Source organism: Manis javanica, chromosome 12 (assembly GCF_040802235.1).
Source record: "Manis javanica isolate MJ-LG chromosome 12, MJ_LKY, whole genome shotgun sequence".
In the NCBI taxonomy this organism is placed as follows: Eukaryota; Metazoa; Chordata; class Mammalia; order Pholidota; family Manidae; genus Manis; species Manis javanica.
This window is the reverse complement of record NC_133167.1, coordinates 76927304-76999392: the sequence shown is the minus strand read 5'-3', so window position 1 is coordinate 76999392 and position 72089 is coordinate 76927304. Positions and strand designations below refer to the sequence as shown.

At 42.5% G+C, this 72089-nt stretch overlaps 2 protein-coding genes and 1 long non-coding RNA gene across 3 annotated transcripts; all 3 read right to left on the bottom strand.

The window, feature by feature from the left end:
• Nucleotides 1–21481: 21481 nt before the first annotated feature.
• On the bottom strand, nt 21482–27478 carry LOC140844783 (ral guanine nucleotide dissociation stimulator-like). The gene is made up of 6 exons (XM_073217760.1): nt 27273–27478; nt 26832–26935; nt 26333–26399; nt 24113–24234; nt 23895–24004; nt 21482–23531 (listed from the first exon to the last, which is right to left on the bottom strand). The coding sequence occupies exons 1-5, from the start codon at nt 27465–27467 to the stop codon at nt 23914–23916; spliced, it is 579 nt and encodes a 192-aa protein (XP_073073861.1). The 5' UTR covers nt 27468–27478; the 3' UTR covers nt 21482–23531; nt 23895–23913.
• Nucleotides 27479–28433: 955 nt separating this feature from the next.
• On the bottom strand, nt 28434–31656 carry LOC140845296 (uncharacterized). Its single transcript, XM_073219280.1, has 4 exons — nt 30763–31656; nt 29840–30030; nt 28742–28908; nt 28434–28612 (listed from the first exon to the last, which is right to left on the bottom strand). Exons 1-4 carry the CDS (start codon nt 30871–30873, stop codon nt 28434–28436), a joined length of 648 nt encoding a protein of 215 aa, XP_073075381.1. The 5' UTR covers nt 30874–31656.
• Nucleotides 31657–41473: 9817 nt separating this feature from the next.
• On the bottom strand, nt 41474–53819 carry LOC140845126 (uncharacterized). Its single transcript, XR_012123836.1, has 3 exons — nt 53550–53819; nt 53068–53124; nt 41474–43251 (listed from the first exon to the last, which is right to left on the bottom strand). It is a non-coding gene; the product is annotated as an uncharacterized lncRNA (long non-coding RNA).
• Nucleotides 53820–72089: the final 18270 nt, after the last annotated feature.

Sequence of the window (72089 nt, the reverse complement as noted above, 5' to 3'; positions counted from 1 at the left end):
AAGCCTAACCCAGAACAAACTTCTTTTGATCAAGTATAAAAGCTCAAAGTTATCATACTAAGTATTAGAATGATACATTTTTTTGAAGTTTTATTTTTATTGTGTTACGAGAGGACATGACCTTCTGTAGGCAATAGCATAATAAGAAATATTTTGTTTTCTATCACCCCGTTTTATCTTAGGTAGTGAATTTTTAAGAACTCAGGTGACCAAATTGGATCCAGCTATGTAAGAGCAATACGGGTATAGAAGTATCTTTTTTTAAGGTAAATTGTGGCCACTTAAAAGAAATTACATAGAGTAAAAATCCACTTTTTCTGGTGAAGCTATAGTGCTGTGAGTTTTTACACATGCTCAGGGTTTTATGGCCACTAGCACAGACAGAGCACAGAAGAACCGCAGCCCCCCAAAGCTTACCCTTGGAGCTGCCCCTTGTAGTCAGACCTTCCCTCCTCCCCTCACTCCCTGAACTTCGCAGGTAGTCCCTAAACCCACACACAGCCATGGTGAAGGGTGAAAATCTAACTTGCTAAAGGGGGTTTAAGCACAACTTTTGACCAGTAGTGGCTTGTATGTCCCATGGGTGATCCTTAGCAAGCTAAAGGATTAAAACAAGGGACGGAAATCTGAGCAGGGACCAGAGCTGCACACTATGGGGAGAATAGACTTCACAGAGTTTGTTTAGCCAAATAAACAACCAAAGAGTCACAACAAACCTGGGGGTGGGGGTGGGGGGTCAGCAAAGAAGACCTGCTACAATGTATTGTGTGAAACCTCCAGTGCTCTACAAAAATATATGAGACACGTAAAGAAATTGTAATGTGTGACACACAGCAGAACTAAAGCAGACAGCAGACAACAGACTTCTAAGAAGGTCCATACATTGAATTTTACAGAAAAAGATTTTAAAACAGCTACTATAAATATGTTCAAAGACTAAAAGAAATGATTCTTAAATAATTAAATGAGGGCATGGTGGCAGTGACTCATCCAATGGAGACTATGTTAAAGAGATAGGGTAAAAAAGGATCAATTCCAAATATGACACCAAAAACACAAGCAACAAAAGAAAAAAGAGATAAATTGGGCTACATCAAAATTAAATGCTTATGTATGTCTAAGGACACAGTCATCAGAGTGAAAAGGCAACCTATGGTATGGGAGGAAATATTTGCAAATTATATGTCTGATAGGGGGTTGATATCCAGAATATATAAAGAATTTCTACAACTCAACAGCAAAAACAAATGGGCAGAGGACCTGAATAAACATTTCTCCAAAGAACATATAGAAATGGCCAAAAAGCACATAAAAATATGTTCAACATCACTAATCATTAGGGAAATATAAATCAAAACCACAATGAAGTATCACTTCACACCCATTCGAATGGCTGCTGTTAAAAACAAAACAAAATAACAAGCGTTGGTGAGGATGTGCAGCCCTTGTGTGCTGTTGGCAGGGATGTGAAATGGTGCAGCTGCTATGCACAGCACTATGACAGTTTCTCCAAAAATTAAGACAAGAATTACTATATGACTCAACTGTCCCACTCCTGGGTGTATGCCCGAAAGAGTTGAAAGCAGGGACTTGAAGAGGTGTTTGTACACCCATTTCAATAGCCTTTTTTACAATAGGCAAAAAACAGAAGCAATCTGAATGTCCACTGATAGGTGAGTGGATAAACAAAATGTGGTCTATACCTACAATGGAGTATCATTCAGCCTTAAAAAGGGAGGGAATTTGGATACAGGGTACAACAATGATAAACTTGGAGGACATTATGCTAAGTGAAATAAGACAGTCAGAAAAAGACAAATATGGTATGACTACACTCATATGATGTACTCAGTCAAGTTTGTAGAGGCAGAAAGTAGAATGGTGTTGCCAGGGATCGGGGTGAGAGGAATGGGAAATTATTGCTTAATGGGTATAGTTTTGTAACATGCAAAGAATTCTGTAGATGGACAGTGGAGGTGTTTGCACAACAAAGTGAAAGTACCTAATGCCAACTGTACACTTAAGAAGGGTTAAGTGGTAAAATTTGTTTATTTTACCATAATTAAAAAATTTTAAATAGAAATTCTGCCATTGAGAAGTATAACAAAATGAAAAACTTACTAGCGGGGCTCAAGAGTAGATTTGAATTGTCAGAAAATAAATTAGCTAACTTGAAGATAGAGCAATAGAGATCATGCAGTCAGAAGTAGAAAAAGAAAAAAGAAGGAAGAAAAATGATTCGAACCTCAGACAAATAGAGGCGACCAGTAAGTGTACCAGTGGAAATACCAGAAGTAGTAGAAAGAAAGGGGGAAGAATATTCAAAGAGGTAATAGCCAACAACTTCCCAAGTTTGATGAGAAAGACTAATCTATACACCCAAGATGCTTGACAAAGTCTCATTAGGATAAACACAAAGAATCAACACCCGTACATACTAGAGTCAACTTTTGAAAGGCAGAATCTGGAAAGCAGCACGAGAAAAGGGAACCCCACTTAGATTAGCAGCTGACTTCTCATCAGAAACAGTAGAGACCACAAAGTACTGGAAGAATCAAAAGTGAAGGTGAAGTAAAATAATTCGCAAGTAAATAAAAACTGAGAGAATCCATTGCTTGCAGATCTGCTTTACAATAAATACTAAAAGAAGCTCATTAGGCTGAAAGAAAGTGACACTAGACATTAATCTGAATACATATACACATGCGCGCGCACGCGCACACACACACACACACACACACACACACACACACACACACACACACACACACAAGTGCTCCAGTGAAGGTAAATAAGCAGGTAATGATAAAAGACAATATAATTGCCTATTTCTTCTTTTAACTGATTTCAGACATCACCAAAGAGCAGCTTATAGCCTGTTGCTTTCTAGTTATCATAATTAAGCTCTTTTCTATTCACATCAAGGCGTCCTCCCTAGCTCCATGTTCTCAAAGGAAAAACCCAGGCAAAAGGGACCGGAGACTTGCCCAAGCAAGTTTATCTCCATCACACATAAGGAATTAAGTGCCAGATGCGCCCTCAGAATTAGGAAATGCTTTTCAAAGAAATCTCATAAACTGTTCTTACCTCTCTTATTTTTAAGCTTCTATTTCCATGGTTCTTTGAAGGTGATACCAAGCAAATGCTTATGGTTTCTTAATTTAGTAAAAGTATTTCAGTTTCAGTAGTCTCAGTGGGAGATAGGAAGAGCTGCTGAACTTTCACCTGACTCACCAGTCAGACGGACAATTTTGTAGATTTATTGCCTGCTTTAGACTCTTTACACTGCAAATTTGGGAAGTTATTGGTGGAATTGAATCAAATTTGCAGACTTCCTGATGAAGCACTTCAGAGACTTGAACAGACTTTCCTCCATTGCAAAGAGGAAAAGACTGACAAAATCAATTAATAATGATTTGTTCTCTCTTGCTTTTTCTACTGCCCAAGAACTGTTGCTTCAGAACCTGTGGAATGAGAACAAGAAATAGGGGGCTGTAAGTTGAGCATGGAAAATGGTTAAGATAATAATCTTCATCTGTCAACTCTTCTATTTATGTTAATGTTCTATAAATAGGAAGAATATGTAGTAATGTCAGGAATCAGTGTTTTTGTATCATTCATGTTTTTATTGAGCTTCCACTATTATCAGAACAGAATTAACAACAACATATGTAAGAACCAAGATATCTATTTACATACATAGTTCCATTTTAAACTGTGGCCGAAGGGAAAGTATTTCCCTATATAGCTCTTGGAACTTAGCCAAACAGTGCAACACTTCAGGACCCAGAACTGGAACAAGTGCTCTCCATTTGGCATTTAACAGAAGTGATGTTAAGTGATTTATTCATGAAAACCAACCTATTTCTGGTTGTGAGTGAAGAACCAAAATACCTGGAATATCTGAGGGGAATCCATCTGCAGTGCATGCAGAAAAGGGAGCATGTTTAGAACCCATTTCTATTTTACAAAGGAATAAATGTATGAAACTCTGCCGTGCTCATCTCTTGCTTTCCAACAGTGCTGCACGTAAAACGCACCAGCAGGGTAGTGATCATTTTCAAAGAAATCTCTATGTACATAATGCCACATTTCCAATGAGAACACATTTTTCAGCATGCAACTACCCGTTCAGGTGTGAATTTTTCCCTTGTATCCAAGTATAGTCTTGCTCGTTACAGTGAAAGACTGTTATGTCTTCAAATTAGATATGGAGTGCCTTATAGTTGCCTTATAGTAACTTTTCCATGGAGTCTTTGAACTGTAAATTTCAAATGGAAACAGTAAATACAAACTTACAATAACCGATCATACAGCCATGCAGATCCGTTTGAACATCTCCAAGGAAATGGCACTTTTACCTCCTGAGATAGTCTTTCATTTTTCAGAACTATTTTTCATGCAAGTCATTTCAGACCTCCTAAATTCTTTCTTCAGGCCACATCATCCTAACTTGTTCATCTCATTTTTAATGCTTTTTGCTGTTTCTTTCCTTATCCTTTAAAAATATATAGATTTAATAGACTTATGCTTTCCCAGAGAGCAAAAGGCCATGTGGAAAGCATCTAAATAACACAAATACTATATGAACCAAGAAGAAATTTAAATGTCAGAATGACAAAAATGCAGAAGGGAGAGTGCATGTAGCAGGAACAAACGCAGAGAATAAAGAGGATACAGAAGGGCTCAGCCCACAGGGCCTGCAGTGGAAACTTTAGACAGAGGCCCAAGATAAGTTTGCTCATGTCCAATAAATCCACAAAGGCTGTAGATTGTACTGCTGAGAAAAGGGTCAGAAATCGCCACCCCTCTCCCCACAGCACGCTCCTGGTGGCTCATAGTCCAGGGTAAACTTTCTTCACAGTCCTGTGGTTTCTGGTTGATGCAGAATAATCGAGTTGGACAGGACTTGAAGATACCATCTGACCTTGAACACTTGCAAGGACCCAGACTATGCAGCATTCTCCGTCATCGTTTGCCTGTATCGCTCTTAACCTCTTTCCCCGTTGTCTCTGCCTCCCATCCCCAGCTTGGGTCAGGACCCTAAGGACTCTCACCTCCCCAAATGGGAGCTAGTCTCCTTAAGAAGGCCTGATGAACGTCAGGCCAGGACCATCACTTCCTGGGTCTGTACGTGGCTTTCACTGGAATACCTCCTAGTGGGAAGTAGATAAGGCGGTTCTAACCCCCTCCAGGTGATCATTACCTAACCTAGAGGCCTTCAGTTACGACAGTCTCATCTTCAAAATGACCAAAATTGACCCAGACTTCTGAAGTCCCCTCAAACTCCAATGTTGCTCTAATTCCGTGAACCAAAATAGTAGTAAAAAGTAATTGGAGGTTGGTCCTTGTAAATATTGACCTAAAATACGGTTTCAGTTAGAAAAAAAAAAAAGCCTGCAAAGCACTTGGCACCACCAGGACATTTTCCTACTCCTTGTGTGAAGCTCAGTCCTGGTGGCCGCCCTCCAGAGAAGCGTAAGGAAGAACCCGACGGAGAGACTCCGCGTGACCGAGGACGGGCCGCTCGGATCCCGCCACCGGCACCTAGGGAGAAGGCCCCCAACTTCGCCGAGGGCTCGGACACCGAGCAAGGGGTGTTCTTGAAGTCAGAAACAAAGATGAGATAAGAAGGACAGAAGATGTATTTTACGTCTTAAATTGTGGGTAGTAAGCTTGAAGAAAGATTGAGAGCCTAGGCTGAAAGCAGATTCATGGTAAATTCATTTTATTAGTGAAAACTAAGCATATTTTGGTGGTACATTCCTAACTTTTTGAAAAAAATGTACCGTGTAGTTTTTTGAAAGGTTTCCTCCCAGAGGTAAAAGTAGTAATTGCTCATGGTAAAAAGTTTTGCATGATACAAAAAAAAAAAGGACTAAAAGCACTGAGAGCGAGCCACTGTTAAACTTCGGTGTGTTTCTCTCAAGCCCTATCGCCAGTGCATTTCCTTCTAAACCGTGATTGAGACCATGCGGCACACACGTACCATTTTGTGACTGATTCTTCACCTAGCATTACCATGTTCCAGTGTCATGAAAACTGTCGTTACAACCTTTCGGTGACTGCCCGCTGTTTCATCTTCAGGCGTCACCAGCATGTCCTTGGCCGTCCTCCTGCACGGGGACAGTGAGGCAGTTTCCTTTTCCTGGTCGTGATAAATGACACTGTAATAAACATCTTGGTGCATTGGTATTTGTTCACATGTCAAATTAATTGCTTGTTTCCTTTAACTTTTGAGGTGAAGGTCATAAAGCGCCCCCACGTGTACCTGTGTACTCAGCTTGTTCAAGAGGGAGTCCTGAGATTGCCATGCCTCTGACCCAGCCTGTCACGTTACAGGCACCATTTCCCATATGAAAATAAATGTGCCTGTTTGGAACCATTTAAATCATTTCCAATTGTACTTAGGCAAGAAAGTATTACAGAACTGGTGTTAGAGTTGGACTGGAGCTGCAGACCACGCTGACGCTTGTATTACCGCTTGTTCAGACTCTAATTTCCTCCAGTTGGCCATTTTGAAGCTTTTGGTGTGTGCAGTATCCACAGTTCAGGTTTAAAGTATCTTCCATCTGTGGTCCTTGTAGGCGTGCTTTTCAGCTGAAAGGCTTCTATTTGCCCTGACGTTGAAAGCTAATGACTGATGCTGTAGAGGCAAGCTGACGACTTGTCACACGGTTAGGTCAGCTGGCCTTCCCTCTGGAGGTGCTGAGTCCGGGGCTGGAGAGGGGTCCCCGCAGCAGGCCTCTCTCTTTCGCCCCTGACCTCAGGAGGGGGTGTCGGGCCCTTGTCTGTGGCACCTCCTGGTTGCAGCGCTAACCCGCCAGCCTCCTCCTACTGGTTTGCATTTGTTCCTTGCTTCTTGCCTCCTTGGCTAGGCGCTGGCTGGTTTTACTGGGTGTCTGTGGGAAATGTGCTGTCTCTCATTGAATAAGGGAACGACTCTTTCCTCTCTTAGCTCTTTAAACTTTGTAACTTATTCCGGGGCTTGGGAGCAAGGGGAGACAATGCAGGCAGTGCGGTGTAGGAGAGGAAACATCTCACAAGTGGAGTTCCCTTTTCTGACCAGTATTTTCCCTTTTTTCTCAGCTTTATTGAGCTGCAATTGACAAATACAATTTATAGTGTGCACTGTGATGATATGATGTGAATGCATTGTGAAAGGATTCCTCTCATCTCACTAATTAATACGTCCATCACTTCACAAATTTATATCTACCAGTATTATTTTCTAATAAGTTTTGTTGAGGTATAATTTATATGCAATAAAGTTCACCAGACGCAACTGTACAGTTGCATGAGTTTCAACACACGTCGCAGTAGTGTAACCACCACCAGGCTCGAGATGCAGAACAAAATGTTCCTGTGTGGACAACCGTTTCCATTGCCCTTGGGTGAACGTGCCCCGGAACTGCACTTGTGTATGCTTTACTTTATGAGAAGCTGCCAGGCTGTTTTCCGAAGTGGCTTTACCATTTTATGTGAACTTTTTTTTTCTTAGCACCTTCTAGTTTTTTTCCTCCCCCTCTTCACCCGCCTTCACCCCCCAAAACAGTTCCTGTGCCTGACTATGTATGCCCATCTGTAACCAAAGACAAGGCCACCGTACATATCGAGGAAGAGGAGCAGGACTAGAGGGCTGGGTGTATCCACATGGCTACTGGGGAGAGAGGGGGCATCCTTCTAGAAGGATTTTGGAACCTCGAATTGTCATTCTTCCTGTGACAACAGTGGTACCAATCATGTAAGTTGCGTGACGCTGACCAGAACTTACAAAACACTTTGGCATACATTAGATTGGATTCTAACAATATTTCTGTAGAGCATGTGTTATTACTTTCCCCATTTTACAGAAGATGAAATGGGCTTCAGAAAGTGTATGTGGTGTGAAATCAGGACATGTGATGACTCCAGCTTTGTTTTCTTTCTCAAGACTACATCGACTATTCAGGGTCTTTTATGATTCCATACAAATTTAAGAATTGTTGGTTCTAGTGCTGTGAAAAATGCCAAGGGAATTTTTATAGGAATTGCATTGAATTTATACACTGCTTTGGGTAATATGGACACATTTTAACAGTATTAATTCTTCCAATCCATGAGCAATTTCACTAATGTCTTACAGTTTTCAGTGTACAGGTCTTTCTTCTCCTAGGTTAAATTTATTTTTAGGTATTTTATTCTTTTGGATGCAATTGTAAATATGATTTATAATTGTAAATGGATTAACTTCTCTAATAGTTCATTATTACTGTATAGAAATGAAACAGATTTTCTGTATATTAATTTTGCATCCTGCAACTTTACTGAATTCATTAGTTCTAGTGTTTTGGTGGAGTCTTTAGGTTTTCATGTCATCTGCAAATTGCAGTAGTTTTACTACTTCTTTTCTAATTTGAATGTCTTCTATATTTCTTTTTCTTGCCTGATGCTTTGGCTAGGACTTTCAATACTATGTTGATAAAAGTGGCAACAGTGAGCATCCTTCCTTGTCTTGTTCCTGATCTTAGAGAAAAAGCTTATAGCCTTTCACTTTTCAATTATGACATCAGCTGTGGGCTTGTCACACATGACCTTTATTAGGTTGAGGAATGCTCCCTCTATATACCTGATTTATTGAGTTCTTTTTTCATCATAAATGGATGCTGAATTTTGTCAAATGCTTTCTCTGCATCTACTGAGATAATCAATCATACGATCTTTATCTTTTTTTTTGTTAATATCATGTTGATTGATTTGCAGAAGTTGAATCAACCTTACATCCCTGGAATAAATTTCACTTGATCATGGTATATGATCCCTTTGATGTATTTTTGAATTTGGTTTGCTAATATATATATTTTTGTTGTTATAGTTAATCTACAATTACATGAAGAACATTATGTTTACTAGGGTCCCCCGTTCACCAAGTCCCCCCAACAAACCCCATTACAGTCACTGTCCATCAGCATAGTGAGATGCTGTAGAATCACTACTGGTCTTCTCTGTGTTGCACAGCCCTCCCCATGCCCCCCCCCCCACATTATACATGCTAATCGTAATACCCCCTTTCTTTTTCCCCCCCGCCCTTATTCCTCCCTTCCCTTCCATTCTCCCCAGGCCCTTTCCCTTTGGTAACTGTCAGTCCATTCTTGGGTTCTGTGAGTCTGCTGCTGTTTTGTTCCTTCAGAAAGATATCTAGAAAATCTCCAGTCACTTGAAAATTAAGTAACTTAATAACACATGAGTTATTTACAATAGCCAAGAAATGGAAGCACCCTAAGTGTCCATCAGTAGATGAATGGATAAAGAAGATGTGGTGCATATACACAATGGAATATTTTTCAGCCATAGGAAGAAAACGAATCCTACCATTTGCAACAACATGGACGGAGCTAGAGGGTATTATGCTCAGTGAAATAAGCCAGGCAGAGAAAGACAAGTACCAAATGATTTCACTCATCTGTGGAGTTTAAGAACAAAGCAAAAACTGAAGGAACAAAACAGCAGCAGACTTAGAGAAGCCAAGAATGGACTGACAGTTACCAAAGGGAAAGGGACTGGGGAGTGTGGGTGGGAGGGAGAAGGGGAATGAGGAGCATCAGGATCAGCACCCATAGTGCAGGGGGGGGCGCGGGGAGGGCGGTACAACTCAGAGACACATGTACTGACTCTACAGCGTCTCACTACGCGGATGGACAGTGACTGTAATGGGATGTGAGTGGGACTTGATAATGGGGGGAATCTAGTAACCACATTGTTGCTCATGTGATTGTGTATTAATAACACGAAAACAAACAAACAAACAAACAAACAAACACGTGGGTCATCTCATGAAAAAGTAGAAAGTACACTGAACAAAATGAAAGACCCCGCCTGACAGCCCTCGCGGCCAATGAGCGTGCAGCGTCCCGCCCAGACCCGTCCCCGTATGACGGCCGTCGCAGCCAATGAGCTTGTGGCATCCCTCAGGCCCTCCCCCGACTGACGGCACTCGCGGCCAATGAGGGAGCGGCTCCACGGAGCAGGCAGTCATTGGGCGTGCGCGAAGAAAACGTAACTCCCGCGGCTGCGTAGTAGCTGCCGGCGCCGCAGCCGCCGTATTGAAGAGTCAGTAGCGTGGCGAGCTCCGCCAGGTGGAGCTGCTCCAACGGCTTAGTCCGTGCTGCGGTCAGCCGCCCATGTCCGGGCGCCTCCGTCCCGCCGTTCCGTCCGCGCAGCGAGCCCGGCGGAGCCGAGATGGTGGATCCCCGCTGTGCTCGGCTGCGCCTTCCTCCCGGCGCGTAGGCGCCGGCCTCACCTCCCTCGTCACCCAGCCTCGGATCGCCTCCTCGCGCCGGCTGGGCTCCCGGCGCCGCACTCGCCCCTTCGCGGCTCTCCCGAGGCGGGCGGAGGACGGCGATCGGCCCAGACTTGGAGCCGCCGCCCCGGCCGGATCTGCGCTCATCCAGCTCTGCTGCCCCCAGCCTAGCGCCGTCGGACCTGCGGCGGAGAGTCCAGAGCGGGCCCCGCTTCCGGGGTGACGGCGACAGCGACAGCTCCGCGGGCTGGGAGGTACGTGGCCGCGGGGCCCGGAGAGGGCGCTTGGACCCCTGCCTTTGCCTGCGGGCGCGGCGGACCGGTGAGAGGGCTGCCGTGCGAGGGGCTCGGCGGGCCGCGCGTGGCCGGCGGGGCCGGCCGACTCGGCGGTGGGGCTCGCAGGGCCCGGCCTGGGGCCGCGCCGCCGACCTGCCACCGCCGCCCGGGCCGGGGCCGCAGGCAGAGGGGCCGTGCCGGGCCGCGCAGACGGTGAGGCCGGCGGGCGTCTTGCCGTGTGCGCAGTTTTCCGGCTGCGGCCTCGGGGGCGAGGCCCGGGCGAGCCGAGGGTCGGGTGGGACCCGTGGCGGGGCGGTGGGGGAGAGGCCGGCAGAGGCAGCGCCTCCAGGATTAACAACTGTTTCCCGAGGCTCCTGTCGTCCTTGTCATTGGGGATTACCTATTCCGTTTCCTTGCTGGTCATTGGTCTGTTCAGATTTTCTGTTTCTTCCTGGGTCACCCTTGGAAGGTTGCATTTTCCTAGAAAGTTGGCCATTTCTTCTAAGTTGTCCTGTTTGTTACTATATAGTTTTCATAGTATTCTATAATCTTCATATTTTAGTGGTGTCAGTAGTGATTTTTCCTTTCTCATTTCTGATTCTGTTTATGTGTGTAGACTCTCTTTTTTTCTTGATAAGTCTGGCTAGGGGTTTATCTATTTTGTTTATTTTCTCGAAGAATCAGCTCCTGCTTTCATTGATTCTGTTGTTTTATTCTTCTCAATTTTATTTATTTCTGCTCTAATCTTTATTATGTCGCTCCTTCTACTGACTTTGGGCCTCAGTTGTTCTTTTTGTAGTTTAGTTAATTGTGAGTTTAGACTGTTCATACGGGATTGTTGTTCTTTCCTGAGGTAGGCCTGTTTTGCAATATACTTCCCTCTTAGCACCGCATTCGCTGCGTCCCACAGATTGTTTCCATATATTGCTTGATCTCTTTTTACTTGGTCATTGATCGATTGGTTATTTAGGGGCATGTTGTTAAGCCTCCATGTGATTGTAGGCTTTTCGTCATCTTTGTGTAGTTTATTTCTAGTTTCATACCCTTGTTATCTGAGATGTTGGTTGGTATAATTTCAATCTTTTTGAATTTACTGAGGCTCTTTTTGTGCCCCAATATATGATCTATTTCTGAAAATGTTCCATGTGCACTTGAGAAGAATGTGTATCCTTCTGCTCTGGGGGGCAGAGTTCTGTAGATGTCTGTAAGGTCCATCCGTTCTAATGTGTTGTTCAATGCCTCTATCTCCTTACTTATTTTCTCTTTGGTTCATCTGTTCTTTGGAGTGAGTGGAGTGTAGAAGTCTTCTAAATGAATGCACTGCATTCTATTTCCCCTTTTAATTCTGTTAGTATTTGTTTCACATATGTAGGTGCTCCTGTGTTGGGGGAATAGATATTTATAATGGTTATATCCTGTTGTTGGATTGACCCTTTTATCATTATGTAATGTCTGTCTTTGTCTCTTGTGACTCTCTTCGTTTTAAAGTCTATTTTGTCCAGTACAAGTACTGCAACACCTCCTTTTTTCTCCCTATTAGTTGCATGAAGTATCTTTTTCCATCCCTTCACTTTTAGTCTGTGTATGTCTTTGGGTTTGAACTGAGTCTCTTCTAGGCAGCATATAGATGGGTCTTGTTTTTTTATCCATTCAGTGACTCTATGTCTTTTGACTGGTGCATTCAGACCATTTACATTTAGGGTGAGTATCGATAGGTATGTACTTATTGCCATTGCAGGCTTTAGATTCGTGGTTACCAAAGGTTAAAGGGTCCCTTCCTTACTATCTAAGAAGCTAACTTAACTCACTTAAGTATGCTATCACAAACACAATCTAAAGGTTGTTGTGTTTTTTCCTCCTCATTATTTATGTATTAGGTATCATATTCTGTACTCTTTGTCTATCCATTGTTGTTACCTCTGGTGACAGCTGTTGAACCTTAGGAACACTTCCATCTATAGCAGTCCCTGCAGAATGCACTGTAGAGATGGTTGGTGGGAGCTAAATTCTCTCAGCTTTTGCTTATCTTGAAATTGTGTAATCCCTCCTTCAAATTTAAATGATAATCTTTTTAAAAAATTTATTATTATTTTATTTTTTGTATGATTAATCTACAATTACATGAGCAACATTGTGTTTACTAGACTGCCCCCATCACCAAGACCTCCCCACATACCCCAATACAGTCAGTGTCCATCAGCGTAGTAAGATGCTATCAAATCACTACTTGTCTTCTCTGTGTTCTACAGCCCTTCCCATATCCCCCCTATATTATGTCTGCTAATAGTAATGCCCCCTTTTTTCCCCTTATCCCTCCCTTCCCACCCATCCTCCCCAGTCCCTTTCCCTTTGGTAACTGTTAGTCCATTCTTGGCTTCTGTGACTGTGCTGCTGTTTTGTTCCTTCAGTTTTTGCTTTGTTCTTAAACTCCACAGATGAGTGAAATCATTTAGTACTTGTCTTTCTCCCCCAGGCTTATTTCACTGAGCATAATACCCTCCAGCTCCATCCATGTTGTTGCAAATGGTAGCATTTGTTTTCTTATGGCTGAATAGTATTCCATTGTGTATATGTACCACATCTTCTTTTTCCATTCATCTACTGATGGACACTTAGGTTGCTTCCACTTCTTGGCTATTGTAAATAGTGCTGCAATAAACATAGGGGTGCATCTGTCTTTTTCAAACTGGGCTGCTGTATTCTTAGGGTAATTTCCTAGAAGTGGAATGAATTCCTGGCTCAAATGGTATTTCTATTTTGAGCATTTTGAGGAACTTTCATACTGCTTTCCACAGTGGTTGAACTAATTTGCATTCCCACCAGCAGTGTAGGAGGGTTCCCCTTTCTCCACAACCTCGCCAACATGTGTTGTTGTTTGTCTTTTGGATGGTGGCGATCCTCACTTGTGTGAGGTGATACATCATTTTGCATTTCTCTGATGACTAGTGATGTGGAGCATCTTTTCATGTGTCTGTTGGTCATCTGAATTTCTTCTTTGGAAAAGTGTCTGTTCAGCTCCTCTTCCCATTTTTTAATTGGATTATGTGCTTTTTGTTTGTTGAGGTGTGTGACCTCTTTATATATTTTGGATGTCAACCCTTTATTGGTTCTGTCATTTATGAATATATTCTCACATACTGTAGGCTGCCTTTTTGTTCTATTGGTGGTGCCCTTTGCTGTACAGAAGCTTTTCATCTTGATATAGCCCCACTTGTTCATTTTAGCTTTTGTTTCGCATGCCTGGGAAGATAGGTTCATGAGAAGTCACTCATATTTATGTCCAAGAGATTTTTGCCTATGTTTTTTTCTAAGAGTTTTATGGTTTCATGACTTATATTCAGGTGTTTGATCTGAATCAAATTTCGAATTTACTTTTGTGTATGGGGTTAGACAGTCATCCGGTTTCATTCTCTTAGATGTAGCTCTTCAGTTTTGCCAATACCAGCTGTTGGAGAGGCTGTCATTTCCCCATTGTATGTCCATGGCTCCTTTATTGTATATTAATTGACGACATATGTTTGGGTTAATACCTGGACTCTATTTAGTGTTCCACTGTTCTGTGGGTCTGTTCTTGTGCCAGTACCAAATTGTCTTGATTACTGTGGCTTTGTAGTAGAGCTTGAAGTTGGGGAGCGAGATCCCCCCTGCTTTGTTCTTCCTTCTCAGGATTGCTTTAAGTATTTGGGGTCTTTTGTGGTTCCATATGAATTTTAAAACTATTCCTGTTCGTTGAAGAATGCTGTTGGTATTTTGATAGGGATTGCATTGAATCTGTGGATTGCTTTAGGCAGGATGGCCATTTTGACAATATTAATTCTAGCCAAGAGCATGGGATGAGTTTCCATTTGTTAGTGTCCTCTTTAATTTCTCTTAAGAGTGTCTTGTAGTTTTCAGGGTATAGTAGGCCTTTCACTTCCTTGGTTAGGTTTATTCCTAGGTATTTTATTCCTGTTGATGCGACTGTGAATGGAATTGTTTTCCTGATTTCTCTTTCTGCTAGTTCATCGTTGGCATCTAGGAAAGCAACAGATTTCTGTGTATTAATTTTGTATCCTGCAGCTTTGCTGAATTCAGATATTAGTTGTAGTAGTTTTGGAGTGGAGTCTTTAGGGTTTTTTATGTACAATGTCATGTCATCTGCAGATGGTGAAAGTTTGACTTGTTCTTTACCAATCTAGATGCCTTTTATTTGTTTGTTTTGTCTGATTGCCATGGCTAGGACCTCCGGTACTATGTTGAGTAACAGTGGGGAGAGTGGGCATTCCTGTTTTGTTCCCGATCTTAGAGGAAAAGCTTTCAGCTTCTCGCTGTTAAGTATGATGTTGCCTGTGGGCTTGTCATATATGGCCTTTATTATGTTGAGGTACTTGCCCTCTATACCCATTTTGTTGAGAGTTTTTATCATGAATGGATGTTGAATATTGTCAAATGTTTTTTCAGCATCTGTGGGCATGATCATATGGTTTTTGTCCTCCTTTTTGTTGATACGGATGATGTTGATGGATTTTCTAATACTGTTCTTATTCCCTGTAATAAGTCCTACTTGTTCATGATGGATGGTCTTTTTGATGAATTTTTGAATTTGTTGTACTAATATTTTGTGGAGTATTTTTTTTTTTGCTCAGAACCACTTTTATCTTTTGTCTTTTCAGTATACAAAGTGTTTTTCCCACTATGCCTGCAGCACACACACACACACACACACACACACACACACACACACACACACACATATATATGCATAAAGATAGATTTTTCCTTTAGAGAATACACAAAATACAAAAAATTCCCATTGCAAATCTGAACTGTTAGCATCTGGAGCATATAAAATGTGTTTTCCCCTGCTTTTTTTTCCCAAGGTCCCCTGATCTGAATGAACTGGCCAATTGGAGTTTGTCTACTCTTCTCTCTGATCCATTGTTTTCAGCCTGGACATATTGATTCTAGACTTTCTAGGTGGTTCACAAACAGGTCAGGTTAAATTAACTTGAGGAAAGTGTTTGAAAATGCAGAATTACTCAGACTTTTTCATGCCTGTTATTAAGCATTCTCTCCAGAAGACCAGTCTTTTAATTACAGTGAGCTTCCCTACTGTTGGCTCTCAGTAACAAGAAGTGTATTGTGTGAGCTGACTGGAAAAATAAAGAGGAGAAAAATTCTTTATAGCACATTGTCTTTGCAAAAGTAACATCTCCAGGGTATTGAATAGATCTGGTCTTCACCAGCCTATCTAAGGTTGGTCCTATATTCTCCATAAAAAATTTACTTTAATGAGTTCATGTTTGATAGGAAGAACTTATAATAGATACATGCTAATACTTATTGTGTATTTGCTGTGCAGTGGGAATTATGCTAATCATGTTAAATTATATACTATGAGGTTGGCTGTGTTATCCTTCCGTATTTTAGACATGAGGAAACTAAGGCTATTCAACAGTTAATCTGTGGCCTTATAAGAATAAGTGGAACACTATGTTAAATTTAGTTCTATCTTACCACAAAGGGAATAGTCCTAACTCTGCTGCTCTTCTTTTATTTGTTTGTTTGTTTGTTCATTTGTTTTATTTTGTTATCATTTATCTAGAATTACATGAAGCACTTTATGTTTACTAGGCTCCCCTCTTCACCAAGTGCCCCCCGCAAACCCCATGACAGTCACTGTCCATCAACGTAGTAAGATGTTGTGGAATCACTACTTGTCTTCTCTATGTTGCACAGCCCTTCCCATGCCCTCCCCACCTTATTATACATGCTAACCATAATGCCCCGTTTCTTTTTCCCCCTTATCCCTCCCTTCCCACCCATCCTCCCCAGTCCCTTTTGCTTTGGTTACTGTTAGTCCATTCTCGGGTTCTGTGATTCTGCTGCTGTTTTGTTCTTTCAGTTTTTCTTTGTTCTTGTACTCCACATATGAGTGAAATCATTTGGTACTTGTCTTTCTCCACCTGGCTTATTTCACTGAGCATAATACCCTCTAGCTCCATCCATGTTGTTGCAAATGGTAGGATTTGCTTTCTTCTTATGGCTGAAGAGTACTCCACTGTGTATATGTACCACATCTTCTTTTTCCATTCATCCACTGATGGACACTTAGTTTGCTTCCATTTCTTTGCTATTGTAAATAGTGCTGCGATAAACACAGGGGTGCGTCTTTTTCAAACTGGGCTGCTGCATTTTTTAGGGTAAATTCCTAGAAGTGGATTGTTGAGTATTTTTGCATGTATGTTTGTCAGCGATATTGGTCTGTAATTTCCTTTTCTTGTGGTGTCTTTGCCTGGTTTTAGTATTAAGGTGATGCTGGCCTCCCAGAAGGAGTTTGGAAGTATTTCTTCTTTGACTTTTTGGAAAAACCCTCTCCCATCCTCATTGGACTTCTGTTCTTTTGTATCTCTCCGTGCGTCTAGTACAAAGGTAGTCAGTCAATACTCACAGATTAACTGTTATAAGCTTACAAAGAGTCAGCCTCCCACTGTATCAGCCCTCAATCTGTACCACCCATGGGATGTGAGTTTAGCCAGTGAAGTTGATTCACTTAATATGCCTCCTCATTGAATCCTATGTAAACTGCCTGCATGTATGTTCTACCCACTTCATGACTCCTCTTTTGCCAGCTGTGTCTTAGTCGCCTCTCACCTGTCCCACTCTCCTTTCCTGCCCTGTAACGCCTTCAGGCGTGTGGTGGTGTTCACGTGCTGTGGGATATAAATAACTGAGAAACATTCATGTCTGTGGTGGCAGAGAAGTTGCTGCCACTTCTTTTCCTGGAAACCTGCCCTGGTGTGACAGTATACTACAGCAATTTGAAACATTTTCACAAAAACATTTCTGAGTGAAGCAGGGAGAGGAGATGGGGAAGCTAAGAGACCGCCGTGGCCTTCACACATCAGCTTATAACTTGCTTCCACATGAGCCAGTGATTCATTTCAACCCAGATATGTAGTCTCTGAGGCATTTTTTTTAAAAATTTTGAGATTGTTAATGTACAAGTACTTGAACATTATGGTTACTAGACTGCCCCTATTATCAAGTCCTCCCCACGTACCCAATTACAGTCACTGTCCACCAGTGTAGTAAGATGCTATAGAATCATTACTTGTCTTCTCGGTATATACTGCCTTCCCCATGTCCCGACCCTACTCCATTATGTGTGCTAATTGTAAGGCCCTGTTTTCCCTCTTATCCCTACCTTCCCACCCATCCTAGCCAGGCCCTGTCCCTTTGGTAACTGTTAGTCCATTCTTGGGTTCTGGGAGTCTGCTGCTGTTTTGTTCTGTCAGTTTTTGCTTTGTTGTTATACTCCACAGATGAGTGAAATCATTTGAGGTATTCTTTTTGGGGAAAAAAGTTGTTCTGTGCTTCTAAACTTCTGTTCCATTATCCAGGGGAAAATATCTATCATTTCCTTATTTGGGGTTTTCTTTAGGGAACAGTAACAGAGCTGTGAATGCTCACAGATCAGGTAGTGTGTGTGTGTTCACCTGCCATTATATCCACCATACTTAGCACGAGGACTGATAATAATAGATGCTTAGAAGTTCTTTTTACCAGTGAACATATACTTTAGAAAAGAGGGGTGGAGGAATAAAGGAGAGAGAGAGAGACTTTGGAAGGCGATTTTGGGTGAGAGAGAACTGCAAAAGATGAGAAATCTTTTCTGCCAGTGCTCATAGAGAGAGAGAGAGAAAGAGAGAAGAGAGCGTACTGAAATGAAGAGGACAATATGGTATTTGTCAAGGTAAGGAACTGGTCTCTCTTCCCCTTCCTTGCCCTTGATAACATATACATGCTTCAAGTGGAAGTTTTGGAATGACTCCCCATTGCTCTAAGGATAAAGGCTGAACTCAGCATGATGTGTAAGGTCCCACATGGCCCAGCCCATGCCCACTATCTAGCTCCATATTGCCTCTACTACTCCCTCCCAGGTGTCCTATATTCCAGCCATTATTTGGGGCATATGGGTGTTGGCTTATGCTGTACCGTCTGCCTGAAACAGGTCCATCTCTTTACTGGGTGATTCCCTTTCATCCTTTAGGTACCTGCCTAAATGCCATTGCCTCCAGGAAGTCTCCCCAGGCCTTTGGGTTGGGTCTGCCTTCGATGTTACCCCATCCTAGCATGTCCTATATTTCCTTGTCATTGCAGGTGTGGTTGCCTCTGCTAAGACTGTGTGGTCCACTGGGCACTGTCTAGGACTACATTGCTCAGCACTGTCTCTGCAGCACTGAGCACAGTCCAACACAGAGTTGGTAAATATTTATTGAATGAATGAAGAAACGAAGAGGAGGAGGGAAGAAATCTGTGGCCTGAGCAGACAGGAGAGGACCATGCCAGCAGAGAGATGGGGGTACACTGAGGCAGTGTGGTCTTGGTTTTTCTGGCTCCTATAAGATCCATTCAGTGGGGTTTCAGAAGATGCAGGAAGGTGAACCTGATTGCTGATGGAGTTAATACATTTTGAAAATCCAGGAATGTTTGTACTTAATACTGCACTCATTACTAGTTATATATGCTATGAGGCAGTTCTTATTAAATAAAACTATCACAACATCAGACAAAAGCTCTTGTCCCATTTTTTAGCTGTATCCTGACTTACGAGGAAAGAGGAACATGCCAACCAGTACAATTCCATGCATCTATTTCCTAAGAAATTAATGAAACCAATAGCTTGCTCTAAGGGTACAGAAATTGTCAAAAATAAAGGTTTTAATTAAGTTTAAGATTATGGAGCTCACTCCAGCTAGGAACTATTACTTTTGGTCTCTGCCATCTGTAATCCTGTCTGGAAAGCTTACACGCAGAGGGTAATCTCCTAACAAAAACCATCTGCTATCCCGGTTAAAGAAGAGGGGGACATTGAGTCACAGGTATGCAGGAGCCCAAATCACCACACATTTCCTGACTGGCTTAATATTCTCCCTTCAGTGCAATGTGGAGTTGAGTCGTGTTTCTCCTGCAAAGAGGCCTTTGGTTCCACTATGTGGAAGCAGTGGCCTGGGAGCTGTGGACTGGCCTGAGCAATCTAACGGGAGTCCCAGATTCATGTCTCCTTGCTACCTGACTAGAGTTATGGGTTTAAACTTTGGCTTCCTCATGTGTTCATCTTTAATGGGAAATTTTCTGATAATTTTTACAATCTACCCGTCTTACTTAAAATTCTTATGCAGTCTGACTGTTAATACTATAACCATTTTGTTTTTCTGCCGTTAATGGGCCAAGGGCTTTGCAAATAAAAACTTACTGTCCAGAGACTCAAGAATAAAGAAACCTGGCAAAAAGCATTAACTTAATGAGGAAATCTGTTATCTGCAGTTAGCTATTTTATATTATCAGGTGCTTAAAGGAAAAAAATTATGTCCAATAATTCTTTTGAATACTACCAAAACATTTAGCATATCAACGTCCAACTAATAACACTGATTGATACATCATTCTAGTCATACTAGGCACTAATCAAATATCCTTTTGCAGCCTATGATAATTTTCACCTGTGGGATAAGAGCTTAGATGATAAGGTTTAACTGATACAGAAATCAGAACATTGAACCTCAAAAATCTATACATGGAATTTAAGGACTTGAAGAATGAAATAAAAGCATGCATTAAAAAGAGGGTAGTAATACATTGGGAATTCCCTTGTTTCGTAATTAGAATTCTTCAAGCATATCCTTTGAACTTGTCCTGGCTGAGAACCACACCCCAGGCAAATTCAAAGCATGGCAGGGAATTTCTACTTAATGGAGCATGTCCAATTCATTATCTTTATTTCTTTTTTAAATGACTTTGAACTAGAATTTTTCCCAAGAAGGCACTGAGGAATTTAAGAAACCATAGTTACAGTATCACAAAGGATGTTATATAAAGATGCCCTTTTAGGGAGCTTCTTGCCAGGTTAACATTGTCCTTTCACACACTATCCATGTGAGACAGAGAACTGCTGGATGGAGGATATGCATCATCAAAGGGTGCTGGGGTGGGGGGAAGCCTTGAAATACAGTTTCAGCAATTATTGTAAATATTTCATTCTATGTTATGTTTAATAAATTATTCTTGAGTCATTCATATTTACTATATATATTTCATTACTCATACGAGCTAGATGGGGAAATATTTATGGCTCAACAACAAAAACAGGATACACGTTTTTATGTTCCAAAGGATAGGGGTAACCTAGAAAAATCGTATTTTCTGTTTTTTGTTTTAAATACACTGATGATGTTACAGTGGGGAAGGGATATTCACAGCTGTGCAAAGGCACAAATACATGGATGAATACTGAGTGTTTATCTGGATAATCAGTCCCTTCGAATCTTCCACTGAGGACAAAATAATTGTGAAGGATTGAAGACTGAATTATATGGAACATTAATATTGAAACTCTTAGATAATCCCATATCACTTTTGCTTTATTTGTATGGACAGAAAATCTATGTTTTTTTCTATCGATTATCATGTCACTCTGTGAATAGACCACAGGGATCTGCCTAATGCAGATGCACAGGAACTCATGCAAAAGCCTCTCAACTTAAAAAAGGATGAAGTAGGAAGGAGAGGGACTGTAGCCACAACTGGGTTTACCTGAGGCTCTGGTTGTGAGCTTCATTATCATGGCTGTGTGTTCCACCCATCACAGACCCATAGGCATGAAGTTAGCTCAGGAAGAGAGCTCTTCTATCCACTATTCCAAGTGGTATTTCTTCTACTTTATTCTCAGTCACTGGCCATCTTTTATTAATGCTAAGTGTTTAAGTAAATGATCCAAGCTACAGAAAAAGGAATAGTACAACACATCAAAAACAGTATGAGTTTTATTTTTTTAGCTATTAAAAAATGTATTTCAAGATATACCTTTTGGACCTGTATAAATTCACTCTGTAGTTTTATCACATTATTTTAAACCACCTTTTACTGGTTTGGAATTAGTATTCACTTATCCAAGATATCAGACGTCATTCATTGGAAGCTGCAAGTTAGGAGATCTATATTTGAATATCATCTGTGCCAGCAACTTGCTGTAAGTCTTTGGGTAAGTTACCCCATCTTCCCAGGCTTTTCTCTTCTCTGGGGACAATGGAAAGGATTAGGCTAGAATGTGTGCTAAGGTTGGTCCTATATTCTCCGTAAAAAATTTACTTTAATGAGTTTAAATGAAGGTTTAATTCCGACATTTTATACTAAATTTCTGACCTTCGACATGTTTTAACTATTATGAATATGCTCCTTTATAGTTCACAAAGTGCTTTCACATATATGCTCTTTTTGTAAAATTATTTTTATTTTGGTATCATTAATCTACAATTACAGAAAGAACATTATGTTTACTAGGTTCCCCCCTTCACCAAGTCCCCCCTACATACCCCTTCACAGTCACTGTCCATCTGCATAGTAAGGTGCTGTAAAATCACTACTTGTCTTCTCTGTGTTGCACAGCCCTTCCCATGCCCCACACACACTCTACATGCTAATAGTAATGCCCTCTTTCTTTTTCCCTGCCCATATCCCTCCCTTCCCACCCATTGTCTCCAGGCCCTTTCCCTTTGGTAACTGTTAGTCCATTCTTGGGTTGTGATTCTGCTGCTGTTTTGTTCCTTCAGTTTTCCTTTGTTCTTATACTCCACATATGAGTGAAATCATTTGGTACTTGTCCTTCTCTGCCTGGCTTATTTCACTGAGGATAATACCCTCTAGCTCCATCCATGTTGTTGCAAATGGTAGGATCTGTTTTTTTCTTATGGCTGCATAATATTCCATTGTGTATATGTACCACATCTTTATCCATTCATCTGCTGATGGACATTTAGGTTGCTTCCATATCTTGGCTATTGTAAACAGTGCAGCGATAAACATAGGGGTGCATCTGTCTTTTTCAAACTGGGCTGCTGCATTCTTAGGGTAAATTCCTAGAAGTGGAATTCCTGGGTCAAATGGTATTTCTATTTTGAGCATTCTGAGGAACCTCCATACTGCTTTCCACAATGGTTGAACTAGTTTACATTCCCACCAGCAGTGTAGGAGGGTTCCCCTTTCTCCACAACTTTGCCAACATTTGTTGTTGTTTGTCTTTTCGATGATGGCGATCCTTACTGGTGTGAGGTGATATCTCATTGTGGTTATAATTTGCATTTCTCTGATGATTAGCGATGTGGAGCATCTTTTCATGTGCCTGTTGGCCATCTGGATTTCTTCTTTAGAGAACTGTCTCTTCAGGTCCTCTGCCCATTTTTTAATTGGATTATTTGCTTTTTGTTTGTTGAGGCATGTGAGCTCTTTATATATTTTGGATGTCAATCCTTTATCGGATCTGTCATTTATGAATATGTTCTCCCATACTGTAGGATATCTTTTTGTTCTATTGATGGTGTCCTTTGCTGTACAGAAGCTTTTAAGTTTGATGTAGTCCCATAGGTTCATTTGTGCTTTTGTTTCCCTTGCTTGAGGAGATGCATTCAGAAAAAAGTTGCTCATGCTGATATTCAGGGGATTTTTGCCTATGTTGTCTTCTAAGAGTTCTATAGTTTCATGACTTATATTCAGGTATTTAATCCATTTCGAGTTTACTTTTGTGTATGGGGATAGACAATAATTCAGTTTCATTCTCTTGCACGTAGCTGTCCAGTTTGCGGACACCAGCTGTTGAAGAGACTGTCATTTCCCCATTGTATGTCCATGGCCCCTTTATCATATATTAATTGACCATATATATACTTGGATGTATATCTGGGCTCTCCAGTCTGTTCCATTGGCTGCAGCTATGTACGGGTCCCTGAGCCTGCAGCAGCAGCCTGGGAAGCTGCCCAAGTCTGCTGATGGAAGAGGTGCAAGAGCACCTGCCCCAGCAGAGGCTCAGGATGAGCAGCGGGAGGAAGAGGAGCAGGAAGCAGACTAGGGTCCTGGGGCGCCGGGTGCCTCCTGTCCAAAGGGGAAGCTCTCCTCTGCACACAGCCAGGGTACCAGCTGGGTTGTGGGCCTGATGACAGCAGCTACAGGGCCAAGCAGGTGAACAGAAGAGGCAGGTTATTCCAGGTTCCCCCTGTTATCCTGCTCCACCCTGTCCTCACTACCCTCTGTGCTCCTGGCCCTGTGCAGAGGGTCCTGTCAATCACCGTCACCCATAGGGTCCCTGTCACGGGGAGGGTCATGAGCCTCACCCACTCACAGAGGAGGAAACTGGGTCCCAGAGAGGGAGGGGAATCACCCTTGAGCCTGACAGGACTGTTTGGCAGGGGAGCAGAATACCAGCCCAACCTGTCTTTATTACTCCCCCACACCCAACATGGCCTGAAGCTTCCCTGAGGCTGGGAAGCAGCCCACCCCTTGCCAATGGCCCCAGCCCAGGAACTTACCTGGCTCTGGCCACTAAGTTTAAATGTTGTGGGACCTGAAGAACAAGGACAAGAGTCCCTTTCTGCCGACCCTCTGGCCTGGGGGCTCCAGCTGGCAGGACAGGGTGTAGCTGCAGGACAGAGGGGCACCTGTGAGTCCCTGGAGCCACATGTCAGGGGCCCTTCTCCCAGAGCCTGCCAGCAGCTGGAATCCACACGTGACTCCTGCCCAGCCTCACCTCTTCTGCTCATCCAGGGTCTCCACGGCCTGGAAGAAGGACCTGAAGTGCTCATCAGGTTCCAGGTGATACATCTTGGCCATGTGCTTATATGTCATGATCTCACGTACAATGGAACGTTCCTGGGGCAGAAGGACAGGAAGCGGACAAGGAGGGACGTGAGGAGTGGGGCAGTGGGATGGTCCCAGGGCTTTGCTCATGTGGAAACCCGCCTTCCCTCCAATGCCATCCAGCCCTGCCTGTTCCTACTGTTGGGTCTTTAGCTGCTCCTCTAGGAAAGCCAACTTCATGCCACCATCACCCCCCACCTGACAAAGCTTTGAGTGTCCTCAGCCCTGGGTGTGTTAATTTTCTCAAGATGTGTTAGACCCAGAGGTTAGGCCACACAGGGTTGTGCCCAGGGTCTCTACACCCCCCTCACTTTCTGTAGCAGGGTGGTACAGTAGCTCAACTGCCTCTCTCATCCCATCACCCTGGAAGGCACCAAGGCAGCCAAAGTACATCAGAAACAGCCCCCTGCACCCAGAACAAGGCCCAAACCTCCCCACCCTTTTTCAAGTTGGAGGACCACTGGGGCCCTCCAAGGGGCAGGCCTGCCAGAAACAGCACCCAGACCTAGGCCAGGATCTGGGGTACCGAGGAGGGGGGACTGGACTGGGGAGCTGAGGCCAAGCATCCCACTCAACTCTCTCTGATGACACAGGGAGACTGAGGCCTCAGGCAGGAAGGCACAGCCAGCACCCCCCATGTGCTTCCTGCCTTGAAGGAGCAACATCCCTCCCCCTGGGCAGGGCCTGAGGCAGAGGCCAGTCCTGCTCAGATGCTGCCCCCTGTAGCCCTCAGCCCCACCTGCCCTGGGGCCAGGACCGGGGCTTAGGGGGTTCCCTCTGGCAGTCCGCTTCAAACAGCCCAACTCCTGGACTGTAGGGGAGACCCCCAGGAGGCGGGAATTCGCCTGGTGCTGAGAGTTCCGGCTCACTAGGGCCTCTCTCCTCTTCAAAGCTCACCATCCTGACCCCTGTACCCCTCTGGGCTCACTCCCTTCATTATGTTCCAGGGGTTTGTCTAAAACCAGAAGGCTGGCCATGAAAAATCTAAAGAAGGGGACCATGCCCTGTACCACTGGTGTGGGGAGGTGATGAGTCCTGGCCTGTTTCCAGGGTGGGCTCCCATAGAGCCTCCCCTGAACCCCTCACTCGGAGCCCCTAGCTCTACTGAAACCACCCTGTGTTGCCTCCCACCCCTCCCTTCGCCCTGCACTCCCCTCCTGTCCCTCTCAGTGCTGGCTTTTGGCCAGTCCCAAGACCTGTGGTCCCTGTACCTGTCCTCTAACTTCTCTCTATACCATGTGCTCTCTCCTTCCTGGTCACCCCAGTGCTGGCAGTTCATGGCTGTTGTCACCAGGAGCAAGTGCAGGGTCGCCCCACTGCCTGCAACCCTGGCCAGGTCGTTCTCACCTGCTCCTCCCTATGCTAGAGTCCCCAGGAGTCCCTCAGCCATTGCCTCAACACGGAGGTCACCTCCTGCAAGGTCCAGGACACTCAGGTGCTCATGCTCGCCTCCCACATGGCCTCCCACCACCAGACCTTGGTTGATGGATGCCTTGCCGGAGTCCCCTGGTAATATGCTGTCCCCTTCTCCCGCAGGCTCTCAGCCCAGGGCGATCGCAGCTCCAGCACACACTCAAACTCATGGGTGTCTTTGGGCTGCGGCCGGCTGGCCTGAGAGGCTTCCTCACCTGCAGAGTGTCAGGGGAGTTCCGTCTGCCTCCCAGCGTGCCCTGAGCACTCACTGTCACCTGGCTATCACCATGGCTCCCCTCACACGACCAGGTGGGATGGGCACAAAGCTGAAGGCCATCTTGTGCTCCCACGCCCTGCTCACCTGGGAGGCCTGCACCCCAGGGTGAGAACCCCCCATGTCCAGATGGGGAGCTTGAGGCCTCAGAGGGGCAGTGATGGGCTCAGGGGGCCCTGGGGAGGGGCCGGCCTTGCTCAGCCATTGGCCCCACCCCTGCTGCCGTCTGAACACCAGCCCCAGCCAAATGGAGCCAGGGAGGGAGACACACAGGGCACCTTGGGGACCAGGGGGAGCCTACTTCTCCCATCAGCTGCCCCCTCTCACCATGCACACCTCGAGTCAGCCCCAAGGCTTGGCCACAGCACAGCAGAGGACTTGCCCCAAGGATCCCCTCCTACCATACCTCTAGCCTCCATTTACCGTAAAGAGCCACTTCCGGATAAGCCACTTCTTCTTCATAAGCCTCTTATGCATCCTGGAGCTCTTCCTAAGGGGAGGAGAGAGGAGGGAGACGTGGCCAACAGGTGGAGGCTTTGGGGGTGTTGGACCCCCTTTCCACTAGCCTGCATGAGGCTTTCCACCATGGCTCTTAGCCCTGGGGAATCTGAGGCTTGCAGTTCTACTGGGGGCGGATCTGCTTTGGGACAGGTGGCTGTCCTTGGGGGAGAAACTTGCTGCAGAACACATGCTGAACATCTCCCATTGGCTTCAACCCACACCTGATGAAGAAACCCGATTCCTGAGGGGGAACTACTAGCCTAACCCACAGGGGCTCTGAGAGCCCGCCATCCTGTAAGCCCATGTCCCCAGGGTCTGCCGCCTCCCAGGAGCCCCAGCCGACTGAGGGGACACTGCGAGACCTAGAGGTGGTGTCTGTAGTTCACTCTGGTGGCCTGGTCCCAAGGACAGGACTACCTACCAGGAAACACGTCCCCAGGTGCATTTCAGCCGATCCACAGCAGGGCTCTGCAGGGCCAAGAGAATGGCGTGGAGGGATGCAAAAGTCTTGAGGTCCAGACACTCCTGGGTGGGAAGACTGAGCTGAGAACACAGCCTGCTTCTGCGCTTGTGTCCCCCTATGAACCCCTGTCCTTAAGGAGGCAGCCATCCAGGGAGCCCAGCACACCCAGGACCTGTTGAGCAGCCCTCCTGGGTGGAGGACTGTAGCTCAACCTAAGGAAGGGGCCAGGTATGGCTGTCCCTCCCCTGTGGCCTTTGAGTCCAGGTCAGCACGCCCCTGGCAGGAGGGGCCCAGGGACCGGGCAGGGTGAGCACTCAGGAATCCATTCTGAGAGTTGGCCAAGGAGGGGAGCAGGTCCCAAGATGCAGGATGGACCCTGGGGGCTGTTCCATGGCACACCTTGGCCACCCAGATCCAGAACTCCACCACTTGGGCCCTGTCCTGGGCCGTCTTGGTCGGGGCCCCGAGGCAGGAGGAGATGACGAAGTTAGCCACGTCATCAAATTTTCTGAGGATATTATAGACGGCGGGGGCCAGTTGCAGAATATATCTGTTATGTGACGGGCACCCGCAGCAGGTCACGCAGTTGGTCATTGCCACCTTGGTGAACGATTCCTGGGGATGGCAAGGAGGGTCATTCAGCTGTGTCCATGTTGTCCCTGGCCCCAGGCAGTTACTGGTCAGATCTGGAGCCCAGGCCAATGAGGATGTGGTGTGAGCCTTGTGGCAGTCCAGACTTTGGACCCCGTCCACTGAGGCACCCAGCACCAGGTGCACTGGACCCCACAGTGGTGGGGCACAGAGGGGCTTTGTGCACAGGCATCCTCACTCACCTCCTCCCCTGCAGCACAAGGCAGCTCACGCCTGCCCGTCCTGGAACATCTGCCTCGCATTCTGTCACCCCGTGGATCCCACTACCCCACTCCAGGTGCAGTTTCCCCCAAAACAACTCCAACCAGGCCTTTGTTGGTGTCTGTGTCTTCCATGTAGTCAGGTACATGGCAAGGGCCTCTGAAGTGCGGAGCCTGTGGAGCCTGCCAGGCCAGTGGCCCGAGGACCTAAGGCCCTGGCAGCACTTTCCTGAGCACCCCCTCCACTACCCTGCCCCTCCTACCCCTGCCAGGCCCTGCCACACTATCCCTCTGCTATTTCTCATTGGTCTGCAAGGATCCCTAAGTGCCAGCCCTACTGTCCCTGTGGTCAGTGAAGGCTTAGGGGTGAGGAGAGTTTCTCAGGGCACATGGTGGGAAGCTGGGATGTGGGCCCAGATCACAGGAGTGCACATCAGGGGGACAGCAGGTCTGGGCCGGCCCATGGCACAGGGAAGGCCCACCCCCCACTTCCATCCCGCTCCACTCACCGCATATATCAGGGTCAGCTGCTCAGCCACCAGGCGGTGGGGGAATGTCAGGATGGTGGGCTCCGCCTCCCCTGGCACGACACAGGTGCTCACAGCACAGGGGCTGGTGGGCTCTGGAGTTGGCTCTGGCTCTGCCTGGCCTGGTGCCACTCCGGCAGGTGCCACTGGCCCCGGGCCTGAGGGGCTCATGGGACTCCAGCTCAGGGCCTGGCAACCGGGGCCGATTCCACTGCTGGGATATCTTCTGGTTCTGCAGGGGCTGAAGCCGGTGACACCGGCCGTAGCTCCAGAACAGGGTTCTCAGGGAGCTCCTGAACTGGTTCTAGCCACGGAGCTGGCCCTCCCTGTGTCCCTGGAGCCAGCTGCATCTGCCGTCGTTCTGGAGCATGCATGACACAGAGAAAACGTCACCCCGGGGCTTACAATGACAGAAAAGCCCTCACTCCCTTGAAGGCAACCCCAGTCTGGGAAGCCCACCCTAGACCGTCCCCTGGATGCAGCCCCTCACCTTCCTGCTCTGCCACAGTGGGCCCCAGGGGCTCCTCCTGGACCAAGCGGTGGAGGGCTTGGTCCTCTGGGATGCATGAAAGCTGGCTGCCATGGAGGACACTGGTCACATCATCGGGCTCACAGGCATGGCGCCTAGCCCGGCCCAGCCCGGGGCTGGGGGAAGGCCTAGGGGTGGAAGAGTGAGAAGCCTGGTCTTCCCAGCCACACTACCCTCCCAGCCCACCCTTGTGTGGGCCTGGCCACTCTGCATTACCCTGCCTCTTCAGGCATTTGCCCTCCCCCTTTCTGACCCTGTGTGTCTTTCCTGGGACCCCGTCCTTTCCCATCCTCCCAAATAGGAAGTCCCCAGTCATTAGGCCACTTGTGGGAATGCTAAGATTGGTGACCTGCTGGGTTCTGCTGTGCTCCCCCTGACTCAAGCCTCAAACTCATCCTCCCCCCATTCTGAGCAGATGGCTGTGCCCACTCTGGGCCCAGTGAATCCTCACATTTTCAGAACCTCAGGTCCCTCGTCATGCCCCCTGTTACATGAGGAGGCCGTGAGGGCATCACCCGTGATGCCTCCCGGCCGTGTCCTGCGGATGACACCTGAAGTGACTGCCCAACTCCACCTGGGACGGTCCCAGTATCGTGTCTACTTCCTTCACTCAGTTATGCTAAGTGTCCCCAAAGGGCCTGCACAAAGTGAGTGCTTCATACCTATTGTTGCTGAAGGAAGTCCTACCAGGACCTTTCCAGGTATCCCACAGGGAATCACAAGCCTCTGTTCCAAAGGCTGCTTTCCATGTGCTTTTCCAAATTGAGCTAAGCTTCAGGCCACTGACAAGTGAGGCCAAAGGCCTTTCATCGGGTACAGAGAAGTAATAGCCCCAAAGTGGCCCAGCTTGGCAGGCAGTCCTTTCTACACCTCCAGGTGCCAGGGGAGCCCCTCTAAGGCTTCTCCTGTGTTCCCCATGGGCACCCTAACAGGCTGACCACCAGCCACCCTGCCTGTCAGAGGAGCACCCTGCGGCTCAGACACATGTGGGGACACTCAAGACACATAGCGGGCTGTGGGCAGAGGCCCGACTTGGCCGAGGAGGGGCTGGAGGATCACCTTGTGGCTTGCTGGCCTGTGGTGGACTGGTCAGTGTCTTCGGGAGGGAGTGAGGACTCAGGAGTGCTCCAGCTGATGTTTCTGGCTGTCTCCACTCGTGCCGTCCTCATTCTCCACTTCTTCATCACAACTGTCCAGGGAGCCCTCCGCCTGCGGACCTTATTCTCGCAGAGAGTCGGCTCCTCTTCATGCTGAGGGGGGCAAGGGGCATATAGTCAGTGGGAAACTCAGGAACCACCAGGACGAGGGAGGTTTGCAACTCACCCAAGAGTCCCTAGCTCCCTGGAGTGTGATCAAGGAGAGGGAAGGGGTGCCCTCAGGGAATGAGATTCCAGGCCCTCTGAAGTGGGACTGTCAGGCACTCTCGTGGGGAAGCCCTGGGAGGGCCCTGGCAGGTTGCCAGGTTTGGAATGGGGTCCTGGGTGTAGACAGCCTGCCTCATGTCCAGGTAGATGGAGTAGGTGAATCCATCCACCAGCTCCTCCACGCTCCCCAGGGTGGAGCTCTGCAAAGCTGGCACCTGGTAGTTGGCGAGGAGGCACCCGGGGCTGCCTGTACCTCTCTGCAGGGGACAATGTGGGCCCCAAACCCTGCCCCCGAGATCAGGCACACAGGGCCATCTGCATAGACATCCAGTCCCTGAGGGAAGGAGAGGACACCTCCTGGGCTCAGGATTAACACGTGGGTGCAAGTACCTGGTCCCAACACTCACCTCTACATCCTGAATGATGAGACACTGACTGCCCCACCAGGGGGCCCCCAACTCAGAACATGCTCCCACCCAGGAATGGCCCCCTTCCTTTCCAGCCTTCAGTCCTACCCATACCCCACACACAGAAGGGGCCGGGGGGAAGGTCAGCCCAGGATGGGTCACACTTTGGGCCTGGACCTGGAGTGGCCCGCTCTGGGCTGCCCTGTGTTACCTCGGGGTTCCTTGGACAACACGGACAGAGGCGTTGGCGGTGGTCTCTGAGCCACCGCCCACAGCGAGCAGGAAGACTGTCCCTCTGCTTCCCTGAGTCCCGTGCCTTCATAAGGCTCCACACTAGACCTCGTGTTGCTCTGTCGAGCGTCTCTGGTCAAGTGAGCAGGACTGGGGTTTGTAACCAGGAGCTGGGTTCCGGGTCACAATTCAGGTTCTACTGGGTGTGACATCAGTGACATCACTTCCTGAAGGTTCCATTTCCTGGGCCCCTCCCTGCATTCAGACATGCCCACATGGCCCTCTGGGCTGCTGACTGCCCATCCACCTGGCCCCCTTGCCATGCATGACTACACAAATCTCCACCAGAGCCCTCCCCTCGCTCTTTGGGTCCCAGGGTCCCAGCTCTGAGGAGATGAGCTTAGCTGAGAGACGAACTTAGCTGAGACCTCTTTTTCTCACCAGTTCCCTGTCCTGCTGAATCCACAGTGCCTCCCAGGAGCTGCCCAACATCCCAACCTGCACAGGCAGGGTCATGCCAGACATTCTTCCCTAGGGACATCCCGCATGCCCTCTAGCTTAATTGAGGTACAGCTGACATGGAAACAATGACACGCACTCCAAGGGAAGGATTGATGATGTGATTATAACGTCCTGACCCATCACCACAGTCAAGATGAGGAATGCCCATCACCCCAACAGTGTCCTCATGCCCCTTTGCAATTCCTCCTTCCCTACCAGCAGCAATCACATCCCCATTCCCAGACTGTGCCTGGTGTTCAGCTCTCTATAGATGACCTTGTATTTTCTAGAGTTTTCTATGCACTCATTTTCATCTGGCTCCTATTACTCAGCATCATCATTTTGAGATGCATGCCTGCCTTGGCATGGATGAACAAGTCATACCTTTTCATTGCTGAAGAGTGATCTTTCTCCTGGGGTACTAGACCATGGTTGGTTTATCCATTCCCCTGATGATGAACTACAATTAAAGCTAGTATGCATTTGTGTGTGTGTTTGCATAAACATGTTTTTATTCCACTTGGATAACCTCCTCAGAGGGAAATCACTGTGTAGGTGTACATAACTTTTAAACACGTAGCCAAGCTATTTTTTACCAACCCCATAAGAATACTCCAGTTGCTCCACATCTTTGTCCACACGTTTACATTCAGGTCTTTAATTTTAGCCACTCTCATGTGCAGTATCTCATGTTTTCCACCTACATTTGTCTTTCACTTCCATTTCCCACATGAGTCATGTTGCTCAGGCTGGTGAGCCTACTGCCTCCACATGTTGACTGACAGCCTGAGCCTAGAGGCCCCATCCTTCCTGGGGTTCCACATGGGAAATTCCTGGGGAACAGCCACACACAACTTCCCAGAGCTGAACCTGGGCCAGCTGAGCATAGAGGGCGGTCACTTTTCACCAGTGCTGAGCACACCCGGACAGGTGGAGGCAGAGTGTCTGACCATCCACGTCACTCTACACTCTGGATTCTCTTCCCAGGCTCAGCATCCTCCTGGTGACCCAGGTGTGCCTGCTTCCGGGAGCACCTTCTTTATGCACTGGAGGACAGGACCAGGCCAGGTGGGGGGAGGCTCCACGCCACAGTTTCTGTGTTGGGAAGGGGACAGAGGCCGGGCCAGGGCCTCCCGTCCTCCTGTGTCCAGCTGCCCATCTGGCCACTAGGCCTCCCCTGAAAGGAGGGGCCGGGGCTGTGTCCATACAATTGGTACCCAGAGGAGCTCTGCACTGGAGTGGAGGATGGGATGCCTGCTCCTGACATCCTTGCCCCTGGAGCAGCAGCTGGGGGCTTCCAAGCTGCTGGTAGCCTTGGACACGTGGCTTCTCTGCAAATCCTGATGAGGGGCAGTCCCCAGAGCCCCTGTGCCTGGGCCCAGAGCAGCGCACCAGGTGCCAGAGGTCCCTACCACCTCCCCGGTACAAGTCGGGTGGGGCAGGTGCGCTTCAGCCCACAGTCAGGGTGGCCAGGCAGCTGTGTGAGCCTGGTTTCCCAGCAGCATCTGTCCAGAGCCTGGTGAGCTTGGGGCACCTGCGTGAGCCTCGTTTCCCAGCAGCATCTGTTCAGAGTCTGGTGTGCTTGGGGCACCTGCACACACCTGGGACGGATGGACTGCTAGGCCCTAGTGACCACCCAGCAGACTCAGGGCTGCTGCTTTGTTTCTGGACCCAGAAGCTCTTCTGTCTCAGGTTGAGGCTGGTGGGCCATGCGGGATGACAGGTGTGACCTGTGCCACTGCCCTGCCAGAGGCCCATCTGCACTCGTGCTCAAACCTCCCTCCCTATGTGGCTGGGGAGCCTGAGGTCATCCCTGGGACCACCTTGCAGGCAGAAGCCGGTGAGGGTGCTGTGGGCAGGGCAAGGGGAAGGAGGGTGTCCTGGGTGTCCTGATTTTACCTCCTGTCACCTGGTCACCTGAGGATGTCAGGAGGGCCCACATCCACTTCCCCAGTCCCAGTCTGGGGCTCCACCTGCAGCATAAGGCCTGGAGACTGTTTCCAGCCTGGAGCCCCCCAAGGGGATGTTATGCTGATCCCGTAACTTCCTTCCAGGCCAGCCCTCCCTACCTGGGGGGTGAACACATCCTGAGAGCCCTGTGGGAGCGTTCTGGGGAGAATCAGAGCCAAGTGCCTTTGCTCAGCTTCCCCAGCCTTTTGTCACAGACGTCAGGCCACTCAGCCAGGAGCCATGAGCAGCACACCAGGAGCCTCACACCAGCCTGGCCTGGGGCTGGACAGCTGCGGGGCACCATGGAGAAATTGGGCTCAGAGAAAGCCCCCCATGGAAGGAGTGCACCTCTTGGAGGTGCTTTGAGAGACCAAGTTCAATGTTTTTGAAAGGGAATTTCTGGAATATGTGGGGCAGCTGTGTCTCATCAAATGGGTCAGTGCTAGACTGGTGCCCTGCAGCCCTGGGATCTACTTGGCTTACATGTGCAGTGGTGGTCAAGATGTGAAGAGACACCTTTGGACCTCTAATCAATAGATTGGGGGTCTGATCATAATCTATAAATGACAGGAAGAAAGGCCCAGTTTCTGTTTGAGCAGCCCTCCGCAGTGTTGCCAAGACGTGCCACCCTGGTGCTTAGAGTGCCCTGCTCTTCCTGAGCACCTTATTGGGGGAGAACAGGTGGAGGACAACCTGCATAGGTCAGGGACCCTTGTGTCAGAGAGTTTGAGGCCTCAGGGTGGTTTGGGGGATACGTGATGTCTGCATGTGGGGCCGAGCTTTGGGAAGAAAGCATGTGCTGGCAGTCCATTCATTGCATCCCACCTGCACAGGGATGAGACCAATCCCCAGGAACCACAGACCTCAGGGGCAACATCCAGATCACACTGCCCTCAAGGAGGCTATTTCTCTCTCTTTTTTTTTTTAAGGTATTATTGATATATACTCTTATGAAGGTTTCACTTGAGAAAACACTGTGATTACTATATTCACCGCTGTTGTCTTGCCCCCCCCCCATATTCCATTGCAGTCATCAGTGGGTACATCAGTGAAGTAAGATGCCACAGAGTCACTGTTTGCCTCCTCTGTGCTACACTGTCTTCCCCATGATCCCCACACACCATGTTGGCCAATCTTAATCCCCCACAATCGCCTTCTCCCTCCCTCCTCACCCGCCCTCCCCATCTCGTCCCCTTTGGTAACTGCTGATCCCTTTTTGGAGTCTGTGAGTCTGCTGCTGTTTTGGTCCTTCGCTTTTACTTCGTTGCTTATATTCCACAAATGCGGGAAATCATTTGGTACTCGTCTTTCTCCACCTGGCTTATTTCACTCAGCATAATGTCCTCCATCTCTATCCATGTTGTTGCAGATTGTAGAATTTGTTTTTTTATGGCTGAATGGTACTCCATTGTGTATGTGTACCACCTCTTCTTTATCCATTCATCTACTGATGGACACTTAGGTTGTTAGGTTGTTTCCTTATCTTAGCTGCAATAGTGCTGCAATAAGCATAGGGGCGCATATGTCTTCTTGAATCTGAGAAATTATATTCTTTGGGTGAATTCCTAGGAGTGGAATTCCTGGGTCAAATGATATTTCTATTTTTAATTTTTTTTGAGGAACCTCCATATTGCTTTCCACAATGGTTGAATTAGCTTACATTCCCACCAGAAATGTTCCTCTTTCTCCGCATCCTCGCCAGCATTTGTTGTTCCTAGTCTTTTCGATACTGGCCATCCTAACTGGTATGAGGTGATATCTCATTGTGGTTTTTAATTGCACTTCCCTGATAACTAGTGATGTGGAGCATGTTTTCATGTGCCTGTTGGCCATCTGAACTTTTTCTGTGGAGAATTGTCTGTTCATATCACCTGCCTATTTTTTAATTGGCTTATTTGCTTTTTGGATGTTAAGGAGTGTGAGTTCTTTATGTATTTTGGATGTTAACCCCTTGTCAGATATGTCATTTAGAAACATATTCTCCCATATTGTAGGATGCCTTTTTGTTCTGTTGATGGTGTCCTTTGCTGTACAGAAGCTTTTAAGTTTGATGTAGTCCCATGTGTTCATTTTTGCTTTTGTTTCCCTTGCTCGAGGAGATGCATTCAGGAAAAAGTTGCCCATGTTTTTATATTCAGGAGATTTTTGCCTCTGTTATCTTCTAAGGCTTTTATGGTTTCATGACTTACATTCAGGTCTTTGATCCATTTTGAGTTTACTTTTGTGTATGGGGATAGACAATAATCCAGTTTCATTCTCTTGCATAAACAGTTCTGCCAGCACCAGTTGTTGAAGAGGCTGTCATTTCCCCATTGTCTGTCCATGGCTCCTTTCTCATATATTAATTGAGCATATATATGCTTGGGTTTATATCTGAACTCTCTCTTGTCTGTTTGATTGGTCTATGGGTCTGTTCTTGTGCCAGTACCAAATTGTCTTGATTACTGTGGCTTTGCTGTAGAGCTTGAAGTTGGGATCCAAATACACCTGGCTTTATTCTTCCTTCCAAGGATTGCTTTGGCTATTTGGTGTCTTATGTGGGTCTGTATGAATTTTAGAATTATTTTATTTAGTTGATTGAAGAATGCTGTTGGTATTTTGATAGGGATTTCACTGAATCTGTTGATTGCTTTAGGCAGGATGGCCATTTTGACAATATTAATTCTTCCTATCCATGAGCTTGGGATGTATTTCTGTTTCTTAGTGTCCTCTTTAATGTCTTTTAAGAGTGTCTTGTTGTTTTCAGTGTATAGGTCTTTTACTTCCTTCATTAGGTTTATTCCTAGATATTTTATTCTTTTTGATGCAGTTGTGACTGGAATTGTTTTTCTGATGTCTCTTTCTGTTAGTTCATCAATAGTGTATAGGAGTGCAATAGATTTCTGTGTATTAATTTTGTGTCCTGCAACTTTCCTGAATTCAGATATTTGATCTAATAGTTTTGGATTGGACTCTTTAGTTTTTTTATGTACAATATCATGTCATCTGCAAACAGTGACACTGTAACTTCTTCTTTACCAATCTTGATGCCTTTTATTTCTCTGTGTTGTGTGACAGCAGTGTTGTGGACTCCAGAACTATGTTGAATAAAAGTGGAGACAGTGGGCATCCTTTTCTTGTTGCTGATCTTAAAGGAAAGGCTTTCAGCTTCTCGCTGTTAAGTATGATGTTGGCTGTGGGTTTGTCATATATGGCCTTGATTATGTTGTGGTACTTCCCCTCTATACCCATTTTGTTGAGAGTTTTTATTATGAATTATGTTGAATTTTTTTGAATGCTTGTTCCGCGTCTATGGAGGTGATCATGTGGTTTTTGTCCTTTTTGTTGATGTGGTGGATGCTCCTGATGGATTTTCTATTGTTGTACCATCCTTGCATCCCTGAGATGAATCCCACTTGATCATGGTGTATGATCCTCTTGATATATTTTTTAATTCGGTTTGCTAATATTTTGTTGAGTGTTTTTACGTCTATGTTTATCAGGGATGTTGGTCTGTCGTTTTCTTTTTTTGTGTTGTCTTTGCCTGGTTTTTGGTATTAGAGTGATGCTGGCCTCATAGAATGAGTTTGGAATTATTCCTTCCTCTTCTACTTTTTGGAAACATTTAAGGAGGATGGGTATTAGATCTTCACTACATGTTTGATAAAAATCAGTGGTGAAGCCATCTGTTCCAGGTGTTTTGTTCTTAGGTAGTTTTTTGATTACCAGTTAAATTTTGTTGCTGGTAATTGGTCTGTTCAGATCTTCCGTTTCTTTCTGGGTTAGGCTTGGATGGTTGTATTTTTCTAGAAATTTGTCTATTTCTTCTAAGTTATCCAGTTTGTTACCATATAATTTTTTGTAGTATTCTATAATAATTATTTGTGGCTCTGTGGTATCCGTAGTGATTTTTCCTTTCTCATTTTTGATTCTGTTTGTGCGTGTACTCTCTCTTTTTTTCTTGATAAGTCTGACTAGGGGTTTATCTATTTTGTTTATCTTCTCGAAGAACCACCTCCTGCTTTCATTGATTCTGTCTGTTGTTTTATTCATCTTGATTTTATTTATTTTTGCTCCAATCTTTTATTATGTCCCTCCTTCTACTGACTTTAGGTCTCATTTGTTCTTGTTTTTCCTGTTTCATTAATTGTGAGTTTTGACTGTTCATATGGGATTGCTCTTCATTCCTGAAGTGGGCCTGTATTGCAGTATACTTCCCTGTTACCACTGTGTTCACTGCATCCTACAGATATTGCGGTGTTGAATTATTGTTGTCATTTGTCTCCAAATATTGCTTGATTTCTGTTTTTATTTGCTCATTGGTCCATTGGTTATTTAGAGACATGTTTTTACGTTTCCATGTGTCTGCAGTCCTTTCATTTTCTTTGCGTATTTTATTTCTAGTTTCATACCCTTGTGGTCTGAGAAGCTGGTTGGTGCAATTTCAATGTTTTTGAATTTACTGAGGCTGTTTTTGTGGCCTAGTATATGATCTAATGACATAGAATAGCAACAGCAATAAAATCATGACAATCCTCAAACCAGAGGATTCAGCTAGGTTCAAAGTCTTATGCAGATTAAGTCCATAGCTCATCCGTTCCATCCATACGCAGGCAGGAGCCGAGTGTTCAGAGGAATCATCAGGCGGCAGCTGCAGCCAGGGGGCACATTCAGGCCACAAGGACTATAGAAGAAAATAACCTTAAGACTGATAAGGTATATGTTTTAATGACACCAACATAGGCAAATCTTGTCCATCACTTGGGGTACATGCAAGACAGTGGTCTTGTGATAAAACAGTGGCAGGAATGGGATCTCGTCCTGGTCTAGTATACCAGACTTTCACCACCCTCCCTGTGGGAGTTACAGATGGGTCAATATACAGGGCTACAGGAGGTACATGCACTGGCCATAAAGATAAAACAAAACTTCCCTGCAAGATGCTCTTACCTCCTGGACATTTTGGGTACACTACCGTGACCTTTGGGGGCCATTCAGTTGTTATTCCAGGAATACACAGGAAGCCAGCTTCCAGGCATTTCCCCCAAAGCCGCCAGTAGGGCCAGCCATTGCTGGTCCATGTGTCGAAATGTCCAGGGCCAGGTCCATTCAATAGTGTCTCCAGGGCTTAATGCAGTAGGGGCTGGCAGCAGGACGTTGCTGTGCTGGCCATATCCTGGCTTCAATAACTCTTCTTTGGTTTGGACATACAATTGAACAGGAGAGGCAGCAAGGTGTATGAGCATATCCACAGGACTCAAAGCTCCTTTACGTGGCTTCTCTTTCAAACGCCACTGCACTGTCCATAGGCGAACTGACCAACCCCATAGAATATTGGTGTCCAACTTCAGGCCGTTTCAACAAACCGTTGTACCTCTCTATTATACCTGCCCCAGTAGGATTATATGGTACATGAAATTTCCACTTTTTTCCTAATTGTTGCACCAATTGTAATGCATATCCAGTAAAGTGGGTGCTTTGATCACTTTCAATCACCTGCACCGGCTACAGGCTGCAAAGAGATGCTCCAGGTCCCTCTTGGTGGTTTGCTGATCTGCACACTGTGCAGGAAAAGCAACCAATACTCCAGTAGCCATCCACACAAGTCATGGCATGCCAATATCCTTCTGATATGGGCAGAGGCCCAATACAGTCTATTTTCTATCTGACAATAAGGGGTCCTGGCCCCCTTACTATTGTCCCATGTTGCTGCGGGACTTGGTGTTAAGTCCCTCTTAGAGCACACAAGGCACTCCTTCCTGGCTCTGCTAAGCCCCACTGACAGGCTACAGCCCACATTGTCTTTTGCCCTGCATACAACAAATGCTGGTTTAGCCATTGGGCCACACCTGAGGTAGGCTTTCCTTCTAGCCAGTACACCTGGGCCAGTGTGTCTGCTTGATCATTCGCTGGGGATGCCAAAGGCAAATGGTCAGTCACATGATCTACAGTAACTGTCTTAGTCTGACCAGAGGCCCATACATCTTACCACAACTCTTGCCCCCAAAGGGGCTGGTGACAAACCATCCAGCTGGCATGATACCATGTCGGTAGCCACAGGGTCAAGCCCCGATAGACGGCCCAGCTGTCAGGGCAGACAACTATAGGGGAAAGCTCCTGAGTGATCATGAGGCATACTGTCCGTAAGTCAGCCCACTGACTGCTCTTCCCCTTTCCATCCTCCATCCATATTGTCTCAGTCTTAGGATAGAAAGCCACAGCCATCCACTTTGGGGGCTGCCCATGACTGGAGCTATCTGTATGCCAAGCATCTTCAGGTATAGGGGCTTTTCCCTCCAGATAAGGAGTCTCGGCTACCAAGGGCTCAAAAGCAAGTTCTTCCTGCTTTCCACTTGTATAGGCCACTGGCTCCAATAAGTGTTGGAGTTCTCCACATAAGGGGCTAGTAGAGAGGGTGCTACTTTAAATATGCACCCCATTTGGCCAGTGTAGGTGTCTGTGCCATGCCACTCCATGGCCTTTAGGTCCACTCTCACACACACCCTTCATTGGGATAGGTGGTTATTACCTTGATCAGAGCTGTTCCAGCAGTGGGCTCCATAGCCATCAAGGCGTGGTACACAGAAGCCAGTTGCTTCTCTATCAAGGTGTACCGGACCTCTGCTCCTTTCCGTAGTTGTGACCAGAATTCAATAGGTTAGCGTGTCTGTTCACGCCACTGCCAAAGACCCCATCCATAACCATCTTCGGTTACATGAACATCTAGTTCACAGGGCCTTGATGAGTCCATTACATTCAAGGCCTGTACAGCCTTGACTGCCTGCTTGGCAGCAGTAAAAGCAGCTGCACATGTCTCATCCCAGTCCCACCTGATGCTCTTTCATACCAAGTGGTGTAAGGGCTTCAGAATTTGTGCCAAGTGCAGAATAAACACTCTCCAGTAGCCCAAAAGACCCCAAAACTCTTGTAATACTGCCACAGTGGTAGGTGTTGGAAAAGCCTGGACCTTGTCTATGACTGCTTCAGGATCAGCTTTAGTTTTACCTGACCAGACGACCCCCAAGAATTTCAAAGACAAACCAGGCCCCTGAACCTTGGTGCTATTCACAGCCCATCCCTTCTCCTGTAGATGTTGTAGCAGTCTAGGAACTGCTCCTTCTAAATCAGAAAGAAAATCAGACATGAGCATAATATCATCAATGTAGTTATATAACCACACTGTTAAAGTCCTGGGATACAAGCCCATGACAGATGATGGGACTGTGGAAGTATCCCTGTGGAAGGGCAGTGAATGTCCACTGCTGGCCTTCCCATGTGAAGGCAAACTGTTTCTGGCTGTCCTGTGCTATGTCAATAGAGAAGAAAGCATTAGCAAGGTCTACTATACAATGATATGTTCCTGGGAATGTAAAGTAGCTCAACTGCTATGGAAAGCAATATGCAGGTTCCTCAAAAAACCAAAAATAGAAATACCATTTGACCCAATAATTCCACTCCTAGCAATTTACCCAAAGAAAACAAGATCCCTGATTTGAAAAGACATATGCATCCCTATGTTTACTGCTGCACCATTTACCATAGCCAAGCTATAGAAGCAGACTAAATGTCCTTCAATAGATGAATGAATAAAGAAGAGGTGGTACATATACACAATGATATATTATTCAGCTATAAGAAGAAAACAAATCCTGCAAATTTGCAACAACATGGATGGAGCTAGATGGTATTATGTTCAGTGAAAAAAGCCAGGTGGAGAAAGACAAGAACCAAATGATTTCACTCATTTGTGGAATATAACAACAAAGCAAAACTGAAGGAACAAAACAGCAGCAGACTTACAGAATCCAAGAAGGGACTCGCGGTTACCAAAAGGAAAAGGCTGGGGAGAGTGAGTGGGGAGGGTGAGAAAAGAGGATTAAGGGGCATTGTAATCAGCACAAACAATATAGGGAAGGCAGTATAGCATGGAGAAGACAAGTAACAGCTCTGCAGCATCTCACTACGCTGATAGACAGTGACCGGAATGGAGTTTGGTGGGGTACTTGATAATATGGGTGAATATTGAAACCACAGTGTTGCTCATGTGAAACTTTGATAAGATTGTATATCAATAATACCTTATTTTAAAATAAATAAATAAATACTATACCAAAGAAAAAGAAAAGCGGAACAGAAAAGCAGTAGATTCAAAAACATGGAGAACAGACTACTAGTGGTTACCAAAGTGGAGGGGTTGGGGATTGTGGGTGGGGAGGGAGAAGAGGGTTAAAGTTAAAGGGCACTATGATTCACAACCACAATGTAGGTAGGTCACTGGGACAGTAGTACAACACACAGAATGCTATTAATGACTCTATAACATCTTACTAGGCTGATAGACAAAGACTGCAATGGAGTGCGTGAGGTCTTGGTAATATGGGTGAATGTTGAACCACTGTGTTGTGTATGTGAAACCATCAAAGATTGTGTATTAATGATACTTTAATGAAAAAATATCATGAAGAGGAATTTTATGTCTCTTACTGTAACAACATCTAAAAGAGTGGAGGGCCATACCATGTTCATGTATTAGGAGACTCACCACTATAAAGGTGTCACCATTGCCCCAAATTAACCTTTAGATTCAATTACATCCCACTCAAACTTCCTGTAGGCATTTATGTTGTTGACATTGACAACCTGATTCTAAGGTCCATCACAAAATACAAGGCACCAAGAATAACCAAATAATTTTGAAGGACAAGGAAATCAGAGATCTACTAAAAAAATGGAGTAATTGAGGCAATATAGTATTGGTAGAACGTACTAATAGATCAGAATAAAGAGCCCCAGAAAAAGAATCATAAATACACAGTTACCTGACTTATTACCAAAGTAACAATGCTGTGCAGTGGGCAAAGGATAAGTTTATTAAATGGTATGAAGTCATCTGGATACCTACTTAACCCTTTAGTTCATCCTATCCATAAAAATTAACGCAAGGTGAATTATACAACTACATGTGAAAAATAAAGTAATTGTGCTTCTAGAAGAACAGGATATGATCTAAATAAGCTTGAGAGAGGAAAAGACATGTCAAACTGGTTACAAAAAGCATGAAAAAAATGTGACCAATTAGACTGAAAAAATATGGAGAACTTCTGTACATCAGAAGACATCATTAAGGGATTAAAAGGACAAGCTGCCAAGTAGTATGCACTTGACATACATATATTTCATAAAAATATTCAATAACCAGAAATAAATCTAAAAGCCAGTCTGAAAAATGGCATACAGTCTAATCAAAAACCAGGCAAAAAACCTGAACAGCAAAAAGGCATAAGAGAACTTTTTAAGGCAATAGAAATGTTCTAAAGCTGGGTTGTGACAGTGCTTACCTAATTCTATTTATGAACTAATAATAGCTCAGTTGTACACTTATAATAGGTGAATTCTGTGGTGTGTAAATTATACCTCATAAAATTGTTAAAAATACAATATTATCAAAAGAGAACCCACTTATAAGCAAGGCTAACATTACTGTATTTCTTTTTTTATTTCCTAAGCCACTTAACTTATAGTTAGGCGCACAGAAAGTCTAGAGAAATATTGGTAAAATAAATTGATGAATAAGATAAAGTATCTCCTTTTCTAAAAAAAATGATAGAATAAAGGGTTTCTTCTGAGAAGTGGTAGGTGCATGGATATAAGGAAAGAGGTTGTAGTTATTCACCCTAGCCACTTGGGGAAATTATTTTTCTGAACCATCTAGATATCATTCAGATAAAGTCTACTATAGTATTTTCTGTATTTGAACTTTTAAAAACAATTTTACCATGAGAAAATAACAAATAGACAAAATAGAACATTCTGATTTATGTATTTGCCTTTACTAACAAAACATTAAATTCCTTATCAGGAGTAATATTAGATATTTGTATCCATACCATAAGGGGGTTGATATATTTCACTATTATGTATTTCATTTAACATAATTGGTTGTTAAAAATATCTCTTACGTATTCTTTTTCTGGATTATCACTTGTATTTGATGGAATTTTCTTCGGCAGTACAATGTGTTGAAATGAATTTGGAGAACCTGAAGGAAGAAAACAAGCAGTTAAAACTGGGTCTTAAATCTGACTAAAATTTGTATAGTTTTCTTTCTTACGATTCACTTATGCAAATAAGAGTCATCACTATATACCCCATAAAAACTGTGCCTTCAGAAGAACACAGTTTATTTCAAAGCCAAGGCTTAGGTTTTCACATCTCAAGAGTTGTTGACCTTGAAGGGAACCACACCAAAGGGTAAATGGCATCTTAACCCTGAACTTTGTGGTCAATCCAGAGAGGCTTCCTAAGGCTTCCTTCTCTGATTGTTCTGGAACTGTATAAGTTACCAAGAGATAGGATAAGAGGAAGAATGGTCAAGGTTCAACTTTCTTCCACTCTCATTAAGACAATAGGGACTTTAGAGTAAAATACTGAGACACAGAAAATAGTTTACTTTTTAAATTCCGGAGTTTACAAACAGATTCATACCAAACACTAATATTTAGAAATCTTGTATTATCTGGAGGAATGGATGTGTATTTAATCATTCTCAAGAACTTATTTTGATAGTCCAAAAATGTCCCAGATAAATTTCTACTTGTTATGCAAAAGTACCCATAGAGGTACATATAGTCCAAGGTGGTGGACTCCATTATCTGAGTATTAGAATCATATTCTTGTAGAAAGCATTGATAATACTAGCTAAGCACCATGGAAAAGTTTTTTGTTGTTCCTTAAGAAAACAGAATAGACCAAAAAATAATCAAAGATGTATTTCAAGAAAACTTTCCTGTTTGAAACAACAGGCTGGAAAGTACACTGCATTTCAGAATGAAGACGTATTCTACTAAAGTTATTGGATGTCTAAGACAAAGAATCTTATGAGAATATGAGTAAAAATAATAAAATAAAAAAATAATATTGGGCATAAGGGAGAAAAGCTGGCTGGCTTGAGAATATTTTACAATGGTATTCAACATTACAAGACTGAAGAATACATCTAAAAACAACTTCAAGGACTGAGGAATCTTATACCCAGCAAAACTGTCATTCAAATACAGAGGCAAAACACAGATATTTACAAGCAAAAAAATAAAGAAAAATAGTTCACATGTGCCCATCACAAAAAGCAGACAAACTTCTCCCAGTAAAGATATTAACAGAGTTCAAGTAAGAGGCCTAGTTGTGAGGACTAAGTAAATATAGAATAAAGGCTAAAAGCTGTGGGAATCATAGTTATTTAATACAATGCAAATGTTACAGTGATATGGAGAAAATTACATATGTAACAATATCAGGAAGTATACCAGATGAAGGGTAATATATATGCCTACTAATTTAAGTTTCCTTAAATTAATTTCAGTGTGGTTATAAGAATATGACTTAAAGCTAAAAATTAAGAGGTAGAAGTAGAAATATATTATCTAATGGCATAAAGGTATGGAAAAGCAAGATTTAAAATACCCATAGTCATGTAATAAAGAGGAGAGTAGGAGGTGGAAGAAGTAGTAAGATAATAAATATCCTAATTACTCACAGTGAGAAATCACTAGTTACTAATAAAACTAAATCTAATATGTAAAACAGATAAATATTCCAAATTAAGAGAACCCACACAAGACACCCAGAAAATAAACTAAAAAGTCACAGATTCTTACAGTGAAAGACTTTTTGCCGAAAGATTGGAATCAGAAATGTATGAAATAAATAACACTAAAAGAAAAAATCTCAGTCATATCAAAACTATAAGTAGGATGAAATGACTACAAGGAAAGTCCCCATAGATCCACAAAATCAAAACCCAACTATTCAGACTTTCAATGGAATACTAAACTCTGACCATAAACTTATACTCATTTTTGAGGACCTACCTAAAATACATCTGTGGTTCACTTTAGAAAAGATGTATTATATAAGAAATCAGGTGATGAATGGAATTTAGGTTGAAATCTATGAGTGCATTCAGGGGTCAAGTTCATTCTATTATAATTTGCCCAATTATGGAAGAGTACACAGAAATAGGTAACAATAAGCAATTTCTGGAATCCCCATCTTGCCTCCCTCATCCACTGAATGAGGCTTGTTATGATAAGAAGGGCCAAAGGGAAGCCCCTCACTATCATCTGTGCCATCACCAGAACATTAAGCCAAAAGTCTTCCTGATTCAGAAAATAGTCCTACCAAAAAAGAATTGTAATATAAAAATGCAAAGATTCTTATTCTTTTCCCATTTTATTTGTTTGATCTATACAAATGATAAATAAGCAACACAGAATGACAATGAGTTGTGTTAAATTTAATCAGATGATAACTGCAATAACAGATATTGTTCCAGATATAGAATCTTTACTGAAGCAAATCATCTCAGGCATTGGAACCTGTATGTAACCGTACACATATGTTACTGATTGAAGAAGGTGCTGTTTCTTTTTATCCAAATAAGCACAGAATTCCAGGAGCAAGTTTGCATTTTCACTTGGGAGAGACAGTAGTGTACCTTCACCTGAGGCAGCATCTTTATCATCTCTGGTTCTGCTTCTACCTGAACCCTAACATCTCACTATCTGTAGAAGATGGAATAACAACAGCCCAATGATGTCCATGTCCTAATCCCAGAACCTATGAATATGTAAGATTACATGGCAAAGAACTAAGGTTGCTAATCAGGTGACCTTAAAATAGGGAAATAGTCCTAGATTACCAAAGTGATCTTAATTTAGTCACAAGAATCCTTTAAAGTAGAAAAGTGGGGCAGAAGAGAGAATTAGAGAGACAACAGTGTGAAAAGAACTTAGCCCAATACTGCTGGCTTTGAAGATAGAGGAAAGGGACCAAGCCAGTAGATGCAAAGAGCCATTAAAATATGGAAAAGATAAGGAAATGGACTGTCTACTACAGCCTACAGTAGGAACACAGCACCACCACCATCTTAATTTTAGTCCATTAAGAACCATTTTCCAGAACTGTAAAATAATAAATTTGTATAATTTAAGCCACTCATGGTAATTTGTTATAGCAAAGATAGGAAATTAATATATCATCTAAGAGGAAATTATCCTGGAATTCTGGGATGCATTCTGAAGACTACATTCATGGCATCATGTCTCTAAGACCTGAAGTAGCAGGTATATTAGATGCCTTGGTAAAAACCAGGTATGGCAGAATTTTTATTAAACACAAACATACACATACAGAATCGACTTTTAATGGTCTAGTGGTCTAGGGCACACTGGAAAATATCCTACATAAATGGCAAGAGGCACATTTGCCAGACCACTCTGGACTTTGGAGGCAATATGTATCACATATAAGGCTGGGCTACTTTGACTGTTTTACTGAACAAACCACAGGCTTCCAGCTCTATGAGATACCAGAATAAAAGACTCCTCAGCTGACTGAGGCTACTGTGCAAGCGCTCTGTTTTCCATTTATGACCGGGAAAGATTATAGTACACTAAAGGACAGTGGCAGATGTGAATGTTGAATAGAGCCTGTGATAATCCCCAATCATAGCAAAGGCCCATGATGTTCTAAAGCAAACACATGCCCTTATTGGTAAATGTAGTGCAGTGAATGATGTCCCCCCACATGAAATTTTCAATCAGAATCTGTGGATGCAATCTTATTTGGAAAAAGGGTCTTTGCAAGTTGCATTAAGATATGGATCATGCGATAAGACCATTCCAGATTAGGGTGGGCCCAAAATCCAATGACAAGTATCCTACAAGTAAGAAAAGGAGAGAATAGCACAGAGGAGACAGGGATATGAAGACAGGCAGATTAATATTTCTACAAGCTGAGGAATGGACTAATATGGCCACAAGCCAAGGAATGCCAACGATTGCTGGTAGCCTATAGAATCTAGGAGAGAGGCATGGAATAGATTCTCCTACAGAGCCTCCAAAAGGAATCAACACAGCCTTGGTTTTGTATCTCTGGCCTCCAGAATTGTAAGGGAATACATTTCTGGTTTTTATCTTTTTTCAGAGGGCATCTCTCATATTTATTGATCAAATGGTTGTTAACAACAATAAAATTCTATATAGGGGGGGTCAATGCCCAATGGACAATCATTAATCCATGTCAAGCCGAATTCTCATCAGTCTCCAATCTTCTGAAGCATAACGAACAAGTTCTTATATGGTGAACGAATTCTTACATAGTGAATAAGTTCTTACATGGTGAACAGTACAAGGGCATTCATCACAGAAACTTTCGGTTTTGATCACGTATTATGAACTATAAACAATCAGGTCAAATATGAATATTCATTTGATTTTTATACTTGATTTATATGTGGATCCCACATTTCTCCCTTTATTATTATTATTTTTTTTATTTTTAATAAAATGCTGAAGTGGTAGGTAGATGCGAGATAAAGTTAGAAAACAGTGTAGTGTTGTAAGAGAGCAATTGTAGATGATCAGGTATGTGCCTGTAGACTATGTGCTAATCCGAGCTAGACAAGGGCAATAAAACATCCACGGATGCAGAAGCTTTCTCTCAAAACGGGGGTGTGTGTGTGTGTGTGTGTGTGAGGTTCTATGCTTCACCACTATTGTTCCCCGATTTCTCACCTGATGGCCCCCCTGCGACTGTGCCTGTCTTAGGTTGTTCCTCCCTTGAGGAATCTTACCCGTCTCTGGCTAACCAGTCATCTTCCGGGGCCATACAGGGAAATGTAAAGTTGGTAAGTGAGAGAGAAGCCATATTGTTTGAAAAGGTTAGCTTTTTACTTCTTTGCAGATTTATGCCCTGTGGTTTCTATGCCTAGCACTTGTCTCGAGGTATCTTTACCACCTGGAGGAATTATGATACTCGGTAAATTCGATATGAGGCACGAATTCTATTTAAGGTTGTAATTAGGAAGGAAGAAGAAAAGCTGTAGAGGTAGCATATGGAAGAAAACATGGGAGGATTGATTACTTCTTTGACATATCTTCTTGTAGAGTACCTTAAGCATGTATAGGTTTTAAAGTACTAACTAACTTGCACACACATATTAACATAATGGGAATACGGTAACATAAACAAAGCAAATCTATAATTACCAGCCATCTCCAGTGAAGCCAAGAAAACCATTTAGGCACACTAGGCGTTTGTGAAAATTAGTCTATGATATGATGGATATTGTCCAACTGTACTTGAACAGTCTGAGAGAAATCAGACAAATTAAAGCAACCCATTTCTGGGATCTGTTCACATCCCAGATGTTCTTTTAACCGTAGATAGTCTATAGTCGTAAGATTTTGGAGTGCTACAACTTGCACCCCTCCCAACTCCTGGTTGAGTTCCAACAGTACAGATCCGGTCAAATTCGTTGTCTAACTATATGCTCATGCCAGCCTAGACATCTCCCTCCTCATTCCTATGGCAAGTCCAGGAAACAGTGGGGTGGACGCAACCACAACCGCAGCATCGCCCGGATCCCTGTGGAGGCTTTTTGATGATCATCCCCCAGCACGAGCCCTCCAGAGAGTGCTGATGCCGGAAGCTCCTCCTCAGATCGTATCTTGGTTCATTTTCTGGGTAGCCAAGCTAGGCCTTGATCTTCTGCATAGAAACAAACAGACCCTTTGCCGACACTTTGACATGCCCTCTATACCACTGTGTAGAACTCATGGTAGGTCAGCACACAGGAACTGCTTTTTTTTTTTTTTATTAAGAGAAAGGCATATTATCAGAAAAGAGTACCTCCATAGCTGATCATCTGACACCCTTTAAGTGATCAACATCAAGGATATTTAAAGCATGTGTTAATCTTTGATTTACCAATAGGTTTATCCTATCAAGGAGTAATCCCCCTTTTCTTTCTTTCTTTCTTTTTTTTTTTTTAATCTTTAATCTACACTTACATGAAGAATACTATGTTTGCTATGCTCTCCCCTATATCAGGTTCCCCCTAAAAACCACATTATGGTTACTGTCCATCAACATAGCAAAATGTTGTAGAATCACTACTTGTCCTCTCTGTGTTGTACAGCCCTTCCTCCCCTTTCTCCCTCCCCCCACTATGCATGCTAATCTTAATACCCTCCTTCTTACCCCCCCTAATCGCCCCCTGCCCACCCATCCTCCCCAGTTCCTTTCCCTTTGGTACCTGTTAGTCCATTTTTTTGGTTCTGTAATTCCGCTGCTGTTTTGTTCCTTCAGTTTTTTCCTTTGTTCTTGTACTCCTCAGATGAGTGAAATCATTTGGTATTTCTCTTTCACCGCTTGGCTTATTTCACTGAGCATAATACCCTCCAGCTCCATCTATGTTCCTGCAAATGGCAGGATTTGCCCTCTTCTTATGGCTGAGTAGTATTCCCTTGTGTATATGTACCACATCTTCTTTATCCATTCATCTACCGATGGACATTTAGGTTGCTTCCAAATCTTGGCTATTGTAAATAGTGCTGCGATAAACATAGGGTTGCATCTGTCTTTCTCAAACTTGATTGCTGCATTCTTAGGGTAAATTGCTAGGAGTGGAATTCCTGGGTGAAATGGTAGGTCTGTTTTGAGCATTTTGATGAACCTCCATACTGCTTTCCACAATGGTTGAACTAAATTTCTGTTGTTTTAAGCCACCAGTTTATAGAGCTTTGATAGGCACCCACAGGGAACGAGTAGAATATATAACTATATTTCTTTTATGAAAAGTTTTGAGCTCACTTCTGGGCTCTAACTGAAGCAAACCTCAGACTATATATGTGTTTTGGTCTGTGACTCTAAATGATCTTGCAACCTGAGCCATTCTTTACAGACTGACATCATCAGGAATTCTGCGGACTACTCCTATGATATCATATGTAATCATATAGAAGTGTTACTATAAGATTGGGCTTGAAAAGATGCTAAAAGCTTTAAGTTGCATAAGCAAGTGATCCATACCCCAGTATCTCTGTTCCTGTCACATTCCCATCACTTCATCAAAACTACATTCACGTAGCCATGGCAATCAGACAACACAAAGAAATAAAAGGCATCCAGATTGGTAAGAAAGAAGTTAAACTGTCAATGTCTGCAGATGACATGATATTGTACATAAAAAAACCCTAAAGAACCCACTCCAAAACTACTAGATATAACATCTTAATTCAGCAAAGTTGCAGGATACAAAATGAACACACAGAAATCTGTTGCATTCCTATATAGTAATGATGCATTAGCAGAAAGAGAAATCAGAAAAACAATTCCATTCACAATTGCATCAAGAAGAATAAAATTGCTAGGAATAAACCTAACCATAGAAGTGAAAGCCTTGTACTCTGAAAACTACAAGAAACTCATGACAGAAATTAAAGAAGATACCAATAAATGGAAACACATCCCATGCTCATGGATAGGAAGAATTAATATTGTCAAAATGGCCATCCTGCCTCACGCAATCTATAGATTCAATGCAATTGCTATCAAATTACCTACAGCATTCTTCAACGAACTAGAGAAAATCGTTCTGAAATTCATATGGAACCACAAAAGACCTCGAATAGCCAAAGCAATGCTGAGAAGAAAGAATAAAGCTGGGGGAATTATGCTCCCTGACTTCAAGCTCTACTACAAAGCGACAGTAATCAAGACAATTTGGTACTGGAACAAGAACAGAACAATAGACCAATAGAACAGACTAGAGAGCCCAGATATAAACGCATGCATATATGGTCAATTAATATACAATAAATGATCCATGGACATACAATGGGGAAATGACAGCCTCTTCAACAGCTGGTGTTGCCAAAACTGGACACCTACATGCAAGAGACTGAAACTGGATTATTGTCTAACCCATACACAAAAGTAAACTCAAAATGGTTCAAAGACCTGAATGTAAGTCATGAAACCATAAAACTCTTAGAAGAAAACATAGGGAAAAATCTCTTGAATATAAACATGAGCAACTTTTTCCTGAATGCATCTCCTCAAGGGAGTGAAACAAAAGCAAAAATGAACACATGGAACTACATCAAACTAAAAAGCCTCCGTACAGCAAAGGACACCATCAGCAGAACAAAAAGGCATCCTACAGTATGGGAGAATATATTTGTAAACGACATATCCAACAAGGGGTTAACATCCAAAATACATAAAGAACTCACACGTCTCAACAGCCAAAAAGCAAATAACCCAATTAAAAAATGGGCAGAGGATATGAAGAGACAGTTCTCCAAAGAAGAAATTCAGATGGCCAACAGACACATGAAAAGATGCTCCACATCAGGAAAATGCAAACTAAAACAACAATGAGATATCACCTCACACCAGTTAGGATGGCCAGCATCGAAAAGACTAAGAACAACAAATGCTGACAAAGGAAGGATGCGGAGAAAGGGGAACCCTCCTACACTGCTGGTGGGAAGGTAAACTAGTTCAACCATTGTGCAAAGCAATATGGAGGTTCCTCAAAAAACTGAAAAAGGAAATGCCATTTGACCCAGGAATCCCACTCCTAGGAATTTACCCAAAGAATACAAATTCTCAGATTCAAAATGACATATGCACTCCTTTGTTTATCACAGCACTATTTACAATAGCCAAGATACGGAAGCAACCTAATTGTCCATCAGTAGATGAATGGAAAAGGAAGATGTGGTACTTATACACAATGGAATACTATTCAGCCATAAGAAAGAAACAAAGCCTACCATTTGCAACAACATGGATGGAGCTAGAGGGTATTATGCTGAGTGAAATAAGCCAGGCAGAGAAAGACAAATGCCAAATGATTTCCCTCATTTGTGGAGTATAACAATGAAGTAAAACTGAAGGAGCAAAACAGCAGCCGACTCACAGACTCTAAGACTAGTGGTTACCAAAGGGGAAGGGTGTGGGAGGGTGGGTGGGTAGGGAGGGAGGGAGAAGTGGATTGAAGGGTATTATGTTTAGTACACCAGTGTTGGGGGTCACAGGGAAGCAGTGTAACACAGAGAAGGCAAATAGTGAATCTGTGGCATCTTACTACACTGATAGACAGTGACTGCAGTGGGGTATGGGTGGGGACTTGATAATATGCGTGAATGTAGTGACCACATTGTTTTTCATATGAAACATTCATAAGAATGTATGTCAATAATACCTTAAAAAAACAGAGGAACTGAATAGATATTTTCCCATAGAAGACATACAGATGGTTAACAAGCACATGAAAACGTGCTCAACATCACTAATCACAAAAATGCAATCAAATCCACAATATCTATCACCTTACAACCTGTCAGAATGGCTAGTGTCAAAAAAACAAATAAGTGCTGGGCAGGACAAGGAGAAAAGGGAACCATTGTGCACTGTTGGTGGGAATGTAAAGTGGTGCAGCCACTATGGAAAGCAGTAGGGAGATTTCTCAGAAAACTAAAAATATAATACAATAAACCCAGCAATTGTACTTCTGGGTATTGACCAGAAAAAAACCCCACTAATCTGAAAACGTATATGTACTCTTATGTTTATTGCAGCACTACTTACAATAGCCAAGATAGAGAAGCATCGTTAGGTGTTCATTGACGGATGATGGATAAAGATGGTACATGTATACAAATGGAATATTCCTCCGCCATAAAAAAGAATGAAATCTTGCCATTAGCAACAACATGGATGGACCTAAGGGTATTATGCTGAGTGAAATAAGTCAGACAGAGACAGAGAGACAACACCATATGATTTTTCTCTTACATGTAGAATTAAAAAAAATCACACAAACAAAGATACAAAAGCAGTCACCAAAGGGTAAAGAGGTGAGAGGGTATGCAAAATGGATGAAGGGCATAAGCAGGTACAAACTCCTAATTTATACAATAAATAAGTCAGGAGGATGAAAAGTACAGCAGAGGGAATAGTCAGAAATATTGTAATAACTTTGTATGGTGACAGGCATACTTACCCTGGTGAGCTGTCTGCAGTGTATTGAATTGACAATCACCATGTTGTACACCTGAAACTAACATAATACAGTGTGAACTATTCTTCAATTTCTTAAAAGAATTTTAATAAGTACAATATTCTTCCATTGTAAAAGGTCATTATTTCTGGGGTGCTTTTCTGTGCAAGATACGTGGAGGTACTTCTGTGAGTTGCATGGCAGAGCTACAAGAATGTCTGCCCAAAACCCAAATCAGGGAGGAAGAGAGCTGTCCTTCTGGTTATTAAAATTATCTTCCCCTCTCGTGAGTCACTTCTAATCCCGATGGGCGTCCAAGCACCGCCAAATTCCCAGCGTGACGGCAAAAGGAGCCACAAAGCAGGCAGGGACCCCGGGGTTTTAGGCCAGGTAGGCCACAGTTTGGCAGAAACAAGTACGCTCTGGAAGAAGGAAAAGACCTGCCTCCGCCGGGACCCAGGGTAACTGCGTCTCCGGTGGCTTACCGGGTCCCGACGCGGCCAAGGCCTCCAGCCCCGCAAGCACCAGCTCCACACGAAGCATGCTATCGCCTCCCTGCTGCCGACAACTGGGCGAGCAGCCGGTAAACGGCTCCGCACGCGTGCGGGGTGGCGCGCTCACGCGAGGCCGCGGGGGCGGCGGGAGCGCCCCCGGTTCATTGGCTGGCAGGCGCGGCCCCCATGCCCCATCCCTGCACCCGCCTCGGTTCGCCCAGTGTCCTGCCCCTGCCTTGTAGTTTCAGTAAACATTTACGGAATTTAATATGATCTGATTTGTACTTAGAAAACCTGTGTACTCAGAGACGCAGGCATCTGCTTGATGGAAAGGGAAAATTTTGTGAACATATAGTAATGATATCAGTTACAGACAATGTATTTCTGACTATTGAAACATCTTTAGCAGATGGAAAGGAAGCCCTTTAGTATTTTCAAATTTTGAAGTGTCACCTATGACCAATAAATTTTACAATTTTTAATTGCAATCCAAAATAAAGACAAATCTAAGTGAAAAGCATATAAAATATGTAAAAATATATTGTAAAAATAAAAGAAGTTCAGATTGATCAGAGTCTTTGAGAAAAACCTATTCAAAAATCCAAGAAATTACTCTACTATGAGTAAAGTTTTAAGTTACATAGTTCTTTTCCAACTGTAAACTTTCAATGATATTAATTACAGTTGCGAAAATAGAGATGATATGCATGAAAGACATCACATTTTAGTTTATACGAATTCATTCAGATATTTAAACAAATGAATTTTCATTTGGGATTGTTTACAATTTTTAACATATATCTGTTAAAGTAATTGACCAACTTCAGAGAACTGACATACCCATCTTCAAAATTTATTTTCCTTTAATAATAAAAAGCCATTGTGTACAATTTGGCAGAGGTTTGAAATATCAGTGAGATCTGTAAAAGTCTGACTAGTAGTTTTATTTTTTTAAGTATAGTATTTTAATTAACAAGTAGCTGAGTATTTAGGAAGTTTCTGGGCGACAATATAATTTCAAGTATTTTATTCATTGCAAATGTTATATCTGTATGTGTATATATACACAAACCAAAATTTCTTGAAAAACTAATGAAATTCAGTTAATAAACCTATTATTAAACTTTATTATGAAAGGTTATGAAAAATTTTAAGTGTTTAAAATTTGACCATTCATACCATTTCTTCCATAGCAAAAAGTCACTTTTTAATAAGGCTGGGATAACTCTCAGACACCACACTAGTTCTTTTGCATTATAAGAAAACCTTTTCTTCCCTTCTTTCTCCAGCCTAATTTCTTTGAAAATATTAGTGTCAACACAGACATGATCCAGCACACCTTAGTAAATGTAAACATTCTAAATTATATTAATAGCAAGCTTTGAAGTTTCAGATTTTAGACTTAAAGTGCTCATGAGATTCTCAAGTGGTTTTTGATAGCTCGGTTGATTGAAGATATCATTACTCCTGCTTTACTATAAGCCATGAATCAACAGCATGTCTGATTAGTTCTATTAAATACTTCGTACCTTAAAGTTTAATTTATTTAAAAGAATGCTATTGTAAAAGGATGCCATGCTTTTTAACATAATTCATAATAGAAATTCTATTATTAAATTAACTCATACTATTCATTATCCAGACCGATCCATAGAATCTATTACCCATAGAATCCACAGAATCTTTTATCCATAGAATGATCATAAAATTGGAAGAACTGTGTGTGAATACATGTACATACCTTTAATGTATTTTGTACTTTCAAAATAATATGATGTCCTAATTGTGGGTTTTGTGCATTCTTCTGAAGACAGATTATTCTTTTATTTGTGTGGTCAATGAGATAGATGACATTGTAGCATATTATGATTATTAAAACATGCAAGATGAAAAAAATTAGATATTATTGGCAGCTAATTAGCTTTCATAGGCCTTAGATAATCATATGTTCAACCAGAAACTACATTAATGATAACTAAGGTCAAAATTCAGAATTACATTTAAGCACATAAATGACAAACTTAAACCAATAGGTAATATGGGAATCATTACAGTAACATATTCAAAATAACATAATCCATATTAGGTGCAATAACTGCACAGATGACTGAATAAGACTCATTCAGTGATGGAAATGGAAATGTTATTCTAAATTCTCTGGTTTTACTGCATTTCTCATATTTCTTAATTCCCACTCTTCCCACAATTTCTGTTTTTCTGGGTTAATAACATTTGTTTTGTGGTATTGTTTTATTCATAGTTGCAGCAGGAAGAAAGTCTTTTCAAGAAAATATCAGGAAAAAAAAAACGATCAGTTCAGTTCCCTGAACACATCTGCAAAAGGAAGGGTAAAAGCATCAAGCAAGTGAACTGTATAGAGGAGGTGCAGGTGCAGGGCGAGCAGGAGTTGTTTCCCTTAGACGATACTTTCAGTTGTGGTGGAGGTGGCCTGTGAGGGGAAAAAGACAGTTAATCGGGTGTTCTGACTGAATGAAATGATGCTACATTCGTTACAACCTGACATGATGCCACACATAATATCGCTGGCGATTCTTAAGAGTATATTATGTTCTGAGATGATTCTTAATCTGATATGCAATGAGTAAAGGATGCAACCAGAGTCTACAATGGAGTAACTACCTTACATTAATGCTGTCTTACAATCAACAGTGTTGTATGAAGGTTCTGGTTTATGTTTTTAAAAACGCTAGTGCACAAAATTGAAAAGATGAGTTAGAAAAGGCAAGTGAGGACACAGGTGAATAAGCACCACTCTCAAGCTTGCAGAATTTAAGGGCAGCAAATTACGGCTAAATGTAAAGCTAGCTCTCTGTCTGCATACACGCACCTGAAATAGCAGCTCCTTCAAATAAAATATCTACTCCGAGAACTGACCCTGCTTTGACTTCTACACCTGTCCTCAATCCTGACACTTTGACCAGCGCACACCCTTCCTTAACTTCTCCATCCAATTCTAAAAACCTCCACTACAGAAACACACTAGAAGACCTGTTGAATATCTTACAATTTATATCTTCCTCTCTTAATCTGCAGTTGAATTGCCATGCACTCTTATCACATAATAAAGATTATACATGAGGACACTCATGTATTTCAATGTTACACTTCAATTGTAATTTGAGGGACTTTTAAGAGTGGGAGAGGTGAGATGCATTTTACAGGATGCAAAATACAGCAATAAATGTTTTCCTTTCTTTCTGACGTTAAGGCCATTCATTGAGTCTTTAATTTCAGATATTTTTCAATTCTAGAATTTTCACCTGATTATTATTTTTTATTGAGAGGGCATCTCTCATATTTATTGATCAAATGGTTGTTAACAACAATAAAATTCAGTATAGGGGGGTCAACACTCAATGCACAATCATTAATCCATGTCAAGCCTAATTCTCATCAGTCTCCAATCTTCTGAAGCATAATGAACAAGTTCTTACATGGTGAACGAATTCTTACATAGTGAATAAGTTCTTCCATGGTGAACAGTACAAGGGCATTCATCACAGAAACTTTCGGTTTTGATCACGCATTATGAACTATAAACAATCAGGTCAAATATGAATATGTGTTTGATTTTTATAATTGATTTATATGTGGATCCCACATTTCTCCCTTTATTATTATTATTATTTTTATTTTTAATTAAATGCTGAAGTGGTAGGTAGTGTGAGATAAAGTTAGAAAACATAGTTTAGTGTTGTAAGAGAGCAATTGTAGATGATCAGGTCTGTGCCTGTAGACTATGTGCTGATCCGAGCTAGACAAGGGCAATAAAACATCCACGGATGCAGAAGCTTTCTCTCAAAACGGGTGTGTGTGTGTGTGTGTGTGTGTGTGTGTGTGAGGTTCTATGCTTCACCACTATTGTTCCCCGATTTCTCACCTGATGGCCCCCCTGCGACTGTGCCTGTCTTAGGTTGTTCCTCCCTTGAGGAATCTTACCCGTCTCTGGCTAACCAGTCATCTTCCGGGGCCATACAGGGAAATGTAAAGTTGGTAAGTGAGAGAGAAGCCATATTGTTTGAAAAGGTTAGCTTTTTACTTCTTTGCAGATTTATGCCCCGTGGCTTCTATGCCCAGCACTTGTCTCAAGCTTTACCACCTGGAGGAATTATGATACTCGGTAAATTCGATATGAGGCACGAATTCTATTTAAGGGTTGTAATTAGGAAGGAAGAAGAAAAGCTGTAGAGGTAGCATATGGAAGAAAACATGGGAGGATTGATTATTTCTTTGACATATCTTCTTGTAGAGTACCTTAAGCATGTATAGGTTTTAAACTACTAACTAACTTGCACACACATATTAACATAATGGGAATACGGTAACATAAACAAAACAAATCTATAATTACCAGCCATCTCCAGTGAAGCCAAGAAAACCATTTAGGCACACTAGGCGTTTGTGAAAATTAGTCTATGATATGATGGATATTGTCCAACTGTACTTGAACAGTCTGAGAGAAATCAGACAAATTAAAGCAACCCATTTCTGGGATCTGTTCACATCCCAGATGTTCTTTTAACCGTAGATAGTCTATAGTCGTAAGATTTTGGAGTGCTACAACTTGCATCACCCCCAACTCCTGGTTGAGTTCCAACAGTACAGATCCAGTCAAATTCGTTGTCTCACTATATGCACATGCCAGCCTAGACATCTCCCTCCTCATTCCTATGGCAAGTCCAGGAAACAGTGGGGTGGACGCAGCCACAACCGCAGCATCGCCAGGATCCCTGTGGAGGCTTTTTGATGATCATCCCCCAGAACGAGTCCTCCAGAGAGTGCTGATGCTGGAAGCTCCTCCTCAGATCGTATCTTAGTTCATTTTCTGGGTAGCCAAGCTAGGCCTTGATCTTCTGCATAGAAACAAACAGACCCTTTGCCCACACTTTGACATGCCCTCTATACCACTGTGTAGAACTCATTGGAGGTCAGCACAGAGGAACTGCTTTTTTTTTTTATTAAGAGAAAGGCATATTATCAGAAAAGAGTACCTCCACAGCTGATCATCTGACACCCTTTAAGTGATCAACATTAAGGATATTTAAAGCATGCGTTGATCTTTGATTTCCCAATAGTTTTATCCTATCAAGGAGTAATTCCCCTTTTCTTTCTTTCTTTTTCTTTTTAATCTTTAATTTACACTTACATGAAGAATACTATGTTTACTATGCTCTCCCCTATATCAAGTTCCCCCTAAAAACCACATTACGATTACTGTCCATCAGCATAGCAAACTATTGTAGAATCACTACTTGTCCTCTCTGTTGTATAGCCCTCCCTCCCCTTTCTCCCTCCCTCCATGCATGCTAATCTTAATAACCCCCTTCTTCTTCCCCCCCTTATCCCTCCCTGTCCACCCATCCTCCCCAGTTCCTTTCCTTTGGTACCTGATAGTCCATTTTTGGGTTCTGTAATTCCGCTGCTGTTTTGTTCCTTCAGTTTTTCCTTTGTTCTTGTACTCCTCAGATGAGTGAAATCATTTGGTATTTCTCTTTCACCGCCTGGCTTATTTCACTGAGCATAATACTCTCCAGCTCCATCCATGTTGCTGCAAATGGTAAGATTTTTCTGCTTCTTATGGCTGAGTAGTGTTCCATTGTGTATATGTACCACATCTCCTTTATCTATTCATCTACCGATGGACATTTAGGTTGCTTCCAATTCTTGGCTATTGTAAATAGTGCTGCGATAAACATAGGGGTGCATCTGTCTTTCTTAAACTTGATTGCTGCGTTCTTAGGGTAAATTGCTAGGAGTGGAATTCCTGGGTCAAATGGTAGGTCTCTTGAGCATTTTGATGAACCTCCATACTGCTTTCCACAATGGCTGAACTAATTTACATTCCCATCAGCAGTGTAGGAGGGTTCCCCTTTCTCCGCAGCCTCGTCAACATTTGTTGTTGTTTATCTTTTGGATGGCAGCTATCCTTACTGGTGTGAGGTGATACCTCATTGTAGTTTTAATGTGCATTTCTCTGATAATTAGCGATGTGGAGCATCTTTTCATGTGTCTGTTAGCCATCTGTATTTCTTTTTTGGAGAACTGTCTGTTCAGTTCCTCTGCCCATTTTTTAATTGGATTATTTGGTTTTTGTTTGTTGAGGCATGTGAGCTCTTTATATATTTTGGACGTCAAGCCTTTATCGGATGTGTCATTTACAAATATATTCTCCCATACTGTAGGGTTCCTTTTTGTTCTATTGATGGTGTCTTTCGCTGTACAGAAGCTTTTCAGCTTAATGTAGTCCCACTTGCTCATTTTTGCTGTTGTTTTCCTTGCCTGGGGAGATATGTTCAAGAAGAGATCACTCATGTTTATGTCTAAGAGGTTTTTGCCTATGTTTTTTTCCAAGAGTTTAATGGTTTCATGACTTACATTCAGGTCTTTGATCCATTTTGAGTTTACCTTTGTATATGGGGTTAGACAGTGGTCCAGTTTCATTCTCCTACATGTAGGTGTCCAGTTTTCCCAGCACCATCTGTTGAAGAGACTGTCATTTTGCTATTGTATGTCCATGGCTCCTTTATCAAATATAAATTGACCATATATGTTTGGGTTAATGTCTGGAGTCTCTAATCCGTTCCTCTGGTCTGTCGCTCTGTTCTTGTGCCAGTACCAGATTGTCTTGATTTCTGTGGCTTTGTAGTAGAGCTTGAAGTTGGGGAGTGAGATCCCCCCTGCTTTATTCTTCTTTTTCAGGATTTCTTTGGCTATTCGGGGTCTTTGGTGTTTCCATATGAATTTTTGAATTATTTGTTCCAATTCATTTAAGAATGTTGCTGGTAATTTGAGAGGGATTGCATGAAATCTGTATATTGCTTTGGGCAGGATGGCCATTTTGATGATATTAATTCTTCCTAGGCATGAGCATGGGATGATTTTCCATTTATTAGTGTCCCCTTTAATTTCTCTTAAGAGTGACTTGCAGTTTTCAGAGTATAAGTCTTTCGCTTCTTTGGTTAGATTTATTCCTAGTACTTTTTTCTTTTTGATGCAATGGTGAATGGAATTGTTTTCCTGATTTGTCTTTCTGTTGGTGTTCATTGTTAGTGTATAGGAAAGCTACAGATTTCTGTGCGTTAATTTTGTATCCTGCAACTTTGCTGTATTCTGATATCAGTTCTAGTAGCTTTGGAGTGGAGTCTTTAGGGTTTTTTATGTACAGTATCATATCATCTGCAAATAGTGACAGTTTAACTTCTTCTTTACCAATCTGGATTCCTTGTATTTCTTTGTTTTGTCTGCCGTGGGTAGGACCTCCAGTACTATGTTAAATAACAGTGGGGAGAGTGGGCATCCCTGTCTGGTTCCCAATCTTAGAGGAAATGCTTTCAGCTTCTCGCTGTTCAGTATAATGCTGGCTGTGGGTTTATCATATATGGCCTTTATTATGTTGAGGTACTTGCCCTCTATTCCCATTTTGCTGAGAGTTTTTATCATGAATGGATGTTGAATTTTGTCAAATGCTTTTTCAGCATCTATGGAGATGATCATGTGGTTTTTGTCTTTCTTTTTGTTGATGTGGTGGATGATGATGGATTTTCGAATGTTGTACCATCCTTGCATCCCTGGCATGAATCCCACTTGGTCATGGTGTATGATCGTTTCGATATACTGTTGAATTCTGTTTGCTAATATTTTATTGAGTATTTTTGCATCTACATTCATCAGGGATATTGGTCTGTAATTTTCTTTTTTGGTGGGGTCTTTGCTTTGTTTTGGTATTGGGGTGATGTTGGCTTCATAGAATGAGTTTGGGAGTATTCCCTCTGCTTCTATTTTTTGGAACACTTTAAGGAGAATGGGTATTATGTCTTCTCTGTGTGTCTGATAAAATTCCGAGGTAAATCCATCCGGCCGCGGGGTTTTGTTCCTGGGTAGTTTTTGATTACCATTTCAATTTCTTTACTCATAATTGGTTTAACTTTTGTGTTTCTTCCTTGGTCAGTCTTGGGAAGTTGTATTTTTCTAGGAAGTTGTCCATTTCTTCTGTGTTTTCCAGCTTATTGGCATATAGGTTTTCATAGTAGTCTTTAATAATTCTTTGTATTTCTGTGGAGTCTGTCGTGATTTTTCCATTCTCCTCTCTGATTCTGTTGATTTGTGTTGATTCTCTTTTTCTCCTAATAAGTTTGGCTAGAGTCTTATCTATTTTGTTTATTTTCTCAAAGAACCAGCTCTTGGTTTCATTGATTTTTGCTATTGTTTTATTCTTCTCAATTTTGTTTATTTCTTCTCTGATCTTTATTATGTCCCTCCTTCTGCTGACTTTAGGCCTCATTTGTTCTTCTTTTTCCATTTTCGAAAATTGTGATCTTAGAGTATTCATTTGGGATTGTTCTTCATTCTTCAGTTGTGCCTAGATTGCTATATACTTTCGTCTTAAGACTGCTTTCGCTGCGTCCCACAGAAGTTGGGGCTTTGTGTTGTTGTTGTCATTTGTTTCTGTATATTCCTTGATCTCTATTTTGATTTGTTCATTGAACCATTGATTATTTAGTAGCATGTTGTTAAGCCTCCATGTGTTTGTGAGCCTTTTTGTTTTCTTTGTAGAATTTATTTCTAGTTTTATACCTTTGTGGTCTGAAAAATTGGTTGGTAGAATTTCAATATTTTGGAATTTACTGAGGCTCTTTTTGTGAGCTAGTATGTGGTCTATTCTGGAGAGTGTTCCATGTGCACTTGAGAAGAATGTATATCCTGTTGCTATTGAATGTAGAGTTCTATAGATGTCTGTTAGGTCCATCTGTCCTAGTGTGTTGTTCAATGCCTCTGTGTCCTTACTTATTTTCTGCCCGGTGGATCTATCCTTTGGGGTGAGTGGTGTGTTGAAGTCTCCTAAAATGAATGCATTGCAGTCTATTTCCCTCTTTAGTTCTGTTAGTATTTGTTTCACAAATCCTGGTGCTCGTGTGTTTGGTGCATATATGTTTAGAATGGTTATGTCCTCTTGTTGGACTGAGCCCTTTATCATTATGTAGTGTCCTTCTTTATCTCTTGTTACTTTCTTTATTTTGAAGTGTATTTTGTCTGATATTAGTTCTGCAACCGCTGCTTTCTTCTCACTGTTGTTTGCCTGAATAATGTTTTTCCATCCCTTGACTTTAAGTTCGTGCATGTCTTTGGGTTTGAGGTGAGTTTCTTGTAAGCAGCATATAGATGGGTCTTGCTTTTTTATCCATTCTATTACTCTGTATCTTTTGATTGGTGCATTAAGTCCATTTACATTTAGGGTGACTGTTGAGAGATATGTACTTATTGACATTGCAGGCTTTAGATTCGTGTTTACCAAAGGTTCAAGGTTAGCTTCTTTAGTATCTTACTGCCTAACTTAGCTCGCTTACTGAGGTGTTATATACACTGTCTGGAGATTCTTTTCTTCTCCCCCTTCTTATTCCTCCTCCTCCATTCTTCATATGTTGTGTGATTTGTTCTGTGCTCTTTCTAGGAGTGCTCCCATCTAGAGCAGTCCCTGTAAGATGCCCTGTAGAGGTGGTTTGTCGGAAGCAAATTCCCTCAGCTTTTGCTTGTGTTGAAATTGTTTAATCCCGCCATCTTATTTAAATAATAGTCGTGCTGGATACAGTATCCTTGGTTCAAGGTCCTTCTGTTTCATTGCATTAAATATATCATGCCATTCTCTTCTGGCCTGTAGGGTTTCTGTCGAGAAGTCTGATGTTAGCCTGATGGGTTTTCCTTTATAGGTGACCTTTTTCTCTCTAGTTGCCTTTAAAACTCTTTCCTTGTCCTTGATCCTTGCCATCATAATTATTATGTGTCTTGGTGTTGTCCTCCTTGGATCCTTTCTAGTGGGGGTTCTGTGTATTTCTGTGGTCTGTTTGATTATTTCCTCCCCCAGTTTGGGGAAGTTTTCAGAAATTATTTCTTCCAAGATACTTTTCATCCCTTTTCCTCTCTCTTCTTCTTCTGGTACCCCTATAATATGGATATTGTTCCTTTTGGATTGGTCACGCAGTTCTCTTAGTGTTGTTTCATTCCTGCAGATCTTTTTATCTCTATGTCAGCTTCTATACGTTCCTGTTCTCTGGTTTCTATTCCTTCAATGGCCTCTTGCATCTTATCCATTCTGCTTATAAATCCTTCCAGGGGTTGTTTCACTTCTGTGATCTCCTTTCTGACATCTGTGATCTCCCTCCGGACTTTATCCCATTGCTCTTACATTTTCCTCTGCATCTCATCCCATTGCTCTTGCATTTTTCTCTGCATCTCTGTCAGCATGTTCATGATTTTTATTTTGAATTCTTTTTCAGGAGGACTGGTTAGGTCTGTCTCCTTCTCAGGTGTTGTCTCTGTGATCTTTGTCTACCTGTAGTTTTGCCTTTTCATGGTGATAGAGATAGTTTGCAGAGCTGGTATGAGTGACGGCTGGAAGAGCTTTCCTTCTTGTTGGTTTGTGGCCTTCCTCTCCTGGGAGAATAGCGACCTCTAGTGGCCTATGCTTGGCTACCTGCCCATTTGCTATGGAGTTTATCTCGGCTGTGGCTGTGGGCCTGGCCTGGCTGGGGATGCTCCTCCAAAATGGTGGAGCCCCTTTGGAGGGGTAGTGACCGGGAGGCTATTTATCTCCATAAAGGGCCTCTGTGCTCCCTGTTGCCCAGGGGATTAGAGTGCCCAGAGATCCCCAGATTCTGGGCCTCTGGTCTAAGTGTCCTGTCCTACCCCTTTAAGACTTCCAAAAAGCACTCTCCAAACCAAAATAACAACAGCAACAATGAAAGAGGAAAAAAAAAAAAAAAAAGGAAAAAACACACGATTTTCTTTGTCCTCAGGTGCTGGTCCCAGGCACCCGCTCACCGGTACTGCTGCCCTGCCTCCCTAGCACCGGGGTGCCTGTCCCTTCACGGCTTCTAGTAAGCACCCGCGAAAAAAAAAGAGGGTGAAAAGCACGATATTGTTTGTCCTCAGGCGCCGGTCCCAGGCACCCACCCACCGGCCCTGCCGCCCTGCCTCCCTAGCACTGGGGTCCCTGTCCCCCTAAGGCCTACAAAAAGCACTAGCCAAAAAGAAAAAAAAAAGGGAGAAACACGTGATTTTCTTTGTTCGCCAGGCATCCGCCCACCGGTCTTGCTGCCCTGCCTCCCTGGTATTGGGGTCCCCATCCCTCCAAGGCTTCCAAAAAGCATTAGCCAAAAGGAAAAACAAAGGGAAAAATGCACGATTTTTCCTCCCCAGGTGCCGGTCTCAGGCACCCGCTCACCAGTCCTGCCACCCTGCCTCCCCAGTACTGGGAAAAATGCGTGATTTTCTTTGTCCTCAGACACCGGTCTCAGGCACCCGCTCACCGGTCTTGCTGCCCTGTTTCACTGGTGTTGGGTTCCCTGTCCCTTTAAGGCTTCCAAAAAGCACTCGCCAAAAAAAAAAAAAACAAACCGCCGGTTTCTTTCCACCCGCCGGAAGCCGGGGGGAGGGGCGCTCGGGTCCTGCCGGGCCGGGGCTTGTATCTTAGCCCCTTCGCAAGGTGCTGGGTTCTTGCAGGTGTGGATGTGGTCTGGATGTTGTCCTGTGTCCTCTGGTCTCTATTTTAGGAAGAGTTTTCTTTGCTATATTTTCATAGATCTATGTGGTTTTGGGAGGAGATTTCCACTGCTCTACTCACGCCGCCATCTAGGCTCCGCCTCCTGATTATTTTTTTTTAAGTTTCTAGTTCTGTGCTGAAATTCTCAATATTGACTATTAATTCTGTGACATAATCGTCAAGAGGTATTTTGAAGTCTATGCCTGATAACGCTACTAACAGAATACCCTCTGGGTCTGCTTCTGTGGTGGGCTGCTCTTGGTGGTTCCAGTCCCATGGTTTTTTTCTTGGATGTCTACTCTTTTGACTGGGGCAAAACACAAAAACAGCAGACAGCTGTTGAGAATCTGGTTCACCCTCCCCCCTGGGTCCCAACACAAAGCCTGGGATGTCTGCCAGGGGACCTCTTCCTTGGCAGGGCTCCAGGTCTTGTGCCCTCCTCAGCCTCATGGCCTCTTGGCTCCCACGCTGAGAACAGGCAGGCACTACTAGCACAGATCTACGGCCCCAAAGGCCGGGCTCATCTCCACACCACATTTGTCCCCTGGGCCTTAGTCCCACAACTCCTCATTTCCTTAGTAGTCTGTTGCCTTCAAACACATATTTTCATATACTGTCTAGCTTTTCTCGCTGTTCCTAATGGGAAAGACAGGACAACCCATTGATTCTCCATTGCTGGGTATTTTAAAGGCCTTGCTTCTGAATCTTACAAACACCAAAGGCTGCAGTACCAGTTGGTTGTCTTGTTCGGGTGTCTTTAAAATTTCATTTTGCACCTATACTAATAATACATGACAAAATTTATATAAAAGTTCTGAAAAGCTTTTCTGCAAATTGTGTTCTATCTAAACTGTTGGCAATAACTACCTTGCTCTAAATTAAAGTAAAATACATGGTAGAACATAGACATTAACCCTGCAATTTGGTTGAGTAATCTAAATGAATTCACTTCAGACCTTGATGGGAACTGCTGAGGCTGCTTGGCTGCATAAGATGGTACTGGAAATCTGTTTGCATGTATAGGCTATAAAGGAAAAAAAGAAGTTATCACCACAATGCACTCATAAACATGTTTGCTATGCAGTTTGTTATTTTTCATATAAAAGGAAGAAATATATTTTAAATCACTGAATAAAGGATTTACTTACAGTGCTGACATTCAAAAATATTTTGTTTATCCAACACATCATGACCACTAAATATGGTCTTAATTCTTTTAAGGCTATATTTTTAATTCAATAATACTAAATATCAAATAAATATCAATTTATTAATTATTAATCTTAATAAACATTAATGTGAAATATTAATATTAAAGTATTACATGCTTGGTTCTGAGCAACTACTTTAGTTAAAAGGTAACATATTTCCTATGTCAATAAATTTTGAATAAAGTCTTCAAAAATGTACCACCAAAGCTACATAGTGCCTAACTCATACTGGAAATTCCACTAATTTTTACAACCCTTAATTTTGGAATTCATGAAATTCTTCCTTGACAAGGAAGTTCAAGTGAAGTTTTACAACAAACAGAGACTCTATAACATGGAAAAGTGTAAGAATATTTTTCACATATCACATTACACGAGGAAAAGTTAGGGAAGATCAGATGTAATTACTAAATCACTAACAAAATGACCATGACCAAGAGGTTCCCCACTATCTCCTGATATTTCCTACAGCTCTGGGGTTGGCAGAATATAAACAGTGTTAGAGAAGAGCTTAAACATTATCTGGGTCCTACTATGAAAAGGTAGTCTTATCGTCTGCTATTTTTTGCCCCACAGAGTAATTTGCTTTCACTGTGAAAATGGGGGAGGCAAGACAATGTCTCCATCCCTTTCTCCCAAGCCACAGGAACAGCACTTTAAAAGGATAGTTAAATAAACACCACTTCTGTGAATTTATGTGATATACATTTCTACATGCATGCAAAGACCTACTTACAAGGATGTTTAATACCACATTTTTTTTATAGTAACAAGATTTGAAACAACCTGTTTTTAAATTTGTGAAACATCCATGAGATGGAGCAGTATGCAGTTATTAAAAAGGATGGGATATATGCCTATTACTCGCAAACAGTGGACTAAAAGGTTCCAAGTACAGACCACCTTAAATGCTGGTTCAAATATTAAATGGGTGTATTAAACACTTGGTGGATGAGTTGCTAGAAAATAAGAAAACATCTTAAAGACTGAAACCAATAGGAAAGTATGAAAAAGTCTACAGTATGTAGCAGCATGTTTCCTGTGAATATCTCCCTATCCTCAGTAGGCTATATTATGCATTTACAGAAAATATATAGACCTAGGAAAAGAAAACAAACAAACCTGGGGCCTGAATTAGATGAATGCTGAACAGAAGACCTTACATAATGCCTAGGCCCACTGGGTTAACTAGATAAAGAAACACCTGTTCAAAAGAACAGTGGGGAGAAAACAAAAAAGAACAGTGGGGACACTCCCTTTACAGTCCTTGGTACTGTTAGGAGAATAAAAAAAAGCATCTCCATATGAATATACACCCATCCTCAGAAGGGTTTATGGGGCCAGAACTCATAACACTTCTGTGACCCAGAAAACATCGACAAAAATTTTAATTCAAAGGCATCAAAGATTGACTATCCTCCAGGCACCTCACCAAATACACATATTCTGTATAGGAACTCACTGCAATTCAGGGCTAAAATAATTCCCTCATATGAAGTTGCAAATAATATGAGTTTAGTTAATATCAAAAGCATAGTAAGAAACAAACCACCACAAGAGAACTGGCACAAATAACAAACCACAGAGCCCACCATGACCACACACATGTTAAAACAATCAAGATAAAGCACAAAAAGTAGGTACTTTTAATACTGAAAGAAATAAAAGCTTTAAAAATTACAAAGAAGAGCCAAGAAACCATCACAAATAACCAGGCAGATTGTAAATCTAATTTATCTTATAATATACCTAAAGACTAGCTGAGAAGGAAAATGAAATGGGACAACTCACAGGAATACAAGAGAATTTGTGAAGTTGGGAGGAAACAGAAAAAGCAGGAAAACAAAATCATAAAGTAATATGGTAGGAAAACTATATTAATAATTGCAAACCATGTAAATGGATTAAAATCTCAAGTTAAAAGGCAAATTAAAAAATTTCTTTAATCCCAGATATTGTTTACAAGAGGCAACATAAGGAAAAAGAAAAGTTACACTTAAAAATATATAAGGCAAATATTAAACAAAAAGATAAAGCTAATTTTGCTGTATTACTGAGAGGCTGTCTTACCTAATCTCATGTAAAAGGATGCTGGCCACTAACAGGTGAAAACCTATAGCTACCAGGCACAGGTAACCATCAACATAAAAGATGTAACTTGAAGAACATGGGGTAATTTTTAAATATGCCTAGAAAACTGAAAACTTTTCCTCTACGATCAGGAATAATGCAAGAATGCTTGTTTTTGCCCTTGCTACACAACACAGTGCTTACAGAGAGATCTAGCCGGAACAATTGGACAAGAAAAGAAACAAAAAGCATCCAAATTGGAAAGGAGAGGCAAAACTATTTCTATTCACAGATAACACAATCCTATGTATAAACAGAAAATTTCAAAGGATCCACAAGAAAGCTACTTAAATGAATTCAGCAGAGATGCAGAATATAAAATGAACAAGCAAAATCAGTTTTGTTTCTATATACAAGCAGTGAACAATCCAAAAAGGAAATTAAGAAGGCAATTCCATTTACCTAGGAATAAACTTAACCAAGGTTAAAAACTTGTACACTGGAAATGACAAAACATTGCTGAAAGAAAGTAGACCTAAATAAATGGAAGGACAACTAGTGCTCATGGAGTTAAAGACTTACATATTGTCAAGATTTGTCAATACAATCCCTATCAAAATTCCAGCAGCCTTTTCTACAGAAACGGACAAGTAGATTCTCAAATTCATGTGGAATCATAAGGTGCCCTGAATAACAGAAACAATCTTGAAAAAGAAGAACAAAGTTGGTGGACTCATACTTTGCAATTCCAAAACTTATTACAACATTATAGTAATCAAAACAGTGTAGTAGTGGCATAAGGATGGATATATAGACCGATTAAATAGAGTGGAGAATTATAGAAATAAACCTATTTATCTATGGCCAATTGATTTTTCACAAGATTTGTCAAATCTGTTCAGTGGAGAAAGAGTAGCACCTTCAAAACATAGTACCAGGGCAAATGGATTTCCACATGCAAAAGAATGAAGTTGGGCCCTTAATTCATACCATGTACAAAACTAACTCAAAAATGGATCAATGACCTAAATAAGAGAACCATAATACTCTTCAAAAAAACATATGAGTAAATTTTTGTGATGTTGGATTTGACAATAGATTCTTAGACATATCAAAAGGACAAGAAACAAAGGAAAAGAGATAAATTGGGTTTCATCAAAATTTGTAACTTTTGTGCAACAAACTACATCAACAAAGTGAAAAGACAACATACAGAATGGAAGAAAATATCTGTAAATCACATATATGATAAGGGGTTGATATCTAGAATATGTAAAGACTTATAACTCAACAGCAAAAAGAAAACCCAATTAAAAGAATGGGCAAAGGACTTGAATAGATATTTCTCCAGAGAAGATATACAAATGGACAATAAGTACATGAAAGCATACTCAACATTGCTAATCATTAGAGAAATGTAAATCAAAACCACAGGAAGGTACCACTTCATACCCACTAGGATGGCTACAATAGAATGTTAAAAACAAATCAAAACAGAAAATGACAACTATTGGCAAAGATGTGAAGAAGATAAATACTCATGACAGGAACATAAAATGGTACAGCCATAGAAGAAAACCATTTGGTGAGTCCTCAAAAAGTTAAACAGAGAACATATAACAAATATCACATAACATTTCTACTCTAAGCTATATACCCCAAACAACTGAAAATAAATATTCAAACAAGTGCATACAAGTTCAGGACAACACTATTCACATTAGTCAAAGGTGGAAACGATCCAAGTGTCTGTTTGGATTGTTGTATATCATACAATGGAATATGAGTAATCCATAAAAGTAGCTCTCATACATGCTATGGAGATTAACTTTGAAGACATTAAGCTATAGGAAATAAGTCAGGCACAAAAGAACAAATATTGCACGATTCCACTTGTGTGAAGTAAAAACAGTATGGCATTAGCATAAAAATAAAACACATACATCAATGAAATAGAACAGACTCCAGCAATAAACCCATACACATATAGTCAGGTCATTTGCAATAAAGGAGCCAAGACTATACAATGTGTTATAAACAGTCTCTTCAATACATAGTGCTGGGAAAACTAGATAGAACATACAAAAGAATGAAGCAGGTATTTTCTTAGACCATTCACAAAACTAACTCAAAATAGATTAAAGATTTGAACATAAACCTGAAATGATAAAACTTCTAGAAGTAAACATAGGTGGTAAGCAACTTGACATGGATCTTGGAGATGATTTTTCTGGATTTGACACCAAAAGCAAAAGCAACAAAAGCAAAAATAAACAAGCAGCACACACAACAAATGAAACTGTGAACAAATAAAAAGACAAACTACTGAACAGGAGAAAATATTTGCAAGTGACATCTGAGAAGGGAATAATTCAAATATATAAAGAAATAATAAAACTCAATAACAACAACAACAACAAAAATCCTCCTAAAAATGGGCAGAAGAACCTCAATAGAGATTTTCCAAAGACCTGTAGATGCCCAACAGACATATGAAACAATGCTCAGCACCCCTAATTATCAGGGAAATTCATATACAATGATGTATCATGACACATCCATAAGAATAGCTAGTATCAAAAAGACAAGAAATAATTGTTGGCAAAGATGTGGAGGAAAGGGTACCTCATGTACTGTTGGTGGGAATGTAAACTGGTACAACCAGTATGGAAAGCAGTAGGGAGTTTCCTCAAAAAATTAAAAATAAAGCTATCATGTGATCTGGCAATTCCACTTCTGGGGATTTACCCAAAGAAAATTACAACATTAACTCAAAAAGATATCTGAACTTCCATGTTCACTGCAGCATTATTTACAACATGCAAGACATGGAAGCAACCTAGGCGTCCATCAATGGATGAACAGATAAAGAAAATGTGTTATATAAATGCAATGGAACATTATTCCCCAATAGAAAAGGAGAAAATCTTGCTATTTACAACAACATGGATGGACTTTGAGGGTTATGCTTACTGAAATAAGTCAGACAAGGAAGCTAATACCCATCCTTCTTAAAATATTCCAAAAAAAGTAGAAGAGGAAGAAATACCTCCAAACTCATTCTAAGAGGCCAGTATCACTCTAATACCAAAACCAGCTAAAGACACTACTAAAAAAGAAAAATTATAGACCAGTATCCCTGGATGAACATAGATGCAAAAATCCTCAACAAAATATTAGCAAACCAAATTCAAAAATGTATCAAAAGGATCATCCATCACAGCCAAGTGGGACTTACTCCAGGGGTACAAGGATGGCATAATATTTGTGAATCAATCAGTATCTGTACCACATTAACAAAAAGGATAAAAACCACGTGATCATCATGATACTGAAAAAGCATTTGACAAAATTCAAAATCCATTCATGATAAAAACTCTCAACAAAATGGCACAGAGTGTACATACCTCAACATAATAAAGGCCATATATGACAAATCTACAGGTAACATCATACTTACTGGTGAAAAGCTGAAAGCTTTCCCTCTAAGAACAGGAACAAGACAAGGGTATCCACCTCACTTTTATTCAACATAGTACTGGATGTACTAGCCATGGCAATCAGACAAGACAAAGTGATAAAAGGCATCTAAATTGGTAAGGAAGAAGTTAAACTATCACTATTTGCATATTTGCAGATGACATGATACACAGAAATACACAGCAACATGTCGAAAACCCTAAAGATTCCACC

Bases quoted from the DNA above. Each gene is read 5' to 3' on its own strand.
- LOC140845296 (XM_073219280.1), bottom strand. From the start codon at position 30,873: ATGAAGGCACGGGACTCAGGGAAGCAGAGGGACAGTCTTCCTGCTCGC. The intron at 30,031-30,762 runs GTAACACAGGGC...TGCCCCCCTCAG, and splicing joins GTTGTCCAAGGAACCCCGAG to CATGAAGAGGAGCCGACTCT. The intron at 28,613-28,741 runs GTGAGGGGCTGC...TGCATGCTCCAG, and splicing joins CACTGTGGCAGAGCAGGAAG to AACGACGGCAGATGCAGCTG.
- LOC140844783 (XM_073217760.1), bottom strand. From the start codon at position 27,467: ATGACCAACTGCGTGACCTGCTGCGGGTGCCCGTCACATAACAGATAT. The intron at 26,936-27,272 runs GTGTGCCATGGA...CTTCCCACCCAG, and splicing joins TCTGGATCTGGGTGGCCAAG to GAGTGTCTGGACCTCAAGAC. The intron at 26,400-26,831 runs GTAGGTAGTCCT...TCCTCCCCTTAG, and splicing joins ACCTGGGGACGTGTTTCCTG to GAAGAGCTCCAGGATGCATA.